Here is a 57,036-nt window from a genome sequence, read left to right as displayed (position 1 = left end):
AATCAACGCGGCCCGAGGCTGGGAGCTCCGCAAACCACAGCTCCATGATGTTGAAGCAGCAGGCCCAACATTCCAGAACTTCAAACAGCAATCCAGGTAAGGCATCGCCCGCTCGGCGATGAATCGAATGTGTATTTTAAAACCAACTGTTTAATTACAACATACAGTAGGATCTAAAAGTGTCACACTGTCACTGTCTGGTAGTCATTATCCTCTAGTCGTGGGGGTGGCGGATTGGGAGGAGGGGGGGGGGCACACAAGTGAAATAGCTTAGGGCCTCTCTTCATCTAAATCTGGCCCTGAATATGTGTCAGAGGGTCAATTGTCTCCTGAGATGTAGACGGAGAAATTCAGAAAAGGGAACAAGGTGTCAGAAATGGTCCAAGTAAGTATGAGAGTTGGGTAAATGTTAGTAGCCAAACTGATAAAATTGATACGTTCTGTTCAGATGCAGGAAGCAGTATCGATGCAGCTACTGATGTAACAGTGAAACAGTTGGGGAGGGGTACAAGGCAAAGTTTGGAAAAAGGACTGTTCCATGTAGTCAACAAAAAGAATGGCATAGCTGGGCCCATGTGTGCCCGTAGCTACACCTTTGATTTACAGGAAACAGAAAGTCAATAGGGAATTTGATCAGGGTAAGAACCGGTTCTGTCCGGCAGATGAAGTGTTGGTGAAGGGGAACATAATTTACATTTCTTGTGCAAAGAAGCAGAGGATTTTAAAATACATTTGGACAGCTTTGTAGAATGGAAAGGTTGTGAGGGACTTGGGCCAAACGTGGATAAAAGGAATTAGTTTAGATGGGCCGATTGGTCTGTATGGACGTTTGACTGAATATAGACACAAAAAGCTGGATTAACTCAGCGGGACAGGCAGCTTCTCTGGAAAGAAGAAATGAGTGATATTTTGGGTTAAGACCCTTCTTCATAACCTGTTTCCATGCTGAGTGATTCTATGACTCTCAGCTGGGTTTTAAGACTTTCCTAATGGGAGTGGAGTTGAAGTCTGGTTCCAGTCTCAGTTTAGCTCTACTTCCTGGACATTGAATCCCAACCATGCCTGTGATGCCCATATCTCTGGAACAAATGGGATAAAAATGCTTCAGTGGGCTGATGTGCAACATTGTGGCACAATGCTGTATGGAGTCCACGCCCTGTTTAATTTGCTGTCATGTTCTGATTATTCACTGTGACAGGAAGACCATGCTCACAAGCAGCTCTGAGCTTGCTCCTCATCTTTAGCTCCCAAGGTGTGGCTCAGCAGTCTTTGCAGGTTAATTACCAAATAAGGTAAAGTATCTGCAGCCTGCGAGCCAATGGAATGAACATAGTTTAACCCCTAGAGTGCTAGCGACTCCTGTTCAAGGTGTGCCCGCAGTGCCGACATCAGTCTAGAGAAAGGTCCTTAGGATTGCATTGATACCTGCTCACCTGAGGTAGAGTATAGATTGTGTTGGTCTTGATGAATTGCTGATCTAGTGTATTGGTTACTGTGTTCTTGTTTCAACAATAATGGATTTTTGTTCCGTTTCAGTCACTTCCCACTCGCTGTAAACCATGGCTGATGATGAGATTGCTGCGCTGGTAGTGGACAATGGCTCTGGGATGTGCAAGGCTGGCTTTGCAGGGGATGATGCCCCCAGGGCTGTGTTCCCCTCCATCGTGGGACGGCCTCGACACCAGGTGAGACATTTAATGTAAAGCCTTGACTCGTAGCATAAGATTAAATGTGGGAAATATCTGACATGGCATTGAGTCCTGGTGTGATTCCATGCTTTGCGTTATCTGTTTACTTGCTGTAGATGTGAATGGAATGTCCTATCTAAGGGTGTCTTGATATTTTCTGAACATATATTTTCGGGGCCAGGAGGAGCAGGAAATTGGTCTATGTAGTGATTCTAATTTTCCTTGGCCAGCTCAGGATATTCTATCTATGGTACTTCTGTCTTGAGTGCTTGAGTCCTTGGGTTGGTAGTTGTTGAATTTTGTAACTGTTGCCACTGTGGCAAACGATTTGTTAAAATATGACTCCAGTGATACCTGTTTCACCAGGTTGGCGGAACTGAAGAGCTTGTTTAAATGTTGCCGCTGTCTCTCTCAGCATGGTGACCACTGACTACAATCAAAAATGTCATCCTGTTTCTGCTGCATCTGTTCCCTTGATAGGGCTTTCCACTCTTGGACATCTGAGATGTGCTTCTGCTTCAGTAAATGTGGTTACACCTGCTCTTATGGATAATGCTCTTGCCTGTGTCTTTTTTTCCACATTTTTAGTTGCCCTCCTACTCCATCAATCTAAAGAAGGGTCACAACACAATATATTGTCTGCCTTGTAATATTTGCTCTCGGTTCCAATATTTGTAGTTTCTTGTGTCTCTGATCACTGGCAGTGTCCAGCTCTTTCCTTCAATTTGAACAATGGGACTGCAAGTCGTTTTGCCCGGAGGTTCAGCAGATAGTCGAGGAGCTAAGACTACAAAGCCCTTTTAAATATATGCTAGCCTTTTAAGATGGAAAATTTGAGGTTGGGTGTTAGTAACTCTTCCACAAAAGGTGGTGGCAGCAAAATGTTTAAATATTTAAATTAGTGGTTGGTTGGCATAGTGTGTAAAGATGCTGTGGGTAGTTGTGAATGCAGAGTTGATGTTAGTCATGGTCGTATTGCACAGTAACAGCCCTTTGGCTCAACTTGTCCATTCTGTCAGATGCCCCATCTAAGCTAGTTCCATTTGCCTGGGCCTGGCTTGTTTCCCTCTCAATCGTTCCTATCCACATACCTGTGCAAATATGTTATAAAGTCATATAGTACCTGCCCCCACTACTTTCTCTGGTGCCTCATTCCACATACCCACCAACCTGTAAGGGAGGGGGGGGGGGGGGGGGGGTGAGAAAGGTGGGAGTTGTTCCTATTAAATGATTTTCCTCTCTCAAACCTATGCCCTCTAGTTCTTGAATCCCCATAGTCTGGGTACAAGACTCTGTGCATTTTTCCTATCTGTCACCCTCATGATTTTATATATTTCTATAATATCCACCCCCACCCCTGGCCTCCTACACTCCATGAACTTCGAGCATGAGAAATAGCTGATACCTTGATATATATTTCACTCCCTGAACAACCGTCCTGAAAATGCATTTAAAGTTTTCCCACATTCAAAATTGAGTCTTACTATCATGCTTTCATAATTTCTGAGATTATTTTATCATCATGATTCCAAAACTGAGGTGGATAGCAGGAAGCATGTTTTGTCTAAATGGTTTCTATGTAGATTGTGTATTAGGAACTGTTGATACTTTGCTGTTGCTCAAAAGCTCCTGATTTAATATTGAATCATCCACTGTAATTTCTCCACTCCAGGGTGTGATGGTGGGAATGGGTCAGAAAGACAGCTACGTTGGGGATGAAGCCCAGAGCAAGAGGGGCATCCTGACCCTGAAATACCCAATTGAACACGGGATTGTGACCAACTGGGATGACATGGAGAAGATCTGGCATCACACCTTCTACAACGAGCTGCGAGTGGCCCCAGAGGAGCACCCTGTCCTCCTCACAGAGGCTCCACTCAATCCCAAAGCCAACCGGGAGAAGATGACCCAAATCATGTTTGAGACCTTCAACACCCCAGCCATGTACGTTGCCATTCAAGCTGTGCTGTCCTTGTATGCCTCTGGCCGCACCACTGGCATTGTGATGGACTCTGGGGATGGTGTGAGTCACACTGTGCCCATCTACGAAGGCTACGCCTTGCCACACGCCATCCTGCGTCTGGACCTGGCTGGCCGGGATCTCACTGACTACCTGATGAAGATCCTGACCGAGCGTGGGTACTCCTTCACAACCACGGCCGAGAGGGAGATTGTCCGTGACATCAAGGAGAAGCTCTCCTATGTGGCCCTAGATTTTGAATCTGAGATGCAGACAGCCAGCTCCTCCTCATCCTTGGAGAAAAGCTACGAGCTCCCTGATGGTCAAGTCATCACCATCGGCAATGAGCGTTTCAGGTGTCCAGAAACCCTCTTCCAACCCTCCTTCCTTGGGATGGAATCTTCTGGGATCCATGAGGCCTGTTACCACAGCATCATGAAGTGTGATGTGGACATCAGGAAGGATCTGTATGCCAACACTGTCCTGTCTGGTGGAACCACCATGTTCCCAGGGATCGCTGACCGGATGCAGAAGGAAATCACAGCCTTGGCACCGCCTACCATGAAGATTAAGATCATTGCTCCACCAGAGAGGAAGTATTCAGTGTGGATCGGAGGTTCCATCCTGGCTTCTCTCTCCACCTTCCAGCAAATGTGGATCAGTAAGCAGGAGTATGATGAGTCTGGTCCCTCCATTGTCCATCGCAAGTGCTTCTAATTCACTGGAGATTAGAACTGATATAATGTTGCCTACGTTTGTATTTGAAATATCACTTTTTTTATATTCTTCTCAATTTGTTTGCCCAACATTTGGGGGTTGGCATGCGTGGGGGGGCAGGGGTAGGGGTAGGGGTGATCATAGTTCATAAAGTCTCCTAGTGCAGATTCAGAACAATTTGGGATTCAATCACTCGCGTTGACCTTTACGTATTTTTGAGGTGCTGGAGACTCTGACCTGAACTCTGAGCCAGTGACATCTGCAGCCCACCCTTGCATGAGATTCTGCAGCTCCAGTATGAAGTTTTGAAACTGACAAAAGAGTGTTGATGGTCACCAACACAAATTGCACTGAAGCCAAATATAATTGATATGTCCATAAAATTCTACTGAGGATCTCATACAATGAAGCCAATCTCCCTGTGCCGGTTTACCATGTCTCAGTGGTTGAATTTTCTCCATTACTTAATTACTTGGTAATGGAATGCTGCTGCTCTGATAAGTAGACGAGCCAATGGGAAGATTGAACCACTTAACAAGTGGTGGTTCTAGGAAAAGTAACTTCTTGTGGAAGGTTGGAAAAGCATGTTAAACAATGAATTTGTATCTTTATCTGCCATTAACAAAGGTTTAATAAATGATGCATTTGAACAAAATCTCTTCTGTTTTGGAATTTGATCTTGCACTTCATAACGCTATGAAAAACACAAGTGGTGGAGTAAGTCAGTGGGTCGGAGTACATTGATTGGTGATATTTTGGGTTGGGGGCCCTTATTCCGTCTTTCTACGACTCTTGTATGTAAGGAGGAACCGCTGATGCTAGTTTAAAGCAAAGAGAGACACAAATAGCTGAAGTAACTCAGTGGCACAGGCAACATCTCTGGAGAGAAGGAATGGGTGACATTTTGGGTCGCAAAGTTTCTTCAGGCTGCTCCAACTCATTTAGTCTGCAGAAGGGTCTCGACCTGAAACGTCACCCATTCCATCCCTCCAGAGATGCGGCCTGTCCTGCTGAGTTATTCCAGCTTTTTGGGTCTATCTTGTTTCTCACCAGATGTCAAATTGACAAAAAGCAATGTAATTCATTCAACTTGCCGTGCTGCTTTTGCATATACATGCAGATTTGCAATTATACAGGAGTAATTAAGGGGCAGTCACCTGTCTCTGTCTGATACATGTTATCAGGTTTTGATGCAGGGAAGGAGGGGGAGGGGGTAAAATAAAGTGATTACTTCTCTACTTGTAGGGAGGAAATAATTGGTCAAAGAGAACACTGGAGGAGCAAAATAACATACTGTGGAACACAGCAAATCAGGTAGCATCTATGTAGGGAATGGACAGATGATATTTCTCGTCCTCTCCTGAAATATTGTCTGGCCATTCCCTCCATGGACACAAGATTCCAGCATCTGCAGTTCCTTGTCTGCAGAACACCAACACAAATGGGCTCATCAGGGGAGATATTTGGCAACTCTTCTCCAAGGGAAGTGAAGATGGAACCTAACTGAACATTTGGGATGTAAATGCGAGCTACAGAATTGGGGCAGTAGATGGAGTTGAAGGGCAGTCTAACCTGATCATATTGAGGATTTGGAGGTGATCAAATGGAAGATATCAAATGATTGATTTTTTTTTTTTAAAAGAGTGGTGGTTTAAGAGTGGAAGAGCTCATGAATTCTGGTGTGACATTAGAGCTCTCAAGCCAATGATGAGGATGGGAGGCAGAAGGGACAGAGTATGAAGTCAATGTTGAAGAGGAAACTATCCAAGCCTATCCATTTACGTTCAGCTAATACCCTCTAATCCAGGCATCAGTCTGTTAAACCTCCCCGGGGACCCTTTCCAAACCCTCCATATCCTTCCTGCCATGCAGCTACCAGTCTGCACACTATACTGCAAATGTGGCCTAAAAGGTGTCTTATAAAGCTGTATCATGTCTTCCTGACTCTTACACTTAATACCCCAACCTCTGAATGAAGTCACATGCCTTCTTTACCACACTATCTACTTGTGTTGCTACTTTCAGGGAGTTATATTCTTGAACACTAAGATCCCTCTATACATTAATGCTGTTGAGGGTCATGCCATTAGTTGTATGTTTTCCTCTTTCATTAGACCTCCCAAAGTGCAACACCTCACACTTGCTCGGATAAAACTCCATCTGCCATTTCTCTGTCTATTTTTGCAGCTGATCTAGATCCCACTGTACACATTGACAGCCTTCTTCTCAGTCCATGATCCTAGCAATCTTGGCGTAATTTGCAAATTTACGAACCAACCAGTCTACGTTTGAGTCCAAGTCATTTATATATATATATATATTACAAACAGCAGCGGTCCCAGCACAGATCCTGCACAAATCCTCTGGTCACAAACCTCCTGCAGAATATTATCCTTCCACCATAGCCCTCTGTCTTCTATCAGTAAGCCAATTCTGAACCATTACGAGCAAGTCACTGTTAGTCCCGTGCATCGTAATCTGGATCAGCCCACTATGGGGGACTTTATCAAATGCCTTGATAAAGTCCATGTGCACAACAACCTCAATGATCACATTCATAATTTCCTCAAAAAACCCAATCAAGTTAGTAAGACGTGACCTGCCATGTACAGAGCCAAGTTGACCATCCCTAATTAACCTAATCTCTTCCAAATAGGAGAAATCCTATCCTGAGGTATCCTCTCTAACATAGAAAATAGAAATATAGAAAATAGGTGCAGGAGGAGGCCATTCGGCCCTTCGAGCCAGCACCGCCAATCATTGTGATCATGGCTGATCGTCTCCAATCAAAAATCCGTGCCTGCCTTCTCCCATATCCCTTGATTCCACCAGCCCCTAGAGCTCTATCTAACTCTCTTAAATCCATCCAATGATTTGACCTCCACTGCTCTCTGTGGCAGGGAATTCCACAATTTCACAGCTCTTTGGGTGAGAATAAATGTTCTCACCTCAGTCCTAAATGGCCTCCCCTTAATTTGGAGACTGTCGCCCCTGGTTCTGGGCCTCGCCCAACATTGGGAACTGCGCTGGGTCCTGGTGCTAGGTCCCCCCAACCCTGGTAATCCCAGTGGCTGTTCCACTGGGTCCTCCCATTCCCCTCAAACCATGTGACCCCAGCACTTCCCCGCCCACACTACAGTCCTCATAGCCCCCCTACCCTGACCACCCACCACCCCTCCACCAGACATCGCCTTGGCCTCAGTCCACTCACCTGCCTTCCTCCGGCCCCAACCCCCATCCCTGCCATGTGTTCACCATCCCCACCCCCTGACCTCCCCCTCTCAGATACCGAATGGTCGGTCCTCAGCAGAGGCCTTTGTTCCCCTCCGTCCCCACCTCAATGAGTTCCGCGCCTGCGGCGATTTGGAGCTCTTCTTCCGTCGCCTCCGCCTCACACCGTTCTTCCATGGGAAGGAGTCCTCGCCCCCATTGATCTTCCTTTTTCCCATCTCCAACGGACCCCCTCCTCTTGGACCTCCCTCATGGCCATTGGTACAATGAAATTTGGGGGTCACTGTTCGACGTCGGAACGGGAGAACATTCTCAGCAGCTTGGACTTCCGAATCAGCCACTTCCTACCGGAGACCGTGGTTCCTGAAGTCCACAGGCTGAGCTGGGTTGAGATTCACGCTGGCGACCCTCGGCAAAGGGATCCCAGGGCTCCGCGATGTTGAAATCAACGCAGCCCGAGGCTGGGAGCTCCGCAAACCACAGCTCCATGATGTTGAAGCAGCAGGCCCAACATTCCAGAGCTTCAAACAGCAATCCAGGTAAGGCATCGCCCGCTCGGCGATGAATCCAATGTGTATTTTAAAACCAACTGTTTAATTACAACATACAGTAGGATCTAAAAGTGTCACACTGTCACTGTCTGGTAGTCATTGTCCTCTAGTCGTCGTGGGGTGGCGGATTGGGAGGAGGGGGGGGGCACACAAGTGAAATAGCTTAGGGCCTCTCTTCATCTAAATCTGGCCCTGAATATGTGTCAGAGGGTCAATTGTCTCCTGAGATGTAGACAGAGAAATTCAGAAAAGGGAACAAGGTGTCAGAAATGGTCCAAGTATGAGAGTTGGTTAAATGTTAGTAGCCAAACTGATAAAATTGATACGTTCTGTTCAGATGCAGGAAGCAGTATCGATGCAGCTACTGATGTAACAGTGAAACAGTTGGGGAGGGGTACAAGGCAAAGTTTGGAAAAAGGACTGTTCCATGTAGTCAACAAAAAGAATGGCATCGCTGGGCCCATGTGTGCCCATAGCTACACCTTTGATTTACAGCAAACAGAAAGTCAATAGGGAATTTGATCAGGGTAAGAACCGGTTCTGTCCGGCAGATGAAGTGTTGGTGAAGGGGAACATAATTTACATTTCTTGTGCAAAGAAGCAGAGGATTTTAAAATACATTTGGACAGCTTTGTAGAATGGAAAGGTTGAGAGGGACTTGGGCCAAACGTGGGTAAATGGAATTAGCTTAGATGGGCATATTGGTCTGTATGGACGTTTGGCTGAATATAGACACTAGAAGCTGGAATAACTCAGCGGGACAGGCAGCTTCTCTGGAAAGAAGAAATGAGTGATATTTTGGGTTAAGACCCTTCTTCATAACCTGTTTCCATGCTGAGTGATTCTATGACTCTCAGCTGGGTTTTAAGACTTTCCTAATGGGAGTGGAGTTGAAGTCTGGTTCCAGTCTCAGTTTAGCTCTACTTCCTGGACATTGAATCCCAACCATGCCTGTGATGCCCATATCTCTGGAACAAATGGGATAAAAATGCTTCAGTGGGCTGATGTGCAACCTTGTGGCACAATGCTGTATGGAGTCCACGCCCTGTTTAATTTGCTGTCATGTTCTGATGATTCACTGTGACAGGAAGACCATGCTCACAAGCAGCTCTGAGCTTGCTCCTCATCTTTAGCTCCCAAGGTGTGGCTCAGCAGTCTTTGCAGGTTAATTACCAAATAAGGTAAAGTATCTGCAGCCTGCGAGCCAATGGAATGAACATAGTTTAACCCCTAGAGTGCTAGCGACTCCTGTTCAAGGTGTGCCCGCAGTGCCGACATCAGTCTAGAGAAAGGTCCTTAGGATTGCATTGATACCTGTTCACCTGAGGTAGAGTATAGATTGTGTTGGTCTTGATGAATTGCTGATCTAGTGTATTGGTTACTGTGTTATTGTTTCAACAGTAATGGATTTTTGTTCCGTTTCAGTCACTTCCCACTCGCTGTAAACCATGGCTGATGATGAGATTGCTGCACTGGTAGTGGATAATGGCTCCGGGATGTGCAAGGCTGGCTTTGCAGGGGATGATGCCCCCAGGGCTGTGTTCCCCTCCATCGTGGGACGGCCTCGACACCAGGTGAGACATTTAATGTAAAGCCTTGACTCGTAGCATAAGATTAAATGTGGGAAATATCTGACATGGCATTGAGTCCTGGTGTGATTCCATGCTTTGCGTTATCTGTTTACTTGCTGTAGATGTGAATGGAATGTCCTATCTAAGGGTGTCTTGATATTTTCTGAACATATATTTTCGGGGCCAGGAGGAGCAGGAAATTGGTCTATGTAGTGATTCTAATTTTCCTTGGCCAGCTCAGGATATTCTATCTATGGTACTTCTGTCTTGAGTGCTTGAGTCCTTGGGTTGGTAGTTGTTGAATTTTGTAACTGTTGCCACTGTGGCAAACGATTTGTTAAAATATGACTCCAGTGATACCTGTTTCACCAGGTTGGCGGAACTGAAGAGCTTGTTTAAATGTTGCCGCTGTCTCTCTCAGCATGGTGACCACTGTCGAGTTGTGCTTGTAATAAGGCTCGTACGACGACGTAAACAGAGTATACCTTTAATCTGTACAATAACAATCAACCTCGTGTGTAAGCCCAGGCAACTCTCCAACTGCCCACACCCTGGGTTCCAGTCCCATCCGGTTACTGGAGCCTGGCATCTGGCGCACAGGGTCCTAGTGCCCCTCTGCTCAGCCTTACACTATTATTGCATAATACCACAACCACTGACTACAATCAAAAATGTCATCCTGTTTCTGCTGCATCTGTTCCCTTGATAGGGCTTTCCACTCTTGGACATCTGAGATGTGCTTCTGCTTCAGTAAATGTGGTTACACCTGCTCTTATGGATAATGCTCTTGCCTGTGTCTTTTTTTCCACATTTTTAGTTGCCCTCCTACTCCATCAATCTAAAGAAGGGTCACAACACAATATATTGTCTGCCTTGTAAATTTTGCTCTCGGTTCCAGTATTTGCAGTTTCTTGTGTCTCTGATCACTGGCAGTGTCCAGCTCTTTCCTTCAATTTGAACAATGGGACTGCAAGTCATTTTGCCCGGAGGTTCTGCACATAGTCGAGGAGTTAAGACTGCAAAGCCCTTTTAAATATATGCTAGCCTTTTAAGATGGAAAATTTGAGGTTGGGTATTAGTAACTCTTCCACAAAAGGTGGTGGCAGCAAAATGTTTAAATATTTAAATTAGTGGTTGGTTGGCATAGTGTGTAAAGATGCTGTGGGTAGTTGTGAATGCAGAGTTGATGTTGGTCAAGGTCGTATTGCACAGTAACAGCCCTTTGGCTCAACTTGTCCATTCTGTCAGATGCCCCATCTAAGCTAGTTCCATTTGCCTGGGCCTGGCTTGTTTCCCTCTCAATCTTTCCTATCCACATACCTGTGCAAATATGTTGTAAAGTCATATAGTACCTGCCCCCACTACTTTCTCTGGTGCCTCATTCCACATACCCACCAACCTGTAAGGGGGGGGGGGTGAGAAAGGTGGGAGTTGTTCCTATTAAATGATTTTCCTCTCTCAAACATATGCCCTCTAGTTCTTGAATCCCCTAGTCTGGGTACAAGACTCTGTGCATTCTTCCTGTCTGTCACCCTCATGATTTAATATATTTCTATAATATCCACCCCCAACCCTGGCCTCCTACACTCCAAAGAATAAAGTCCTAGCCTGCCCAATCTCTCCCCATAACTTGTCCTGGCCACAACATACATTTTCTGCCCTCTTTCCACCGTAATGGCATATTTCCTACAGGAGGGTGACCAAAGTTGCAATGGGATTGTCCATGAACTTCGAGCATGAGAAATAGCTGATACCTTGATATATATTTCACTCCCTGAACAACCGTCCTGAAAATGCATTTAAAGTTTTCCCACATTCCTAATTGACTCCTAATATCATTCTTTCATAATTTCTGAGATTATTGTATCATCATGATTCCAAAACTGAGGTGGATAGCAGAAAGCATTTTTTGTCTGAATGGTTTCTATGTAGATTGTGTGTTAGGAACTTTTGATACTTTGCTGTTGCTCAAAAGCTCCTGATTTAATATTGAATCATCCACTGTAATTTCTCCACTCCAGGGTGTGATGGTGGGAATGGGTCAGAAAGACAGCTACGTTGGGGATGAAGCCCAGAGCAAGAGGGGCATCCTGACCCTGAAATACCCAATTGAACACGGGATTGTGACCAACTGGGATGACATGGAGAAGATCTGGCATCACACCTTCTACAACGAGCTGCGAGTGGCCCCAGAGGAGCACCCTGTCCTCCTCACAGAGGCTCCACTCAATCCCAAAGCCAACCGGGAGAAGATGACCCAGATCATGTTTGAGACCTTCAACACCCCAGCCATGTACGTTGCCATTCAAGCTGTGCTGTCCTTGTATGCCTCTGGCCGCACCACTGGCATTGTGATGGACTCTGGGGATGGTGTGAGTCACACTGTACCCATCTACGAAGGCTACGCCTTGCCACACGCCATCCTGCGTCTGGACCTGGCTGGCCGGGATCTCACTGACTACCTGATGAAGATCCTGACCGAGCGTGGGTACTCCTTCACAACCACGGCCGAGAGGGAGATTGTCCGTGACATCAAGGAGAAGCTCTCCTATGTGGCCCTAGATTTTGAATCTGAGATGCAGACGGCCAGCTCCTCCTCATCCTTGGAGAAAAGCTACGAGCTCCCTGATGGTCAAGTCATCACCATTGGCAATGAGCGTTTCAGGTGTCCAGAAACCCTCTTCCAACCCTCCTTCCTTGGGATGGAATCTGCTGGGATCCATGAGACCTGTTACCACAGCATCATGAAGTGTGATGTGGACATCAGGAAGGATCTGTACGCCAACACTGTCCTGTCTGGTGGAACCACCATGTTCCCAGGGATCGCTGACCGGATGCAGAAGGAAATCACAGCCTTGGCACCGCCTACCATGAAGATTAAGGTCATTGCTCCACCAGAGAGGAAGTATTCAGTGTGGATTGGAGGTTCCATCCTGGCTTCTCTCTCCACCTTCCAGCAAATGTGGATCAGTAAGCAGGAGTATGATGAGTCTGGTCCCTCCATTGTCCATCGCAAGTGCTTCTAATTCACTGGAGATTGGAACTGATATAATGTTGCCTACGTTTGTATTTGAAATATCACTTTTTTATATTCTTCTCAATTTGTTTGCCCAACATTTTGGGGTTGGCATGCGGGGGGGGGGGGGGGGGGGGGGGTAGGGGGGATCATAGTTCATAAAGTCTCCTGGTGCAGATTCAGAACAATTTGGGATTCAATCACTCGCGTTGACCTTTACGTATTTTTGAGGTGTTGGAGACTCTGAATTGAACTCTGAGCCAGTGACGTCTGAGGCCCACCCTTGCATGAGATTCTGCTGTTCCAGTATGAAGTTTTGAAACTGACAAAAGAGTGTTGATGGTCACCAACACAAATTGCACTGAAGCCAAATATAATTGATATGTCCATAAAATTCTACTGAGGATCTCATACAATGAAGCCAATCTCCCTGTGCAGGTTTACCATGTCTCAGTGGTTGAATTTTCTCCATTACTTAATTACTTGGTAATGGAATGCTGCTGCGCTGATAAGTAGACGAGCCAATGGGAAGATTGAACCACTTAACAAGTGGTGGTTCTAGGAAAAGTAACTTCTTGTGGAAGGTTGGAAAAGCATGTTAAACAATGAATTTGTATCTTTATCTGCCATTAACAAAGGTTTAATAAATGATGCATTTGAACAAAATCTCTTCTGTTTTGGAATTTGATCTTGCACTTCATAACGCTATGAAAAACACAAGTGGTGGAGTAAGTCAGTGGGTCGGAGTACATTGATTGGTGATATTTTGGGTTGGGGGCCCTTATTCAGTCTTTCTACGACTCTTGTGTGTAAGGAGGAACCGCTGATGCTAGTTTAAAGCAAAGAGAGACACAAATAGCTGAAGTAACTCAGTGGCACAGGCAACATCTCTGGAGAGAAGGAATGGGTGACATTTTGGGTCGCAAAGTTTCTTCAGGCTGCTCTAACTCATTTAGTCTGCAGAAGGGTCTCGACCTGAAACGTCACCCATTCCATCCCTCCAGAGATGCGGCCTGTCCTGCTGAGTTATTCCAGCTTTTTGGGTCTATCTTGTTTCTCACCAGGTGTCAAATTGACAAAAAGCAATGTAATTCATTCAACTTGCCGTGCTGCTTTTGCATATACATGCAGATTTGCAATTATACAGGAGTAATTAAGGGGCAGTCACCTGTCTCTGTCTGATACAAGTTGTCAGGTTTTGATGCAGGGAAGGAGGGGGAGGGGGTAAAATAAAATGATTATTTCTCTACTTGTAGGGAGAAAATAATTGGTCAAAGAGATCACTGGAGGAGCAAAATAACATACTGTGGAACACAGCAAATCAGGTAGCATCTATGTAGGGAATGGACAGATGATATTTCTCGTCCTCTCCTGAAATATTGTCTGGCCATTCCCTCCATGGACACAAGATTCCAGCATCTGCAGTTACTAGTCTGCAGAACACCAACACAAATGGGCTCATCAGGGGAGATATTTGGCAACTCTTCTCCAAGGGAAGTGAAGATGGAACCTAACTGAACATTTGGAATGTAAATGCGAGTTACAGAATTGGGGCAGTAGATGGAGTTGAAGGGCAGTCTAACCTGATCATATTGAGGATTTGGAGGTGATCAAATGGAAGATATCAAATGATTTAATTTTTTTTTTAAAGAGTGGTTGTTTAAGAGTGGAAGAGCTCATGAATTCTGGTGTGACATTAGAGCTCTCAAGCCAATGATGACGATGGGAGGCAGAAGGGACAGAGTATGAAGTCAATGTTGAAGAGGAAACTATCCAAGTCTATCCATTTACGTTCAGCTAATACCCTCTAATCCAGGCATCAGTCTGTTAAACCTCCCCGGGACCCTTTCCAAACCCTCCATATCCTTCCTGCCATGCAGCTACCAGTCTGCACACTATACTCCAAATGTGGCCTAAAAGGAGTCCTATAAAGCTGCATCATGTCTTCCTGACTCTTACACTTAATACCCCAACCTCTGAATGAAGTCACATGCCTTCTTTACCACACTATCTACTTGTGTTGCTACTTTCAGGGAGTTATATTATTGAACACTAAGATCCCTCTATACATTAATGCTGTTGAGGGTCATGCCATTAGTTGTATGTTTTCCTCTTTCATTAGACCTCCCAAAGTGCAACACCTGGTTCTGGACTCGCCCAACATTGGGAACTGCACTGAGTCCTGGTGCTAGGTCCCCCCAACCCTGGTAATCTCAGTGGCTGTTCCACTGGATCTTCCCCATTCCCCTCAAACCATGTGACCCCAGCTCTTCCCCACCCACACTACAGTCCTCAGAGCCCCCCTACCCTGACCACCCACCACCCCTCCACCAGACATCGCCTTGGCCTCAGTCCACTGACCTGCCTTCCTCTGGCCCCAACCCCCATCCCTGCCATGTGTTCACCATCCCCCCCCCTGACATCCCCCTCTCAGTTACCGAATGGTCGGTCCTCAGCAGAGACCTTTGTTCCCCTCCGTCCCCACCTCAATGAGTTCCGCGCCCGCCGCAATTTGGAGCTCTTCTTCCGTCGCCTCCGCCTCACACCATTCTTCCATGGGAAGGAGTCCTCGCCCCCATTGATCTTCCTTTTTCCCATCTCCAACGGACCCCCTCCTCTTGGACCTCCCTCATGGCCATTGGTACAATGAAATTTGGGGGTCACTATCCGACGTCGGAACGGGAGAACATTCTCAGCAGCTTGGACTTCTGAATCAGCCACTTCCTACCGGAGACCGTGGTTCCCGAAGTCCACAGGCTGAGCTGGGTGGAGATTCACGCTGGCGACACTCGGCAAAGGGATCCCAGGGCTCCGCGATATTGAAATCAACGCGGCCCGAGGCTGGGAGCTCCGCAAACCACAGCTCCATGATGTTGAAGCAGCAGGCCCAACACTCCAGAGCTTCAAACAGCAATCCAGGTAAGGCATCGTCCGCTCGGCGATGAATCCAATGTGTATTTTAAAACCAACTGTTTAATTACAACATACAGTAGGATCTAAAAGTGTCACACTGTCACTGTCTGGTAGTCATTGTCCTCTAGTCGTGGGGGTGCGGATTGGGAGGAGGGGGGGGGGCACACAAGTGAAATAGCTTAGGGCCTCTCTTCATCTAAATCTGGCCCTGAATATGTGTCAGAGGGTCAATTGTCTCCTGAGATGTAGACAGAGAAATTCAGAAAAGGGAACAAGGTGTCAGAAATGGTCCAAGTATGAGAGTTGGTAAATGTTAGTAGCCAAACTGATAAAATTGATACGTTCTGTTCAGATGCAGGAAGCAGTATCGATGCAGCTACTGATGTAACAGTGAAACAGTTGGGGAGGGGTACAAGGCAAAGTTTGGAAAAAGGACTGTTCCATGTAGTCAACAAAAAGAACGGCATAGCTGGACCCATGTGTGCCCGTAGCTACGTAGTCAATAGGGAATTTGATCAGGGTAAGAACCGGTTCTGTCTGGCAGATGAAGTGTTGGTGAAAGGGAGTATCTATGTAATTTCTTGTGCAAAGAAGCAGAGGATTTTAAAATACATTTGGACAGCTTTGTAGAATGGAAAGGTTTGGAGTGATATGGGCCAGATGTGGGTAAAGGGAATTAGCTTAGATGGGTAGGAGGTAAACAAAATTGCTGGAGAAACTCAGCGGGTGCAGCAGCATCTATGGAGCGAAGGAAATGGAAAAAGGACTGTTTAGATGGGCATATTGCTAGATGGGCATATTGGTCTGTATGGACGTTTGGCTGAATATAGACACTAGAAGCTGGAATAACTCAGCGGGACAGGCAGCTTCTCTGGAAAGAAGAAATTAGTGTAATTTTGGGTTAAGACCCTTCTTCATAACCTGTTTCCATGCTGAGTGATTCTATGACTCTCAGCTGGGGCTTTAAGACTTTCCTAATGGGAGTGGCGTTGAAGTCTGGTTGCAGTCTCGGTTTAGCTCCACCTCCTGGACATTGAATCCCAACCATGCCTGTGATGCCCACATCCCGGAACAAATGGGATGAAAATGCTTCAGTGGGCTGATTTGCAAATTTGTGGCACAATGCTGTATGGTTTCATGCCCTGTTTGATTTGCTGTCATGTTCTGATGATTCACCGTGACAGGAAGACCTCGCTCACAGGCAGCTCTGAGCTTGCTCCCAGCATCTTTAGCTCCCAAGGTGTGGCTCAGCAATCTATGCAGGTTAATTACCAAATAAGGTAAAGTCTCTGCAGCCTGCGAGCCAATGGAATGAACATAGTTTAACCCCTGGAGTGCTGGCGACTCCTGCTCAAGGTGTGCCCGCAGTGCTGACACTACCTGCCCAATCCAGACCTCCCCCCAGCCCCCTGTCAACATTACCTGCTCAATCCAGACATCCCCCCCCCCCCCCCCCCTCCCCCCCCCATCCCCACCAAGGGCTGAGCTTTGCTGGACAAACGGACAACTCCAGCCCAACCTCAATATCAGCCAGGATCAAAACTTGGACACTGAATCAGGTAGTCCAGCTGGGGTCTGGATTCCTGTTTCAGGTCCAGTTCATCCTTTACCCTGAGCTCACTGAGGCTTTGTATTTAAGTTTGACCTGTGATCCCTCTCTTTATCACCCATCACACCACATCTTCTCCATTCTGCCATCTGGGAAGAGGTACAGGAGCATCAGTTGCAAAACCAGACGGATGCTCCACAGCTTCTTTCCACAGGCAATAAGACACATGCAATAATGGACTGTGTCCCTTCCCCATACATCATACACCAACACATCTAACCTTGCCCATACTTTGACAGCTAGGCACCTGTCAAAGCAAAGCCACTGTTCAGTCTGAATGTCAGTTTTTAGTTCAATTTTTAAGCCTATTTTAGATATATTCATTTTAAATTTAAAGCTATATGTAGCAATGTTACAACATTTTGAGATTTAAAAGATCAAGTCTTTAATTTATCCCATCAGATAAAGCATAAAAAGAAGTTTAGTTTGACACCTAATTCACTTTCATATCTTCAGTATTAAAAGAGTTATGGCCATTTTCATACTCGGAAATTGGCATCTTGTTCCTTATTGCTTTTTCATTGACTTAACACAAAAGCTGTGATCGAGAACATTTAAAAGCCGATAACTTTCTTAAAATTTAAAGGAACTGAAATAAATTTTCAATTATTGTAGATTGAAGCATTCTGAAACAAATATGAAACAATCTTACTTAGATGACTTGAAATTAAAACATATAATTAGTTAGTTACATAATTATAGCTAATTACAAAATTCAATTACTAGAGCTAAACATCTATCCATTTCTTAAGAATAGATTACCATTTTAAAATAGCCTAAGTGTCCAAATAACATTCACACAAGAATTCAGAATATAACATAATTTTTAAATCTCATTGCCATGGGTTTACAGGCCAAATGGAAGGAATTTAATGTTTAATACCTGTAATTAATGGCCATTTAAATCAGCTTGCGAGTGGGATTTTCTGGAACGGGACCATTTGGAACGTTGAGGATGCAATGTTTTTAGTCCCCATATCGGCAGCAAATACACTGCCGGTTCGTTCGGGGACTAAATCACCGTTTCGCAACTTAGAATGTGAATTAAATACATCTTAAGAAACACTTTTATACATAAAAATAAACTACTTTCTTTTACCTGGTCCTCCATAAAATCCGTCCCCGTTGTCGGCATTGGCGGCTTCAGAAGCTGATTTTAAAATCATTCCAGCGATTAACTTGTCGGGTGAATTTCTTTTTAAAAACACAAAGAACGGCCGTCGGAACGATTCTTTAGCAACATCTTGCACTCCAACAAATATAATTCAGGACCAGGTCGGGGAAAAAAAAAAACGTTTTAACCCCCCCCCCCCCCCCCCCCCCCCCCCCCCAAATGCGCCAGAGTCGCGCGCACGGCCAGTGGCAGAATTGCAGCGCCGCTGAAGGTAAGTTTTGTAACATACCTACTATATGTATTTATTCTGTTTTTATTAACTGCACTGACGGGAACTGATTGAGAAACAATTTTTCATTTCTTCTGTATATGTAAGTGCTCAGTTAAAATGACATTAAAGTAAATACTGAATACTGAATAAATGCTTCCATAGTCTCACCTGTCCCTATTTGTGTAACTCTCCCCCGTCCGTACAACTACCATTATTCCACCTACCCTGTCCGCCTAAATGCTGAGAGCTGTGCCTCCAGTTGTCCCTGCAATTCTCTCCCTCAGCCCCTCTCTCCGTCCCTGGAAATTTCTCCCTCAATTCCTCTTCCCCTCGTTGTTCCTAGAATTCTCTCCCTCAATCCCTCTGCTGCACTCTGTCCCTAGAATTCTTTGCCTCAAGTTCTCTGTTCCTCTCTCTCCCCGTGAAAATGAATTCTCTGCCACAGAGGGCTGTGGAGGCCAAATCACTGAATGGATTTAAGAGAGAGTTAGGTAGAGCTCTAGGGGCTAGTTGAATCAAGGGATATGGGGAGAAGGCAGGCATCGTTTCTTGATTGGGGACAATCAATCATGATCATCTCAATAAATAGCTGTTGGCTTGAAGGGCCGAATGGCCTCCTCCTGCACCTATTTTCTATGTTTCTAACTCTTTCTGTGGTCCAAAGTCAGATGGGGGAGTTATGGGGACTGAGATTTTGCCAGATGCTCCAGCTATTTTCCCCAGCTTAGTTGGTCACAACCCAAAACATCGTCAACCCATTTCACTCTACAGATACTGACTGACCCACTGTTACTCCAGCAGTTTAATTTTTGCTTAAGATTCCAGTATTTGCAGACTCTTGTGCCTGCAGGTAATGTCCGCCCAACAAGGATCAATTCATACTGAAAAAGGTACCAAAAAGGTTTAAGCCAGTAGGTTGGATATGTTACTGAATTACCAGCCAGAAGTCTGGACCACTTATTTGGAGGCCAGAGTTTGATTCCCACCATCGTACGTGTGAAAATTTAAATGTAAGTAATTTATTAACAACAAAATTAAAATTCTTGTATCAATGAAGATAAAGATTGTCGTAAACATCCCTCTGGTTTGTTCATATCCTTCAGGAATAGGAATACTGTAAATACGAACTAGCCGATAAGTGACAGTTCAGACCCACAAATATAATTCACTTTAATACCCTCCTCAATACAACTGGGGATGAAGAATAAATGTCAGCCTCATCAGTAATGTCCACATCCCGTGATCAAATTTATCCTAAAAAAATATTAGTTTTAAATGTGAATATTACCAAACCATTAAACCTGGATTAATTAGTAGATCAGTGATTGACTTTAGACTCCAGGTGCCGAGTGGCTGGTTTACACACCTCCCTTGGCTTCCATTGGTCACGCAATAGGAATGTGGGTGGAGCATCACTTCCATAAAGACAGTGGGCTGTGGTGGAGCCAAAGATCCTATAGCAAGCAAGATAGATCACTCGACGAAAAAGACATAATACGGTCATGGGCAGATTCATGGGTAATTTTTGGCCCCATTTCCGTAACTGGCTTCCGTCTCAACACCAAAGATCCCATAGCAGAGCAAAGGTACTAGTGCGGAGACGGAAGCCGGTTACGGAAACACCCTCATGAAAATAAAAGTTCTTTGGTAAATATCTTCTCATTTTCATAATTATAATTTATTAACACAAACTATTCCCCCGCAACGTTGATTACACTACGAGTCGAGTCGGGTTACTGAAATGGATGAATATAAGGCCACGTTCCACTCCGTTGCGTACTACACGACAGCCCATTACATTTAGAAGGAGTGGTCTATCTTGCTCTGCTATAGGACCTTTGGTGGAGGCAGGTTGTGCTGAAGCTCGTACTTTGGATTGCATTGATACCTGTCCACCTGATGTAGAGTATAGATTGGGTTGGTCTTGATGAATTACTGATCTAGTGTTTTGGTTACTGTGTTCTTGTCTCATCAATAATGGATTTTTGTTCCGTTTGATTCACTCCCCGCGCACTGTAAACCATGGCTGAAGAAAAGATTAACACACAGGTGGTGGACAATGGCTCCTGGTAGTGCAAGGCTCGCTTTGCTGGGGATATCGCCCCCAGAACTGCGTTCCCCTCCATCGTGGGGCGGCCTCAACACCAGACAAAACCTCTACCATGGAATCCGATCCCTTGCCTGGAATCGACGCTCCAACCGCAGCCTATACCACCGAGAACTCATGGCCTCAGGATGAGACAACGTCGGGACCTCCAAAAGCCGCACGACATCCAACTAGTCCCGACTCGGGAGAGCTGAGATTTTATTAGTATGACTGTATGGCAAATGAATTTCCTCGTATGTTGCAAAACACACTTGGCTAATAAAATATGATTATGATTAATGTAAAGCCTTGACTCCCAGTATAAGGTTTGATGTGGGAAATGTGTGACATGGCATTGTTTCCTGGTGTGATTCCATGCTTTGGGTTATTTGTTTACTTGCTGTAGATATGAATGGAATGTCCTATCTAATGGGTCTTGATATTCTGGGGAAAAAAAATTATTTGGGGGGGGAGGTGGGTGAAATCGACTCTGACCTCCCGACCATCGAGGGGATCTATTGCAGTCGCTGCCTCAAAAAGGCTACCAACATCATCAAGGACCCACACCATCCTGGCCACACACTCATCTCTCCGCTGCCATCTGGTAGAAGGTACAGGAGCCTGAAATCTGCAACATCCAGCTTCTTCCCCACAGCCATCAGACTATTAAACACAACTTCAAACAAACTCTGAACTATAACAGCCTGTTGCACCTTATCTGTTTATTTATGTGTGTGTATATATATTCTATGCGCTATGGACACACTGATCTGTTCTGTATTCATGCCTACAATATTCTGAGGTGCTGCTGCAGCAAGCAAGAATTTCATTGTTCTATCTGGGACACATGACAATAAACTCTCTTGACTTAACTTGGCATCCTTTTACACTATTTCTGTATCTGCTGCACCTGCTCCCAAGATCTGAGATGTGCTCCAGCTTCAGTAAATGTGATCTCCCCTGCTCTTTTGGATGATACTCTTGCCTGTGTCTTATCTTTTTCCAACTTTTGTTGCCCTCTTACTCCATCAATCTAAAGAAGGGCCACCTGAGTTTATGAGTAAAGAGGTCCTTTTGCAGTTGTAGTGGACCCTTGTGAGACCACATCTGGAGTGTTGTGTGCAGTTTTGGCCTCCTAATTTGAGGAAAGACATCCTTGCTATTGAAGCAGTGCAGCGTAGGTTCACGAGGTTAATCCCCAGGATGGCGGGACTGTCGTATGAGAAAGGATTGGAAAGGTCGGTCAGTGGGGGCGCTGCAAGCCGGCGCCCTGTCAGCAGCGTGTCCATTTTTTTCTATTTTTTTTGTTTTTTTAGTATGTTTTAACATATGTTTTTAATGTTCCTCTGTGTGTTTTGTGTGGGGGGGTGGTGTGGGGGGGTGAGGGGGAAACCGCTTCGGTCGCCTCCTCCATGGAGAGGTGACTTTTTCCAGGTCGCCTCCCCTGTGCTAACAACAAGGATCGGCACGGCCTTTCCCGGAGGCGCGCCCGGGGCTTCAGAGGCGGGCGCAGCGTGGACTCTCGGAGTGGAGCGGGCGAGCCCTCGCTGGGGCTCGCCGGAGGGTAGCGCTCCGTTTCACTGGCACGCGGCAGCCGGCAGCCTGAAGCAACGGTCTGCACAGCTCCAGCTGGTGCGGCGTCTACAGCCCGGGATCTAACGTTGGGGACCCGGGGAGTAGAAGAAGCTTCCACCACCGGCCCGCGGCCAACTTCTACCGCGGGCACGGTGGCGACTACCATCAGGAGCGGGGTCCCTCGCCGTGGATCCCTGGAGGGGAGCTTCGACCGCTGGCCCTGCGGTCTGCGGTGCTTCTGGCTGCGGCGCGAACTTTAAATCTTCGACCGCCGGCCTGCAGCCTACACCAGCCTGAAGCCACGGTCTCCGGTGGGGAAGAGCCAATCCTGGACTTACCTTGACTTTTACCTTGTCCTTTTACCATCTGGACGCCCGCAGCGATGGCTGCGGAGGGTTGAGGTCCCGACCACGGGGGGAAATGGAGGAGGACTGGCCAATATTTGTGCATTCCACCACAGTGATGAATGCTGGGGTGGATCTTTGTATTACATTTTTAATTGTGTTTGTGTGTTCTTTATCATTGTACCGCTGCTGGCAAATTAATCTCACTTGCACTTTATGTGCAATGTGACGAATAAAACTGATTGTATTGTATTGTATTGACTGGGCTTGTATCCACTGGGATTTAGAAGGGTGATGGGGATCTTTTTGAAACTTATAAAAGGACTGGGCAAGCTAGATGCAGGAAAAATGTTCCCAATGTTGGGGGAGTCCAGAACCAGGGGCCACAGTCTAAGAATAAAAGGGAGGCCATTTAAAACTGAGATAAGAAAAAACGTTTTCACCCAGAGAGTTGTGAATTTGTGGAATACTCTGTCACAGAGGTAGACAGAGCTCTAGGGGCTAGCGGAGTCAAGGGATATGGGGAAGGCAGACACGGGATCACAGTTTATAAAGTGTCCTGGTGCAGATTCAGAACAATTTAGGATTCAATTACTCGCATTGACCTTTACGTCTTTTAAAGTGCTGGAGACTCTGACTTGAACTATGGAGCCAGCGATAGAGGGTCAATAGTCTCCTTAGATGTAGACGGAGTATTTCAGAAAAGGGAACAAAGTGTCAGAGATGGTCCAAGTAAGAATGAGAGTTGGGTAAATGTTAGTAGCCAAACTGATAAAATTGATACGTTCTGTTCAGATGCAGGAAGCAGTATCGATGCAGCTACTGATGTAACAGTGAAACAGTTGGGGAGGGGTACAAGGCAAAGTTTGGAAAAAGGACTGTTCCATGTAGTCAACAAAAAGAATGACATCGCTGGGCCCATGTGTGCCCATAGCTACACCTTTGATTTACAGGAAACAGAAAGTCAATAGGGAATTTGATCAGGGTAAGAACCGGTTCTGTCCGGCAGGTGAAGTGTTGGTGAAAGGGGAACATAATTTACATTTCTTGTTCAAAGAAGCAGAGGATTTTAAAATACCTTTGGACAGCTTTGTAGAATGGAAAGGTTTAGAGGGACATGGGCCAAATGTGGGTAAATGGAATTACCTAGGATGGGCAGATTGGTCTGTATGGACATGTTTGGCTGAATATAGACACTAGAAGCTGGAATAACTCAGCGGGACAGGCAGCTTCTCTGAAGAGAAGAAATTAGTGATATTTTGGATCAAGACTGTTCTTCATAACCTGTTTCCATGCCGAGTGACACTGTGACTCTCAGCTGTGGGCTTTAAGACCTTCCTAATGGGAGTGGGACAAATTAACACCCTGTTTAATTTGCTGTTATGTTCTGATGATTGACTGACAGGAAGACTTCGCTCACAGGCAGCTCTGAGCTTGCTCCGCTCTTTAGCTCCAAGGTGTGGCTCAGCAGTCTATGCAGGTTAATTACCAAATAAGGTAAAGTCTTTGCAGCCTGGAATGAACATAGTTTAACCACCGAAGTGTTCAAGGTGTGCCAGGTATTGCCAGGTGCTACAGCTATTTCCCCAAGCTTAGTTGGAACAATCATCAGCAGGCATCAGTCTAGAGAAAGGTCACAACCCAAAACATCGTCAACCCATTTCACACGACAGATACTGACTGACCAACTGTTACTCCAGCAGTTTGATTTTTGCTTAAAATGCCAGCATTTGCAGACTCTTGTGCCTGCAGGTAATGTAAATCCAACAAGGATCAATTCACACTGAAAAAGGTACCGAAAAGGTTTAAGCCAGTAGGTTGGATATGTTACTGAATTACCAGCCAGAAGTCTGGACCACTCATTTGGAGGCCAGAGTTTGATTCCCACCATCGTACGTGTGAAAATTAAATTTAAGGAATTAATTAACTACAAAAATAAAATGATTGTATCAGTGAAGATGAAGATTGTTGTAAACATCCCTCTGGTTTGCTGATATCCTTCAGGAATAGGAATACTGTAAATCCGAACTGGCCGACATGTGACAGTTCAGACCCACCAATGTGATTAACTTTAATACCCTCCTCAATACAGAGGCAACTGGGGATGAAGAATAAATGTCAGCCTAGTCAGTGCTGGCTAGCCTAGCGATGCTGGCTCGAAGGGCCGAATGGCCTACTGCACCTATTGTCAAATGTCCACATCCCGTGACCAGATTTAACCTAAAAAAATATTTGTTTTAAATGTGAATATTACCAAACCATTAAGCCTGGATCAATGAGTAGATCAGTGATTGAGTTTAGATTCAAGGTGCCTAGCGGCTGGTTTACACACCTCCCTTGGCTTTCATTGTTTGGCTTAGTCACGCAATAGGAATGTGGGTGGAGCATCACTTCCATAAAAACAGCGCGCTGTGGTGGAGGCAGGTTGTGTTGAAGCTCGTCCTGAGGATTGCATTGATACCTGTCTACCTGAGGTAGAGTATAGATTGGGTTGGTCTTGATGAATTACTGATCTCGTGTATTGGTTACCATCAATAATGGATTTTTGTTCCGTTTCAGTCACTTCCCACTCGCTGTAAACCATGGCTGAAGATGATGTTGCTGCACTGGTGGTGGACAATGGCTCCGGGATGTGCAAGGCTGGCTTTGCAGGGGATGATGCCCCCAGAGCTGTGTTCCCCTCCATCGTGGGACGGCCTCGACACCAGGTGAGACCTTTAATGTAAAGCCTTGACTCCTAGCGTAGGGTTAACTGTGGGAGAAATCTGACATGGCAGTGAGTCCTGGTGTGATTCCATGCTTTGCGTTATCTGTTTACTTGCTGTAGATGTGAATGGAATGTCCTATCTAAGGGTGTCTTGATATTTTCTGAAAATATATATTTTTATGGGGAGGAGGTGCAGGAAATTGATCTATGAAGTGATTCTAATTTTCCTTGACCAGCTCAGGATATTCTATCTATGGTACTTCTGTCTTGAGTGCTTGAGTCCTTGGGTTGGTAGTTGGTGAATTTTGTAACTGTTGCCACTCTGACCCGTTAGTGTCTTTTGGCAAACAATTTGTTAAAATACGACTCCAGTGATACCTGTTTCAACAGGTTGGCTGACCTGTAGAGCTTGTTTAAATGTTGTCGCTGTCTCTCTCAGCATGGTGATCACTGACTACAATCAAGTGTTACACTTTTTCTGTTCCTGCTGCATCTGTTCCCTTGATAGGGCTTTCCACTCTTGGACATCTGAGATGTGCTCCTGCTTCAGTAAATGTGGTTACACCTGCTCTTTTGGATAATGCTCTTGCCTGTGTCTTCTCTTTTACCACTTTTCGTTGCCCTCCTACTCCATCAATCTAAAGAAGGGTCACAACACAATATATTGTCTGTCCAATTCCCTTCACAGATGCTGCCTGACCTGCTGAGATCCCCGCAAACGTTTGCTCTCGGTTCCAGTATTTGCAGTTTCTTGTGTCTCTGATCACTGGCAGTGTCCAGCTCTTTCCTTCAATTTGAACAATGAGACCGCAAGTCATTTTGCCCGGAGGTTCGGCAGATAATCGAGGAGTTAATGGCGGGGAAGTTGCTCCTTGGATTCCTATTAAACATTTTTCCTCTCTCAAACCTATGCCCTCTAGACACATAGAAACATAGAAAATAGGTGCAGGAGTAGGCCATTTGGCCCTTCGAGCCTGCACCGCCATTCAATATGATCATGGCTGATCATTCAACTCAGTATCTTGTACCTGCCTTCTCCCCATACCCCCTGATCCCTTTAGCCACAAGGGCCACATTTAACTCCCTCTTAAATATAGCCAATGAACTGGCCTCAACTACCTTCTGTGGCACAGAATTCCACAGATTCACCACTCTGCGTGAAAAATGTTTTTCTCATATCGGTCTTAAAAGATTTCCCCCTTATTCTTAAACTGTGACCCCTTGTTCTGGACTTCCCCAACATCGGGAACAATCTTCCTGCATTTAACCTGTCCAACCCCTTAAGAATTTTGTAAGTTTCTATAAGATCCCCCCTCAATCTTCTAAATTCTAGCGAGTACAAGCCGAGTCTATCCAGTCTTTCTTCATATGAGTCCTGACATCCCAGGAATCAGTCTGGTAAACCTTCTCTGTACTCCCTCTATGGCAAGAATATCTTTCCTCAGATTTGGAGACCAAAACTGTACGCAATACTCCAGGTGTGGTCTCACGAAGACTCTGTACAACTGCAGTAGAACCTCCCTGCTCTTATACTCAAATCCTTTTGCTATGAATGCTAACATACCATTCGCTTTCTTAACTGCCTGCTGCACCTGCATGCCTACTTTCAATGACTGGTGTACCATGACACCCAGGTATCGTTGCATCTCCCCTTTTCCTAATCGACCACCATTCAGATAATAGTCTACTTTCCTGTTTTTGCCATCAAAGTGGATAACCTCACATTTATCCACATTATACTGCATCTGCCATGCATTTGCCCACTCACCCAGCCTATCCAAGTCACCTTGCAGCCTCCTAGCATCCTCCTCACAGCTAACACTGCGCCCCAGCTTCGTGTCATCCGCAAACATGGAGATGTTCCATTCAATTCCCTCGTCCAAATCATTAATATATATTGTAAATAGCTGGGGTCCCAGCACTGAGCCTTGCAGTACCCCACTACTCACTGCCTTCCATTCTGAAAAGGACCCGTTTACTCCTACACTTTGCTTCCTGTCTGCCAGCCAGCTCTCTATCCCCAATACCGTGTGCTTTAAGTTTGTATAATAATCCCTTATGTGGGACCTTGCCGAAAGCCTTCTGAAAGTCCAGATATAACGCATCCACTAGTTCTCCCTTATCCACTCTACTAGTTACATCCTTGAAAAATTCTATAAGATTCGTCAGACATGATTTACCTTTCATAAATCCATGCTGACTTTGTCCAAAGATTTCACCACTTTCCAAATGTACTGCTATCCCATCTTTAATAAGTGACTCTAGCAGTTTCCCCACTACCGATGTTAGACTAACTGGTCTATAATTTCCAATTTTTCCTCTCCCTCCCTTTTTAAAACGTGGGGTTACATTAGCTACCCTCCAATCTTCAGGAACTACTCCAGAATCTAAAGAGTTTTGAAAAATTATCACTAATGCATCCACAATTTCTGGGGCTACTTACTTAAGTACTCTGGGATGCAGCCTATCTGGCACTGCGGATTTATCAGCCTTTAACCCATTCAATTTACCTAACTCCATTTCCCGGCTAACCTGGATTTCACTCAGTTCCTCCAACTCATTTGACCCCCGGTCCCCTGCTATTTCCGGCAGATTATTTATGTCTTCTTAGTGAAGACAGAACCAATGTAGTTATTCAATTGGTCTGCCATGTCCTTATTCCACATGATCAATTCACCAGTTTCTGACTTCAAGGGACTACATTTGTTTTTAACTAATTTTTTTCTCTTCACATATCTATAAAATCTTTTGCAGTCAGTTTTTATGTTCCCTGCCAGTTTTCTTTCATAATCTATTTTCCCTTTCCTAATTAAGACCTTTGTCCTCCTCTGCTGGAATTTCTCCCAGTCCTCTGGTAGGCTGCTTTTTCTGGCTAATTTATATGCTTCATCTTTTGTTTTGATACTATATCTGTTTTCCCTTGTTATCCATCATGCACTACCTTCCCTGATTTATTCTTTTGCCAAACTGGGATGAACAATTTTTGTAGTTCATCCATGCAGTCTTTAAATGCCTTCCATTGCCTATCCACCGTCAACCCTTTAAGAATGAATTGCCAGTCTATCTTGGCCAATTCGCATCTCATACCCTGAAAGTTACCTTTCTTTAAGTTCAGAACCCTTGTTTCTGAATTAATTATGTCACTCTCCATCCTAATGAAGAACTCAACCATATTATGGTCACTCTTGCCCAAGGGGCCACGCACAACAAGACTGCTAACTAACCCTTCCTCATTACTCAATACCCAGTCTAGAATAGCCTGCTCTCTCGTTGGTTCCTCTACATGTTGGTTTAGAAAACTATCCCGTATGCATTCCAAGAAATCCTCTTCCTCAGCACCCCTGCCAATTTGATTCACCCAATCTATATGTAGATTGAAGTCACCCATTATAACTGTTTTACCTTTGTTGCACGCATTTCTAATTTCCTGTTTGATGCCATTCCCAACTCCACTACTACTGTTAGGTGGCCTGTACACAACTCCCACTAGCGTTTTCTGCCCCTTAGTGTTTCGCTGCTCTACCCATATCGATTCCATATCCTCCAAGCTAATGACCTTCTTTCCAATTGCGTTAATCTCCTCTCTAACCAGCAACACTACTCCATCTCCTTTTCCTTTCTGTCTATCCCTCCTGAATATTGAATATCCCTGGATGTTCAGCTCCCAGCCTTGGTCACCCTGGAGCCATGTCTCCGTGATCCCAACTATATCATAGTCATTAATAGCTATCTGCACATTCAACTCATCCACCTTATTATGAATGCTCCTTGCATTGAGACACAAAGCCGTCAGGCTTGTTTTTACAACACTCGTACCCCTTATACAATTATGTTGAAAAGTGGCCCTTTTTGATTTTAGCCCTGGATTTGTCTGCCTGCCACTTTTACTTTTCACCTTGTTACCTATTGCTTCTACCCTCATTTTACACCCCTCTGTCTCTATGCTCACACATTTAAGAAACCCTTTCCCTTTAACTCCATCCTCGACTATCCCATTTGACACCCCACCCCCCTTATTCAGTTTAAAACCACTCGTGTAGCAGTGGCAAACCTGCATGCCAGAATGCTGGTCCCCCACCTTTTAAGATGCAATCCATCCCTTTTGTACAGTTCCCCCTTACTCCAAAACAGATTCCAGTGGTCTAAGAATCAAAATCCCTGCCCCGCGCACCAGTTCCTCAGCCACACATTCAGGTCCCGTTCCTGCTCTCGCCATCACGAGGAACTGGAAGCAAACTGGAGGTAACAACCATGGAGGTCCTGCTATTCAGCATATTTCTGAGCTCTCTAAAGTCACACTGCAGAATATTCATCCCCTTCTTCATCTAGTTCTTGAATCCCCTAGTCTGGGTACAAGACTCTGTGTATTCTTCCTATCTATCACCCTCATGATTTTATATATTTCTATAATATCCACCCCCACCCCTGGCCTCCTACACGCCAAAGAATAAAGTCCTAGCCTGCCCAATCTGTCCCCATAACTTGTCCTGGCCACAACATACATTTTCTGCACTCTTTCCACCGTAATGTCATATTTCCTACAGGAGGGTGACCAAACTTGCAATAGGATTGTCCATAAACTTCGAGCATGAGAAATGGCTGATACCTTGATATATATTTCACTCCCTCTGAAAAACACAGTCCTGAAAATGCATTTAAAGTTTTCCCACATTCCTAATTGACTCCTAATATCATTCTTTCATCATTTCTGAGATTATTTTATCATCATGATTCCAAAACTGAGGTGGATAGCAGGAAGCATTTTTTGTGGCTGAATGGTTTCTATGTAGATTGTGTGTGAGGAACTTTTGATACTTTGCTGTTGCTCAAAAGCTCCTGATTTAATATTGAATCATCCACTGCAATTTCTCCATTCTAGGGTGTGATGGTGGGAATGGGCCAGAAAGACAGCTACGTTGGGGATGAAGCCCAGAGCAAGAGGGGCATCCTGACCCTGAAATACCCAATTGAACACGGGATTGTGACCAACTGGGATGACATGGAGAAGATCTGGCATCACACCTTCTACAACGAGCTGCGAGTGGCCCCAGAGGAGCACCCTGTCCTCCTCACAGAGGCTCCACTCAATCCCAAAGCCAACCGGGAGAAGATGACCCAGATCATGTTTGAGACCTTCAACACCCCAGCCATGTACGTTGCCATTCAAGCTGTGCTGTCCTTGTATGCCTCTGGCCGCACCACTGGCATTGTGATGGACTCTGGGGATGGTGTGAGTCACACTGTACCCATCTACGAAGGCTACGCCTTGCCACACGCCATCCTGCGTCTGGACCTGGCTGGCCGGGATCTCACTGACTACTTGATGAAGATCCTGACCGAGCGTGGGTACTCCTTCACAACCACGGCCGAGAGGGAGATTGTCCGTGACATCAAGGAGAAGCTCTCCTATGTGGCCCTAGATTTTGAATCTGAGATGCAGACGGCCAGCTCCTCCTCATCCTTGGAGAAAAGCTACGAGCTCCCTGATGGTCAAGTCATCACCATCGGCAATGAGCGTTTCAGGTGTCCAGAAACCCTCTTCCAACCCTCCTTCCTTGGGATGGAATCTAATGGAATCCATGAGACCACTTATAACAGCATCATGAAGTGTGATGTGGACATCAGGAAGGATCTGTATGCCAACATAGTCCTGTCTGGTGGAACCACCATGTTCCCAGGGATCGCTGACCGGATGCAGAAGGAAATCACAGCCTTGGCTCCAAGCACCATGAAGATTAAGATCATTGCTCCACCAGAGAGGAAGTATTCAGTGTGGATCGGAGGTTCCATCCTGGCTTCTCTCTCCACCTTCCAGCAGATGTGGATCAGTAAGCAGGAGTATGATGAGTCTGGTCCCTCCATTGTCCATCGCAAGTGCTTCTAATTCACTGGAGATTAGAACTGATATAATGTTGCCTACGTTTGTATTTGAAAAATCACTTTTTTATATTCTTCTCAATTTGTTTGCCCAACATTTGGGGGTTGGCATGCGTGCGGGGGGGGGGGGGGGGGGGGGGGGGGGGGGGGGTGATCATAGTTCATAAAGTCTCCTGGTGCAGATTCAGAACAATTTTGGATTCAATTACTCGCATTGACCATTACGTATTTTTGAGATGCTGGAGACTCTGAATTGAACTCTGAGCCAGTGATGTCTGCAGCCCACCCTTGCATGAAATTCTGCACCTCTAGTATAAAGTTTTGAAACTGACAAAAGAGTGTTGATGGTCACCAACACAAATTGCACTGAAGCCAAATATAATTGATATGTCCATAAAATTCTACTGAGGATCTCATACAATGAAGCCAATCTCCCTGTGCAGGTTTACCATGTCTCAGTGGTTGAATTTTCTCCATTACCTAATTGCTATCCATGGAATGCTGCTGCTCTGATAAGTAGATGAGCCAATGGGGAGAATTAGCCACATACCAAGTGGTGGTTCTAGGAAAAGTGGAAGGTTGGAATAGACATGTTAAACAGGGAATTTGTATCTTTACCTGCTATTCACAAATGTTTAATAAAACATGCATTTGAACAAAATCTCTTCTGTTTTGAAATTTGATCTTGCACCTCATAACTCTAAGTAAAACACAAGTGGTGGAGTAAGTCAGTGGGTCGGGCAGAATCTCTCGAGCACATTCATTGGTGATATTTTGGGTTGGGGCCCTTATTCAGTCTTTCTACGACTCTTGTGTGTAAGGAGGAACTGCAGATGCTGTTTAAAGCGAAGATAGACACAAAAACTGGAGTAACAGTGGGACAGGCTGCATCTCTGGAGAGAAGAAATTAGTGATGTTTCAGGTTGAGACTCTTCTTCAGTCTGCTCTAACTTATCATAGTGCCTGAAGAAGGGTCTCGACCCGAAACATCACCCGTTTCTTCTCTCCAGACATACTGCCTGTCCTGCTGAGTTACTCCAGCTTTTTGTGTCTATCTTCTTTCTAAGGCTCTCACCGGGTGTCAATTTGTCAAAAAGCATTCAACTTGCCGTGCTGCTTCTCCATTACCATGCAGATTTGCAATTACAGGAGTAAAGAGCAGTCACCCGTCTCTGCCTGATACACATTATCAGGTTGTGATGCAGGGAAGGAGGATGGGGGGAATAAAGTGATTATTTCTCTACTTGTAAGGAGGAAATCATTGGTCAAAGAGAACACTGGAGGAGCAAAATTGTGGAACACAGCGAATCAGGCAGCATCTATGTAGGGAATGGACAGATGATATTTCTGGTCCGGTCCTGAAATATTGTCTGTCCATTCCCTCCATGGACACAAGATTCCAGCATCTGCAGTTGCTTGTCTGCAGAACACCAACACAAATGGGCACAACAGAGGAGATATTTGGCAGCTCTTCGCAACTCTTCTCAAAGGGAAGTGAAGATGGAGCTTAACAGAAAATTTGGGTTGTAAATGTGAGTTACAGAATTGGGGCAGTAGATGGACTTGAAATGCAGTCTAACCTAATCATATTGAGGATTTGGAGGTGATCAAATTGAAGATATCAAATGGCTACTTTTTAAAAAAAGAGTGATGGTTTAAGAGTGGTGTGACATTAGAGCTCTCAAGACAGTGATATGGACGGGAGGCAGAAGGGACAGAGTATGAAGTCAATGTTAAAGAGGAAACACTATAGCCAGTATTTATAGTGCCATAGCCCATATCTTAGTGCAAAACAAAATCATAATCATACTTTATTAGCCAAGTATGTTTTGCAACATAGGAGGAATTTGATTTGCCATACAGTCATACCAATAAAAAGCACCAAAACACACAATATACATTTGAACATAAATATCCACCACAGTGAATCCTCCACATTCCTCACTGTGATGGAAGGCGAAAAAAAAGTTCAATCTCTTCCCTTTTTTGTTCTCCCGTGGTCGGGGGCCTCGAGCCTTCCTTTGACGGGCAATCTTGGCTCCCGTAGCCAGTGGTCGGGCCCTCCACGTCGGGGCCATCAAGCTCCCGCATCATCAGGAGGATCTCAGCTCCCCCGCGCCAGGCGATCGGACCCCGGGTCGGAGCTGGTCGAACCTCCTGCGACTGTGGAGCTTCCCAATATCAGTCGCTACCCGGTTGGAATCCGCAGGGCACGATTGGAGCGTCGACCCCAGGCAAGGGATCGCAGGCTCCGATGGTAAGTCCATGGCCCCCACGGTGGGGCTCAACGTCAGGCGCAAGCAAGGCCGCCAGCTCCATGATGTTAGGCCGCAGAGAGACTGGAGATACGATGCGGAAAACAATCGCATCTCCGGCAAGGTAAGCGATTGAAAAATGTTTCTGCCGCCCCCCCCACCCACCACCACATAAAACAAACCAAAGAACATTAACACATACTTTTTAAAAAACACTAAAATAACAAAAAATATTAAAAGGCAGACAGCTAGCTGGTGGCGAGGCTGCCATCGCTGATGGCGCCACCTGTCATATTCTGGTTCAGGCTGCATCTGTGTTATGTGAACCATTTTCCCTTCAGTCAAATTCCTCTTAGATCAGGAACAATATCTGAGGACATTGTGGGAAACCAGAGAGGAAATTGCAGGGCCCTGGTTGACTATAGGCCGGTGAGCTTAACATTTGGAGTTGGAAAGGTACTGGAGAGTATGCTGAGGGATAGGTTATATAGGCATTTGTACGGGCAAAGGCTGATTAGAGATAGTCAGCATGCTTTTGTATGTGGGAGGTCCTGTCTCAAAATCTGATCGATTTTATTTGAAGACGTGAACAAAAAGGTTGATGAGGGCAAAGCTGTAAATGTTGTATACATGGATTTCAGTGAGGCATTTGACAAGGTTCCGCATGGTGGGCTGCTCAGGAAGGTTAGATTGCATGGGAACCACGGAGAGATGGCTGAATGGATAGCAAATTGGCTCCATGGAAGGAAGCAGAAGGTGATGATGGAAAAGTTCAAAGTTCAAATTTATTTGTAACATGCACCATAAGGCGCGGTGAAATGTAATTTACTATACAGAGTTACAATTAAAAAAGGACACAATACACAACATAATTCAACACAGACATCCACCACAGCATTCTTCACTGTGGTGGAAGGTAATACAGTTCAGACAGTCCTCCTACATAGAAACATAGAAAATAGGTGCAGGAGTAGGCCATTCGGCCCTTTGAGCCTGCACCGCCATTCAATATGATCATGGCTGATCATCCAACTCAGTATTCAGTACCTGCCTTCTCTCCATAACCCCCTGATCCCTTTAGCCACAAGGGCCACATCTAACCCCCTCTTAAATATAGCCAATGAACTGGTCTCAACTACCTTCTGTGGCAGAGAGGTCCAGAGATTCACCACTCTCTGTGTGAAAAATGTTTTTCTCATCTCGGTCTTAAAGGATTTCCCCTCTATCCTTAAGCTGTGACCCCTTGTCCTGGACTTCCCCAACATCGGGAACAATCTTCCTGCATCTAGCCTGTCCAACCCCTTATGAATTTTGTATGTTTCTATAAGATCCCCCCTCAATCTCCTAAATTCTAGTGAGTACCTTGTTCGCCCATGGTCGGGGGCCTGACCCTCCATAGTCGCTGCGAGGGATGGTTCGATGTTCAAGCCCTCTGGTCGAGATGGTCGAAACGCCAATGTCGGGACAGGTCAGGCACACCCCGCAGCCCAGAGCTCCCAAATCGGCCACCTCCTTACCGGAGACCATGGCTTCCAGATGTTGTAGGCTGCAGGCCGGTGGTCGGAGCTCTTCTCCGGCGACCCCCAGCGAGGGATCGCCCTGCTCCATGATGGTAAAGTAAAGTCCGCTCCACGCCTGCCGCCCGAAGCTCCACAGACCGCGGCTTCCAGATGTTGTAGGCCGCAGGCCAGGGGTCGGAGCGCTTCTCCATCGACCCCCGGCAAGGGGGCCCGCGATGTTACAGTCCCCACTGCGCCGCCCTGAAGCTCTGGGCCCGACTTCGGGAAAGGCCCCACCAAACCAGCTGTAAGGCCACGTGGAGTGGGGCGAAGAAGCGACAAGGAAGAAAGTCGCCTCTCCATCGAAGTAGGTGCCTGAAAACGGTTTCCCCATATTCCCCCCCATCACTTCCCACACAAAGCATACAGAGAAACACTAAAACATACTTGTGGACAAACTAAAAATAACAAAAAAAGTCAAAACAGCTGACTCGCAGCGCCACTGGAAGGTTGCTTCTCGGGCTGGAGGCCTGTGACTAGGAGTGCACATCAGGGTCGGTGCTGGGCCCATTACTGTTTGTCATCTACATCAATAATTTTGATGAGAACATACAGGGCAAGATTAGCAAGTTTGGTGGGCGGTTTAGCAGATAGTGCTTGTTTTGAAAGAGTGCAGCAGGATCTTGATCGATTGGCCAGGTGGACTGAGGAATGGTTTTAATACAGAGAAATGTGAGTTTTGCATTTAGGGACGTCTAACAAGGGCAGGATATACATGGTGAATGGTAGGGCCTCTGGGGAGTGTTGTAGAGCAGAGAGATCTAGGAGTGCAGGTGCATGGTTCCTTGAAGGTCGAGGTGCAGATAGATAAGGTGGTCAAAAATGCTTTTGGCACATTGGCCTTCATCTGTCAGAGTATTGAATATAGAAGTTGGGAGGTCATGTTGCAGTTGTATAAAATGTTGGTGAGACTGCATTTAATAATAATAATTATTATTATTATTAAATAAAATATATTTTATTGTCATTGCACATAAGTGCAACGAGATTTGGTATGCAGCTTCCATCCGACATCATAACTTAAGTAATTACTGAAATTTAGGTTTAGATAGCCCGAGAACATGGTTTGTACAAAGAACATTACAACAGTAAAATAGTCAAAACAGACTAAAGTGCAGATGTGTCGTGCGACGTGACCATCCGAGGGATGCAGTCCGTGAGGGCCAGTTCAGAGTAGCTATCACTCTGGGAAAGAAGCTGTTCCTAACAGAGATGCCATACGATAGTATGTTCTCTGTCGTGCAGCGGTAGAAGGTTGTCAGCAGCTGTTGGGGCAGATCAGTCTTTTTTAATGTCCTCAGAAAGAACAGTCGTTGCTGTGCCTTTTTGACCAGTGCAGCGGTGTTGGTGGACCATGTGAGGTCCTTTGATATGTGAGTGCCCAGAAACTTAAAGCTGGACACTCTCTCCACATTGTCCCCATAGATGGAGATAGGGGCATATTCCCCCTTCTGTGACCTCCTGAAGTCGATAATCACCTCCTTATATTGTGTTCAATATCTGGGCACCATGTTATGGGAAAGATATTATCACGCCTGAAAGGGTTCAGAGAAGATTTACGAGGATGTTGCCAAATCTAGAGGGTGTGAGCTACAAGGAGAGGTTGTGTAACATAGAAACATAGAAAATAGGTGCAGGATAGGTGCAGGAGTAGGCCACTCGGCCCTCGATCAGGTAAATGCACAGGCTCTTGCCCAATGTAGGGGAATCGAGGAACATAGGTTCAAGATGAAGGGGAAAAGATTTAATAGTATCTGAAAGGAAATTTTTTCACACAAAGGGTGGTGGGTGAGGTAGTTGAGGCTGGGACTCTCCCAATGTTTAAGAAACAGGTACATGGATAGGTCAGGTTTGGAGGGATATGGACCAATGCAGGTAGGTGGGACTAGAGTAGCTGGGACATGTTGGCCGGTGTGGGCAAATTGGGCCCACGGGCCTGTTTCCACACTGTATGTGATTCTATGCGAAGCTACTTCGCTTTGCCAATTTACAGCCCTGAAGTATGAACATTGATTTCTCTAATTTCAAGAAACCCTTGCATTACCAACTTCCCCCTTCCAAGGCATCCTACTAATTCCACTGTTCACATCCTTGTTTACCTTCATTATCACCTCTTCCCTGGCCATTATGGACTCCACCCTCCGTTGGGCATCTGTTGCCGGTCCTGCTTTGTTCTGGCCTTTTCTTATCTCCAATTCCCTCCCCTCTACTTTCAGTCTGAAGAAAGGTCCTACCTGAAATGTCACCCATCCTTTTTCTCCAGAGATATGCCTGACCGGCTGAGTGACTTCAGTACATTGTGTCTATCTGAGGTGAAAGAGATCCTGGTTGACCCCCCCCCCCCCTTTCAAGAAAGAAAATGCCCCCAAGATGGCAATGGAATTGTGGATCAATCACAAAGTGGTGGAATACCTCAATGGGTCAGGACATCAATAGGCGATTCAAATGTGGTTTAGGCTCATGGGGATAAATGGTTTAGAAAAGAACTGCAGATGCTGGTTTACACCAAAGATAGAAACAAAATGATGGAGTGACTCAGCAAGACAGGCAGCATCTCTGGAGAAAAGGAATGGGTGACATAATAATGACCTAACTAGTAACAATAATAACCTAAAACCTGAAGAAGGGTCTCGACCCAAAACGTCACCTATTTCCTTCTCTCCATAGATGCTGCCTCACCTGCTGAGTTTCTCTAGCATTTTTATCTACCTTCGAAATTTCCAGCATCTGCAGTTCCCTCTTAAACATAACCTAAAACCTAGCGATTTAAGTCGTGAATGAGAACAACCTCCGTCACTCGGCTACTGGTTGGGAGTGGAGCCAAACCATATAAGAGCTGACAAGAGATGACTCCAGGAGCAATCGTCATATAAAAATTATAGAAGGACTGGGCAAGCTAGATGCAGGAAAAATGTTCCCAATGTTGGGCGAGTCCAGAACCAGGGGCCGCATTCTTATAATAAAAGGGAAGCCATTTAAGACAGGTGAGAAAAAAAGTTAAATAGAGCACTAGGGGCTAGTGGAATCAAGGGATATGGGGAGATTGGGTTATTGATTAGGGACGATCAGCCATGATCACAATGAATGGCGGTGCTGGCTCGAAGGGCCAAATGGCCTCCTCCTGCACCTATTTTCTATGTTTCTATGTCCTCAGTGGATTTGCAGTGTTGACCCAAATCAACACACATTCCTTCTCTCCAGAGATATTGCCTGTCCCGCAAAGTTACTCCAGCATTTTGTGTCTATCTTTGGCATTAATGGTCTTCTGTTCTCATATGGGCTGGAAATTGCTTCCTCGCAGAGAATAAACCTCTCACCTGAGCATCCCCACCCTCCTCCAGCGATTGGCTGCCTGCTATTCCTGCACTTCTGAGATGAATATTTTTCCTTATAAGGGATGGAATGTGGAGAGAACTAATACCTGCCTGGGGCACAATCCGATTCAGATTCAGATTCAATTTTAATTGTCATTGTCAGTGTACAGTACAGAGACAACAAAATGCATTTAGCATCTCCCTTGAAGAGCGACATAGCAAACGATTTGAATAAATAATAATAGGTGTCCGGGGGGGGGGGGGGGGGGGGTGGTGATTGGCAGTCACCGAGGTACGTTGTTGAGTAGAGTGACAGCCGCCGGAAAGAAGCTGTTCCTCGACCTGCTGGTTCGGCAACGGAGAGACCTGTAGCGCCTCCCGGATGGTAGGAGGGTAAACAGTCCATGGTTGGGGTGAGAGCAGTCCTTGGCGATGCTGAGCGCCCTCCGCAGACAGCGCTTGCTTTGGACAGACTCAATGGAGGGGAGCGAGGAACCGGTGATGCGTTGGGCAATTTTCACCACCCTCTGCAATGCCTTCCGGTCGGAGACAGAGCAGTTGCCATACCATACTGTGATGCAGTTGGTAAGGATGCTCTCGATGGTGCAGCGGTAGAAGTTCACCAGGATCTGAGGAGACAGATGGACCTTCTTCAGTCTCCTCAGGAAGAAGAGACGCTGATGAGCCTTCTTGATCAGAGTAGAGGTATTGTGGGTCCAAGAGAGGTCATCGGAGATGTTGACTCCCAGGAACCTGAAGCTAGAAACACGTTCCACCTCCGTCCCGTTAATGTGGATGGGGGTGTGCGTGCCGCCTCTGGACTTCCTGAAGTCTACAATGTGCTCCTCGGTCTTCTTGGAGTTAAGGGCCAGGTTGTTGTCAGCGCACCATGCTGCTAAGTGCTGGACCTCCTCCCTGTAGGCCAGCTCATCGTTGTTGCTGATGAAGCCAATCACCGTTGTATCATCTGCATACTTGATGATGGTGTTAGTACCATGTACAGGTGTGCAGTCATAGGTGAAGAGGGAGTAGAGGAGGGGGCTCAGCACACAGCCCTGTGGAACGCCGGTGTTCAGGGTGAGGGTTGAAGAGGTGTGCTTGTCTAACCTCACAGACTGGGGTCTGTTGGTTAGAAAGTCCAATATCCAGTTGCAGAGGGAGGGGTCGATGCCCAGGTTACCGAGTTTGGTGATCAGTTTTGATGGTATAATGGTGTTGAATGCTGAGCTGTAATCGATGGAACAGCATTCTTACGTAAGTAAGCAATCCACACAGCAATGGCCTCCCCTCGATTGACCCAAGTTCAAACCTGTATTAGAGTTACAATGCTGATTTTCCTGGACTACATGGAAACGCAGGCAGTGTGTCGATAGGAAACTGCAGTGGAGAAAAGGTGAACGGGGTAGGAGTAGGAGAGGTGGGTTGGGCAGCTGCAAGAGTGAAGGGCTTGGGAGCTGTTGTGTGGGGAGGAGAGCAGAGGAGAGGGCAGTTGACCAGCATCTTTGGTTTACAAGAGACTACTGTTTCCTTTTCACTTCTATCCTTTGTCACTCCACCCATCTGTCACTCATACTCCCAAACACTGGTCGCCTGTGTCTGCCTGACACTTACCAGGCTTTGTCTAACGCCCACCTAACCTAAACCTAATCAATCAATCTGAAGAAGGGTCCTGACCAGTAACGCCGTTTGCCCATTCCCTCCAGAATGGATGGCTGACCTGCTGAGTTACTGCAGGACTTTATTTTTTTGCTCAAGTGACTTCAGTCCATGCCCATGTCTACATTCGGATTTAAACTGATGAACCGCACAACACAACGTGCTGGAGGAACGCAGCGGGTCAGGTGGCATCTGTGGAGGTAATGGACAGTTTCGGGTCGAGACCCATTCACCCCACAGATGCTGCGTGACCGGCTGAGTGCCTCAAGCACAGTGTTGTGCTCAACATTCCAGCAACTGCAGTCCCTTGTACATCCACTAACTGCTCCCTCCACGGTTCCACGAGGTGACTCCGTGATATTGTTTGACACCCGTATCCCAGGAGCAATACGTGACAAATGATTTGGTGGTTGATGTGCAAATTACACCGGGCCCACTCGCTGTTTCATTCGCTGTAACAGGTTGACCTGGCTCGCAGACGGCTCTGGACCTGTTCTGCCCCTTTAACGGTGAAGGTGTGGCTCTGCAGTCTCCGTAGGTTGAGTTACCAAATAAGGTAAAGTCTCTGCAGTCTGCGAGCCGGCAGAATGAACAGGGTTTAACCCTTGGAGTGCTGGCTCACGTTCAAGGTGTGTCCGCTGTGTCTGTGCTTCCTGCTCCCCCCATTCCCTCCATCCTTCCCAGGGCTGAGCCATGCTGGGCACACGGACATCAGCGGCGCAGACATTTCCCTCCCAGTGTGTCGGAAGGAACTGCAGATCCAAGATCTTATAGCGATAAGATCTTTGCTGCAGATGCTGGTCTCGACTCGAAACGTCACTCTTTCCTTCTATCCAGAGATGCTGCCTGTCCCGCTGAGTCCCTTCCAGTGTATCAGGCTCTCAGGCTTGGGCACCAAGAACTGCAGATGCTGGAATCTTCAGCACAACAAGGTGGTGGAGGAAAGTGGGTCAGACAGCATCTGTGGGGGGAATGGACAGGCGGTCTTTCGGGTCGAGACCCTGCTTCAGACTGCCTACCTTCCCTTTCCAGCTCTTTCTCACTCACCACCCCCTGAGCTCGCTGACGCTGTCCAATTTAAGCGACTTCCTCGGCCTGGCTCCACGCTGAAAGTGTCAACCTGTATTTTAATTCATTCCGCCGCACTGCCTGTCGTATCTCCTGCGATTTCCCACAACAATTGAAGGGTTTAATCCCCACATCTCCGCGCTCCTCCAACTTCTGACCGTGGATAGTGATTACTCCTTCTGTGGCCTCTAACCACCCTACCACTGTGCTCTGCAATTTCCTGTCTGAATAAGTTTCCAGATCCCAAACGTCGTCTGACCATTCCCTCCACAGATGCAGCCTATCCCGCTGAATTCCTCCAACACTTTTGTGTTTCGCTCAAGATTCCAGTAACTGCAGTTCCTTGTGTCTCCCTCCTTCAATCTCTCCACCTCCTTCCTCCTTTGGCGGTGGCTGAGATTTTGGTTACTGTTCTCTCTCTGTGGTTCAGTATGGACAGAGGGGATTGGTGAAGTCAGAATCATACAGCATGTAAACAGGCCATGCCAAACAGAATACTCTTTTCAAGCTAGTCCTATATCCCTGCAAGCCTTTCCTATCCATGTATCTATCCAAATGCCTTCTAAATGTTGTTGCAGAACCTGCCTCAACTACGTCCTCTGGCAGCTCGTTCCATATACCCACCACCTTGAATGAAAAAGTTCCCCCTCAGGTTCCTATTAAATCTTTCCCCTCTCTTCTTGAACCTAGTTCTGATTCCACTAGGCTGGGAAAAAGACTCAGCAATCACCATAAGCACCCCAAAGTTAACATTAAGTGGTTAATTCCAACAAGAAGTATCAATGCACATTGAGACAAGTACCACAAGTGAAATAACCATCTGCCAATATTAAAAATGAAAATTTATATTACAAATGAGTAGACACATCCACAATGCACTGCCCAGGAGTAATCATGGAGGCAGATATGATGGTGGTGTTTAAGATAGGTGCATGGATATGCAGAGAATGGAGGGGTATGGATCCTGTTAAGGGAGAGGAGATTAGTTTAAGAAAATAGAAAGTGCTGAAGTAATTTAGCAGGTCGGGCAGCAGCTCTGGAGAACACGGATAGGTGATGTTTCAGGTCAGTGGATGTCGCACTCAAGCTAGGCCTGCACTTCATCCTCCAGCACCTGGACCTCCAGGGGACCAATGCAAGGATTTTGTTTGTGGATTTTAGCTCTGCATTCAACACCATTGAGCTAGATCTACTACACTCCAAATTCTCCCTGTTGACTGTGCCTGAACCTCTCTGTCAGTGGATCACTAACTTCGTGACAGACAGGAAGCACCATGTGAGGCTGGGAAAGCACATCTAGGACCCGCTGACCCTCAGCATAGGAGCACCACAAGGATGCGTACTCTCTCCTCTCCTTTACTCTCTCTACCCCAACGACTGCACCTCCACAGAGTCCTCTGTCAAGCTTCTCAAGTTTGCGGATGACACAACCCTGATTGGACTGTTCCAGGATGGGGAGGAATCTGCCTAGACAGGAAGTGACACAGCTGGCATCCTGGTGCCATCGCAACAACCTGGAGCTCAATGCTCTTAGGACAGTAGAATTGATTGTAGACTTTAGTAGAGCTCCCGGTCGCCTCACCCCACTCACCATCAACAAGACCACAGTCACATCTGTGGAGTCTTTTAAGTTCCTGGGAACCATCATCTCTAAGGACCTTAAATGGGGGGCCATCATTGACTCCAGTCAAAAAGACACAACAGAGGCTGTACTTCCTGCGGCAGCTGAGGAAGCACAATCTGCCACAGGCAATGATGGTGCAATTTTATACGGCCATCGTAGAGTCTGTTCTCACCTTCTCCATCATGGTCTGGTTTGGCTCAGCCACCAAGCACGACATCCAGAGGCTGCAGCAAATCGTCTGATCAGCTGAGAAGGTTATTGGCTGCAACCTTCCCTCCATTGATGAACTGTACACTACAAGGGCCAGGAAGCGAGTGGATAAGTTCATCTTTATGGATATATTGACATTTGGTCTGTTCTATTAATTTAATCAAACTCTGTAAAGCACTTTGGTTCAAATACTGGTTTTGTTGAAAAGTGCTATATAAATAAAGATTATTATTATTATTATTATCTCTGACCCCTCTCACCCTGGCCACAAACTCTTTGAATCACTTCCCCCTGGAAGGCGACTCCGGACTGTCATAGCTGCCACAGCCAGACATAAAATCATATTTTTTCCACGTGTAGTAGCTCTACTGAATAACCAAAAATCTGTAGACTCTCTTTGCTCTGGTATTTTCTTTAATTCACATGTTTAATTGATAATGTTTTATTATTAATGTTTAATGTGTCGTTCCTAACTGTCACTATATGTCATGTTGTCACTTGTGGGCGGAGCACCAAGGTAAATTCCTTGTATGTGAATTCTTGGCCAATAAACGTATTCATTCATTCATTAAAGATAGCAGAGTCAATGGAGATGGGGGAGAAGGCAGGAACGGGGTACTGATTGTGGATGATCAGCCATGATCACATTGAATGGCGGTACTGGCTCGAAGGGCCAAATGGCCTACTCCTGCACCTATTGTCTATCTATGGATCATGAGGAAAGGCAATGCTTCGGCTCGGGGTTTAAAAAAGGGTCCCAACTCTAGACCTATGGCGTTGACAATGTTACAAAGCACGCCGGCTCCCCCTTTTGTCATGCCCCCCCCCCCCCCCCCCTCCCTCCCTCCTATCTATGTTCTCCAGAGATGCTGTCTGACCCGCTGAGTTACAACAGCACTTTGTGTTTTTTCTTCAAGATTCCAGCATCTTCAGTTCATTATGTCTTCTTAGGTTAAATTAGTATCGGCACAGACATTGTGGGCCTAAAGGGCTATTCCTGAGTGTTCTCCAATGATGAGGCAAAACCTCATGGAACCAAAGATCCTCTAGGATCTTTGCATGGAACCGAGTGGCGAGCTGTGCTCCGCCCCGGGATTTCATTCATTGGTGTTACCATATTGTGGGCGTGCCTTGGTACTCCATAAAGCCGGAGTGCGGCGTGGGATGGGGTGTGCTGTATCGCATTAGCTTTGTTCTTCTGTCTGGGTTGGTCCCGATGCATAAATTGCTGGTTTAGCCGTTCTGCGCATTGTTTGTCCCAGCCTCAGTATTAACGGGTTCTCTTTGTGTTTCAGCCACTCACCCCTTGCTATAACTAGCCATGGCTGATGATGAGATTGCCGCGTTGGTGGTGGACAATGGCTCCGGGATGTGCAAGGCTGGCTTTGCAGGGGATGATGCCCCCAGGGCTGTGTTCCCCTCTATCGTGGGACGGCCTCGACACCAGGTGAGCCATTCAATGAAAAACCTTTACTCCTGCCGTGTAGAGAGGATGGATGGGTGAATGAATGAATGAATGAATGAATGATGCTGATGGTGGAGAGGAAGTGATCTGGTTTGAGATTTTTTTTGAGTGGCTTTATGTAACGGTTTACTTGAAGTGGAGGAGATTGGCGTCTAAACCAAGGAATGTTCTGCACCTCATTTGGAAAAGGTGAGTCAGTGGGCGCTGGATGCGAGGACGTAATGCCGGTGGGCGAATGTTGCAAGCCAATGCCTCTGCTCCATTTGGGCGGCGACCCTGCCATGGATCATGAGTTCTGTATTTTTTGTTAGCTGGGTATTCAGAATGCTATTGTCTGGGTTTGATTATAACTGTGTGAGGATATTGCCGCTTTAATATAACGGGGCTAAGGAACTAACCTGTTGTATATTATTTATCTTTGCTGGCTCTTTTCGGGTCGAGACCCGAAACGTCACCCATTCCTTCTATCCAGAGATGCTGCCTGTCCCACTAAGTTACTCCAGCATTTTGTGTCTACGGTGTAAATCTGCAGTTCCTTCCTACACACTTTGGGTTAGGACCCTTCTTCAGATTATCCTTTGCTCAGTGATGGATTTGTAAGGAATAGGAGGGTTACAAGAGAGGCTGGTTGATTGCCCTAAATCAACATAAGGGCCCCACCCTACGCTGGTGCATACACATTTCTCAAACCACCTCAGTCCTCCTCCTTTGTCTGCTCATATCCCATACCTGTTCCTATTCTTTCCCCTCTCACATTCACATCCCTACCTCTGGCTTTCTATTTTTTACTCTTATCTCTCCTTGTGTGATGCCCTTTTGTCTCTTTCACCCTTCAGACCCCCCTCCCCCCCTGCCCCACCCCTCTTTTCCAGCATATCTCCCCTGGAATGGAAAGTCTATTGCTGGAATTTAGAGGACCATTTAAAACAAGGTCCTGATGCATGTTAGCAGAGCATATGCTGATGTTTCTTCTGGTACTATATAGTATTAGTGGGATGTAATTAATTTTGGGGTGCTGTCATTGGAACTCCGTCTTCTGAATGATGGAAGCAGGGACTCTGTTTCCAAGGCAGAGGTAGGTACTTGATACGCAAGGGGGGTATAGTCATAGAGTGATACATTATATACTACATTAGTCCTATATTAAATGTCTTCTCACCCACCACTCCACCTCCAGGTCCCTCAGATCGGCCGACTTGGGGCTGCTGAATATCCCGCGGTCTAGGCATAAGCTTAGGGGTGACCGCGCCTTTGCGGTTGCAGCTCCTAGACTGTGGAACAGCATCCCCCTTCCCATCAGAACTGCCCCCTCCATCGACTCCTTTAAGTCGAGACTAAAAACGTATCTATACTCCCAAGCCTTTCCTGATGTCCACTGAGCGAGGGCTATATGTATATATGTATGTAGTTTGTTTGTTTATACTATTCTTATAACAAATGTAAAGCACTTTGGCCAACGAGAGTTGTTTTTTAAATGTGCTAAATAAATAAATGTGACTTGACTTGACTGTGTGGATATAGGCCCTTCGGCCTAACTTGCCCACACTGGCCAACATGTCCCCGCTACGCTAGTCCCACCTGCCTGCATTTGATCCATATCTCTCCAAACCTGTTCTATCCATGTACCTTTCTGTTTCTTAAATGTTGGGCTGGTCTCTGCCTCCTTTGGCAGCTTGTTCCATCCACCACCCTTTGTGTGAAAAAGTTACCCCTCAGATTCCTAAACTCTTTTCCCCTTAATCTTAAACCTATGGCCTCTGGTCCTTGATTCACCCACTCTGGGCAAGAGACTCTGCATCTACCTAATTTATTCCTCTCATGATCTTATACACTTCTATAACATTGCCCCTCATCCTCCTGTGCTACAAGATATAGAGTCCCAGCCTACTCCACCTTTCCCTGTAGCTCAAACCCTTTAGTCCTGCTAACATTCCAGTAAATCTTCTTTATACCCTTTCCAGCTTGACAACATATTTCCTATAACATGGTGTCCAGAACTGAAAACAATACCCCAAATGCAATCTCACCAACATCTTGTACAACTGCAACATTATCTCCTAACTTCTATACTCGATACTCTAGCTGATTAAGGCCAATGTGCCAAAAGCTTTTTTAATCACCTGATCTACCTGTGACCCCATCTTCAAGGAACTATGCACATGCACTCCTAGGTCTCTCTGCTCCACAACACTACCCTGAGTCCTGCCAGTCACTGTGTAGGTCCTGCCCATGTTAGACTTTCCAAAATGCAACATCTCTCATTTCTCTGCATTAAATTCCAAGGGATGAAATGTTACTGGGCACATAATAGAGGACAGTTGAGCCACAATTGATCAGCTTTACCAGGCAACCAGCTGTTCTTGAGATAGTAATACATGTGGAAATGGGCTCTTTGGCTCAACTTGTCCATGCTGACCAATATGCCGCATCTACACTAGTCCCACCTGCCTGTGTCTGGTTCATATCCCTCAACACCTATCCTATCCATGTACCTGTCTAAATGTTTCTTAAACATTGTGATTGTACCTGCCTCAACTACCTCCTTCTGCTGTGTATTTCATATACCTACCACCCTTTTTTAAACATACCCCTCAGTTTCCTGTTCCCCCCCCCCCCCCCACCACCACCTACCTCACTGTCAACCTAGTTCCCCATTTCCTTACTTTGGATAAAATACTGCATTTATCCTATTCCCCCACATGATCTTATTCACCTCTATAGGGTCACCCCTCATCCTCCTGTGCTCCAGGGAATATAGTCCCAGCCTGCTCAACCCCTCCTTATAGCCCAGGCACTACAGTCCTAGTAATAGCCCTGTAAATGTTTTCTGAACCTGATCACAATCTAAATGTGGCCTCATAAATATCTTCTACTAAATTTTTTTTTCTGAATTGCTGTGCAAACTGGTAGCCTCCGCTATATCACCATGTAGGACAGAAATAAGCTTTTCGTCCATTTATACAAATCTTGATTCTCTCCAGATTTCCTTAAGCTTCCTCCTCCACCCACAATTCTTGACTCTAGCTGATTCATTCTATGTCATTTTGGGAACCCTTTTTCCCCTTCTGACCCAGTTCGGGTCAATGTGTCCTAAATCCTGCAATGGTGAAATTGAATCCTGCATGTTCTACACCTTGAATTAGAAAAAGCTGGACATTCTGTAACGAGCAGCAACTGAAGAGAAATGGTTAATGTTTTTGCTCCATTTGAGTTTTTGGCAGAACTGGGAATGGAAATTAGATTTTGGGATGCAAATTAAGGGAGGGGAGGAGAGAACAAAGGATGGTCTGTCCTTGGGAAAAGGCAGTGGTTTAAAAAAAAAAAGCAAGAGACAATGGATGCCTTTTGTGAGAACAGTGGATCTATCTAAAATTGAACTTGAGTCCAGAGTAACAAGGCCTTAAATGTGCCTGTGATAATAACATCCTGTGAATGTTGCCTTTTCAAAAAGCATTAGATTCTTTAGCTGTGCAGTGAATGACAATCAAATTGGCTGGTCGTGTGAACAATGCAACATCTGTGCTACACAGCAGTATCCAATGCTGGTTGGACTATTTTAATCTTTGAATTGCTCAAAGAATATACTGTTTGGCACTTCCTGTCAGGGATGAGTTGTCAATCCTTTGGGAATTGACATCCTGCTTAATATTTAATGGTACACTAGAGCAAGTGCAGACCCGTTGGGTTTGCTCCCCAACGCAAGATTCCACCACTCACCCGTTTTTTCTCCCCCCCTCTCCCCCCAACACAAGCTTTTTCCCCCAATGCAATATTGCACCACTCGCACATAGCCCTCAACTGCACAGGCACAGCTCATTTCTCCTCATCCCCCAGCACTCCCTCCTTCTTCTTCACCCTCCCTCTTCAATCCCAAGAGGGGGAGGTGGGTGGAGAGGGAGGGAGGGAGGGAGAGGGGTGGTGAGAGTAGAGAAGGGGGGGGAGGGAGGGGGTGAGAGGGAGTGTAGATGTGGCAAATACCCTCCCTACCCCCTCCTCTCCATCAATTTCACCCCCCCCACCACACACTCCTTCACCTCCCCAGGATCTTTCCCCACCCCTCTCCCTCCTCCTCATTTCCCTCATCCTCCTCCCTCACCCTCCTCCTTCATGCTAGGAGACTGCAGGGTGACTTGGATAGGCTGGGTGAGTGGGCAAATGTTTGGCAGATGCAGTATAATGTGGATAAATGTGAGGTTATCCATTTTGGTGGCAAAAACAGGAAAGCAGACTATTATCTAAATGGTGGCCGATTGGGAAAGGGGGAGATGCAGCGAGACCTGGGTGTCATGGTACACCAGTCATTGAAGGTAGGCATGCAGGTGCAGCAGGCAGTAAAGAAAGCGAATGGTATGTTAGCTTTCATTGCAAAAGGATTTGAGTATAGGAGCAGGGAGGTTCTACTGCAGTTGTACAGGGTCTTGGTGAGACCACACCTGGAGTATTGCGTACAGTTTTGGTCTCCAAATCTGAGGAAGGACATTATTGCCATAGAGGGAGTGCAGAGACGGTTCACCAGACTGATTCCTGGGATGTCAGTGTCTTATGAAGAAAGACTGGATAGACTTGGTTTATACTCTCTAGAATTTAGAAGATTGAGAGGGGATCTTATAGAAACTTACAAAATTCTTAAGGGGTTGGACAGGCTAGATGCAGGAAGATTGTTCCCGATGTTGGGGAAGTCCAGGACAAGGGGTCACAGCTTAAGGATAAAGGGGAAATCCTTTAAAACCGAGATGAGAAGAACTTTTTTCACGCAGAGAGTGGTAAATCTCTGGAACTCTCTGCCACAGGGGGTAGTTGAGGCCAGTTCATTGGCTATATTTAAGAGGGAGTTAGATGTGGCCCTTGTGGCTAAGGGGATCAGGGGGTATGGAGAGAAGGCAGGTACGGGATACTGAGTTGGATGATCAGCCATGATCATATTGAATGGCGGTGCAGGCTCGAAGGGCCGAATGGCCTACTCCTGCACCTAATTTCTATGTTTCTATGTTTCACTGCCCCAGGACCTACCCAGGTCGTAGAGCAGCACCAGGGCCTGGAAATCGGCCAGTTTCTCGTACTTGGCGCGGCCCTGGCTGTAGACTCCAGCCATCAGCTCACCCGATGCCTGAGCTATAGTGCAGACTACGACCACAGACCCAGGCTCGTCCAGTGGCGGCTTCTTTTTCGGCTCCGATCACGGCCCCATCCCGGGCTTGGCTCTCACTCCAGCTCGAGCACCAGGCTCGGCTCCAGCCCAGGCCCAGTCCCTGGGCTTGGCCCGCGGCACCACCCTCCCCACCAGGTGTTGGCCGCTGCCACTCTTTGTTCACCGCGAACGCTGGAGTGCCCCTCTCGTTCTCTCACAGTGTCCGTCCTGCCTTGCGAGTGCATTGTGACGTGACTTTGAATTTATTTTTTTCGGAAATGGGTGAGTTTTTGGGGCTGTTTTTAAAATTTCAAGGATTAATAACTTCAGAAATATAGGCGGGAATGCGACGGGAAGATGTTTATTGCCACAATGGGGAAAATGTGAGTAGGATGTGTGAAAATGGGAAGGCGGTGTGTGACCTAGTGTTTGGAAGAAGATAGGAAAACCAGATTGACACATCGTGGGCACAAACAAGACAAAGACTTTTAATTATATAGAGATGGAGAGGAAATTGTGTTGCAGTTCACCATGTTAGTGACTAAGGTTAAATATCTCAAGCCCTCATTTTGGTGCAAGTTGTTCAATGTGACCCTGACCAGGAGCAGAATCTTGTGGATGTGAAAGAGCACAAAGTGAAAAAGGGTTCCCTTGGAAATAACCATGCCAATTTGTGGAACTAGTTCCAATGCAACATTGGTAAATACAAATTTTCCTTAACTTGCCCTGTTAATATGAACATTGAGTATTTATCCAATCATGAAAACAACTTTAGGTAGCACATTGGTGTGGCAAATAGAACTGTTGCCTCATAATTCCGGTGACCCAGTCCTGGCCGCCATTGCCATCAGTGCAGAGTCTGCATGCTCTCCCTGTAACCACAGGGATTCTCTTATGTTTTTGAGTTTCCTCCCTCATCCTAAATATGCTGAGTTTGGTCAATTGACTAATGTAAATGTTCCTGGTATGTAGGCGAGCGGTAGAATCTGAGGGAGTAATTGAGAATGTGGGGAGAATATGATCTATACAAAGAATTAGAAGAGATAAGTTTAAGATGAGATTTTGTAGGAACCAGAGGGTCAACTTTTTAACATTTGTTGGATATATGGAATGAGCTGCCAGAGAAAGAAGATACAAGGAGCTGCAGATGCTGTTTTAAAAAATATATATGCAAGACTATGCTGAAGAAACTCATCGGGTCAGGCAGCATCTCTGGAGAACATGGATAAGTGCTGTTTTGGGTAAGGACTCCTCTCCAGACTTGGCTGGAAGAGGTGGGTGCAGGACAAAGCTGACTTGTCTTTTACTTGCTGGTTTTTGTCCAGTCATCTGCCGATCACCCTGCCCCAGCTGTATTCACCTATCACTTGCCAGGCTTTGTCCTGCCCCCACCTCTGCCAGCTCTCTCCCTATTCCAGTTAGTCTGAAGAAAGGACTTGACCCAAACTATCACCTGTGTTCTCCTGAGACACTGCCTGACCTTCTGAGTTACTCCAACACTTTCTTTGCAGAGGCAGGAACAATAACATTTAGAGGGATATGGGTTAATTGCAAGGAAATGGGATGAGCTTCGATGGGCATCTTGGTCAGAATGAACACGTTGAAGGGCTTGTACAGCGAAATCCTGGAGATACATAAATTATTTTTAGAAATTTAGCAGCTCTGTTACCGGCATCTTTCTTTACCATCAACTATCTAATAAATACAGGCTTTCGTGCATACATTCAGTTTCCAATGTATGTCAGCCAGCCCATTGTTTAACGGTCAAATTCCACTCATTACTGTTAATAACTGCAAATTGTCACCCAAATTTTTCTCCAACAACTCTCAACATTCTGAATGCCTGAGCAAGCCTTAATTGGTACATCCTACTTAACAAGAGGAGTCTTACTGACAGCACTTTGACCAGAACCTGTCTCATCACAACTCTGCTTTATGCCCTGTATTTGGTGGGTGAGCAGTGAATGTCTGGTGGTGTAAATACTCCAGAGAGTGCAGTCTAGACATGGAACAAGATTTGCCTTTCTATAGTACCACCTGCCATAGAGCTCTTTGCACCTATAAATGTGGTAATCAGTTGCACATAACATGATCCCACATGACTTGAAAAATTAGCATTGTGGCCTGATGAGTGCATGATGAGACTCCCCTCCCCTGCTTGCTGTAAATTAAAGGGGAGATTTTGTAAACACCTTGGTTCACGAACTCCTCAATGCATTAGTCATGATGCAGTACTCTCTTCTGGTGTAGCCCAAGCTCTTCAGAAAACAAATTGATCCATAACTTTCTCTGTTCAGTTATACAGGACAGAAATGGGCCCTTTGGCCTAACTCACCCATGTTGACCAATATGCCTCATCTAAGCTTGTTTCACTTCCTGCATTTGATGCATATCCCTCTGAACCTTTCCTATCCATCTACCTGTCTAAATGACTTTGAGATGTTGTTGTATCTAGAAACATCTACTTCAGTTACTTCCTCTAGCAGCTTGTCCATGTACCAATCACCTACTAAGTCCCTTAAAAACAAAGCACAAATGGATGTAAAGGCTTAGATTTGCATTGATTAGCGAAAAACTGGAGGTAAGATCCTAGAGAAGAAGAATGTATTTTTCTGATGGTTTGTAAGTAAAAGTTAAGGCGAGGGAGTATTCTGCTGTTCCAAAATTCAAGACTTAATATTGACTGATTTCTCAATTCCAGGGTGTGATGGTGGGAATGGGCCAGAAAGACAACTATGTTGGGGATGAAGCCCAGAGCAAGAGGGGCATCCTGACCCTGAAATACCCAATTGAACACGGGATTGTGACCAACTGGGATGATATGGAGAAGATCTGGCATCACACCTTCTACAACGAGCTGCGAGTGGCCCCAGAGGAGCACCCTGTCCTCCTCACAGAGGCTCCACTCAATCCCAAAGCCAACCGGGAGAAGATGACCCAGATCATGTTTGAGACCTTCAACACCCCAGCCATGTACGTTGCCATTCAAGCTGTGCTGTCCTTGTATGCCTCTGGCCGCACCACTGGCATTGTGATGGACTCTGGGGATGGTGTGAGTCACACTGTGCCCATCTACGAAGGCTACGCCTTGCCACACGCCATCCTGCGTCTGGACCTGGCTGGCCGGGATCTCACTGACTACTTGATGAAGATCCTGACCGAGCGTGGGTACTCCTTGACAACCACGGCCGAGAGGGAGATTGTCCCGTGACATCAAGGAAAAGCTTGGCTATGTGGCCCTAGATTTTGAATCTGAGATGCAGACGGCCAGCTCCTCCTCATCCTTGGAGAAAAGCTACGAGCTCCCTGACGGCCAAGTTATCACCATTGGCAATGAGCGTTTCAGGTGTCCAGAAACCCTCTTCCAACCCTCCTTCATTGGGATGGAATCTACTGGAATCCATGAGACCTGTTATAACAGCATCATGAAGTGTGATGTGGACATCAGGAAGGATCTGTATGCCAACACTGTCCTGTCTGGTGGAACCACCATGTTCCCAGGGATCGCTGACCGGATGCAGAAGGAAATCACAGCCTTGGCTCCAAGCACCATGAAGATTAAGATCATTGCTCCACCAGAGAGGAAGTATTCAGTGTGGATCGGAGGTTCCATCCTGGCTTCTCTCTCCACCTTCCAGCAAATGTGGATCAGTAAGCAGGAGTATGATGAGTCTGGTCCCTCCATTGTCCATCGCAAGTGCTTCTAATTCACTGGAGATTGGAACTGATTTGAACCTTGATTTAAATTAAGATTGAAATGCCTTTCATTGTCAGTTTTCCCAAATGTTGCCTGCTCTGTTAAGCTGAGTTTTGTTTTGGGCTTTTGTGGTTATGATGTAAGTTTTGTTGACTACTGTCTCCCGTTTAGGAATGGTTGAGAATCAAATTACACTCAATAATCCTGCAATATTTAATTGGGAAGCTTGGGAGAAACATTTAATTTGAGATTTCTGGCTACTAGATAGTGGCCATTACAGAGAACCAATGAGTGAATTTAAGGACAAATGTCCTCTAGTTTGTGCTCTCCTTCCTGGTGTCTAATTGTAGATTGCAAGTGACATTGTTTCATTCCCTAATTTATGATTGTGCTCCAGGCAACACATAATTGCCCATGGAGTTTTGGTTTTCTGAATGAGAATTCTACTGAAAGCGTTCATCTCTGGAAACATTTAACTGTTACAAGTTGTTATTGCAGAACGTTGAATAAATGCATTTGGACAACAACATGCCTAATTACTACTATATCTTGCCACTTTTCCATTAATGTAGTACAGAACGAGTCTTTATCCTGACTACTTTTACTTTCTTATTTCTAGTCCACCATAGGAATGAAGCTGTGAAGAAATATCTCGGACCAAGCTTCCCCTTTCAATTATAAAAATCACCTGCATAAGAATCAAAATAGGAGTTGCCCTTGTGCCTACTGCCAGCCAATAAGATTACAATTTTGAAGAAACTACCTTCTATGGAGTTCCTCTTAAGACCAAAGGGAAGTTAAAATGGATTCGTCAAATCTTTGTAAATGAGGACATTTGCCTGTAATGACTCGGGTTGTTCCACAAGGGTGGCACAGTTGGTAAAGCTGCACAGCTCCACAGACCCGGGCTTAAACCTGACCTTGGGTGCTGTCTGTGCGGAGTTTGCATGTTCTCCCTATGACTGCATGGGTTTCTTCTGGGTACTCTGTTTCGTCCTTCATCCCAAAGACGTATAGGCCTGTAGGTAATCGGCCTCTAAATTGACCCCAGTGTGTAGGGAGTGGGTGGGAAAGTGGGATAAATATAGAGCTAGTGTGAACAGTTGATTGGAGGTGTGGGCTGAAGAATATCTTTCCATGCTGCATCTTTTTTTAAACATCTTGTCCACCCTGTCTAGGTTACTCAGGATCCCGTATCAATCAAGTAGCACAACACTCGAGGCAAATCCTCCTATATGTGGACGACACTGCAAATCTGTCTGCAGATTAACATCTGTAACCTTCAATAAGATTAATATTCCACAATTCTGCATATCCCTTCATTCTTGAGGAATCTACAATACCATTGTTTGATAAATGGTTGGACCAATAATTTATTCTCTTAAACGTCAGGTCCAATTAACCCAAAAATGCTGGGAATATGGCGTCAATTTGGTAGTAAATGGTCAAGGTGAAATGAGCTCATATGGCTTTTCTGCTCTTGAAAAAAAGTCATTATGTACTCATGGTGTGGTAGACTCCACGTGTACTTCATGTACAGTCATCCAAACCATCTATTTCATTTAGAGACACAAAATGAATCATGTCCATAGATATATAATGTACAGCTCTCCAGAGAAAGGGAAGAAAATCACACCCAATATAGTCCACGTACTGATGGCTAACTTTGCAGTGACATCAAGCTGGTTAAAGAGTTTGTGTGAAACCATGTCACTACATGCTGAGGTTCATACCTATCTGCAGTGTTGTATAGGGTGGAGCTGGCCTTGTGACTACAGAATTGGCAAAGTGACCAGGGGGGTGCTGCAAAGCTTGGTGCTGGGACCCCAGTTATTTACAATATACATCTTAATGAGTTAGATGAGGGAATTAAATGTGACATCTCCAAGTTTGCAGATGACAAAGCTGGGTAAGAGTGTGAGCTGCAATGAGGATGCTATAAAGCTTCAGAGTGGCTTGGATAGTGGGCAGATGCATGGCAGATGCAGTATAATGTGGATAAATGTGAGGTTATCCACTTTGGTGGAAAGAACGGGAAGGCAGATTATTATCTGAATGGTGTCAGATTGGGGGAAAAAGGGAGGTGCAACATGACCTCGGTGTGCTTGTAAATCAGTCACTGAAAGTAAGCATGCAGATAAAGCAGGCAGCCAAGAAAGCTAATTGCATGTACTTTCTATTCTGTGCTGCCACCTTCAGGGATCCTTTGACTTGTACACCGAGATCCTGCATTTTCTCAATACTCCCTCTGGCCCCTCAATTTATTCAGTATAAGAAGCGGGCGGCTATGTTGCGGCTTTAAAACTTTGGTCATTGTGCATTTGGGGTATTGTGTGCAGTTCTGGTCGCCCCATTACTGGAAGTAAGTGGAGGCTTTGGAGACAGTGCAGGAGAAGCTAGCCTGGATCAGCTGAGGGTATCAGATATCAGGAGAGGTGGACAAAGTGGATTGTTTTCTCTCGTACATGACAGACTGAGGGGAGACTTAAGGAAAGTATTTAAAATTATGAGAGGCATAGATAGGATAGAAGTGAGAACCACTTTCACAGGAAATGTCGAAGACTGGAGGGGATAGCTTTAAGATCAGAGACGGAACTTTTTAAAGGAATCATACGGATCAAGTTTTTATTTATTTTATTTTTTTAAACGAGTAAAGTGTGCCAGGAACACTGTCGGAAATGGTAATGGAAGCAGATATGATAGTGCTATTTAAGAAACTTTTAGATAGGCATGTGGATATGCAGGGAATGGAGGGATATGGATGGCAAGTAGACCACATAGATTAAATTGGCATCATGTTCTACACAAACATTGTGGGCAGATGTTGGAATCTTGAGCAAAAAGAGAAAAGTGCTGGTCGTACTCAGCGTGACAGAAAGTGAACAGAAAATTTCCATTCCCTGCCCAAATGTTGCCCGACCTGCTGAGGTCTTCCAGTACTTTTCTGCTGTCATTCAATATGATCATACCTGATCTATCTTTCAAAAGAGGGTACGGAGCTGAACTGGTAGACATCAGCATGGGACTAGAGTCGCATGTTTTTCCTTTCCTGCACTTGGAAGTAACCCAGTGAGCTGCTTCTAATAACAGTTCCCATGAGGCGAGGGCCTTCTTCTGTGCTGTATCGTTTAACTAAATTAAATACAAAAATAAGTGCTGGAATAACTCTGGGTCAGGCAGGCAGCGGGGTCGGGAACAAGCACCGTTCACAAGGACTAGAGAGTGGATTTTAAAAATGATGCCAAAACATGGCGCCACTTGCATGCAGGCTCAGTCGACTATTTCTGTACACCTGAAAATCTGGGGTATGGCAATGACTGTCAGTCAGATAACGAATTTCACTGTGTTAGCACTTCGCACATGTGACAATACTTGATTAGTACAGGTATCAGGGATTTTGGGGAGAAGGCAGGAGAATGGGGTTGAGAGGGAAAGATAGATCAGCCACGATTGAATGGAGGAGTAGACTTGATGGGCCGAATGGCCTAATTCTGCTCGTATAATTTATGAAAAGCAATGTTGTACCCTGTAGTACATGAATAGATGAAGTTTCAGTTTGGGACCATTATTCAGCTCTTTCTTAAGGCTAAACCAGGATGGGCATGGAGTATTGACCCTGTTAGTGACACCCACACCCAGGAACAAGCTGCCACAAATGTTCGGTGGGATTGAGTGCAAACCAGTGGCACAATGCTTTGTGGAGACCACATCCGTTTTCTGTTTAAATTGCTGCATGTTCTGATGATTCACTGTGACAGGAAGACCACGCTGATTGAGCCTGTTCTGCCCCTTTAACGGTGAAGGTGTGGCTCTGGAGTCTTTGCAGGTTG

At 45.8% G+C, this 57,036-nt stretch overlaps 3 protein-coding genes and 1 pseudogene across 4 annotated transcripts; all 4 read left to right on the top strand.

Annotated features, from left to right (window-relative positions):
• The first annotated feature begins 1,353 nt into the window (after positions 1–1,353).
• On the top strand, positions 1,354–13,400 carry LOC129696390 (actin, non-muscle 6.2-like). Of its 2 annotated transcripts, XR_008723319.1 has the most exons (4): positions 1,354–1,438; positions 1,537–1,685; positions 3,361–4,473; positions 12,878–13,400. XR_008723319.1 is itself a non-coding variant. In XM_055634251.1 (3 exons), the coding sequence occupies exons 2-3, from the start codon at positions 1,560–1,562 to the stop codon at positions 4,363–4,365; spliced, it is 1,131 nt and encodes a 376-aa protein (XP_055490226.1). In that variant the 5' UTR covers positions 1,354–1,438; positions 1,537–1,559; the 3' UTR covers positions 4,366–5,020. The 2 variants fall into 2 exon arrangements, 1 of the variants encoding a protein (XP_055490226.1); XM_055634251.1 differs by lacking the exon at positions 12,878–13,400 and having other exon boundaries at positions 3,361–5,020.
• Positions 9,362–12,782, top strand: LOC129696392 (actin, non-muscle 6.2). Its single transcript, XM_055634252.1, has 3 exons — positions 9,362–9,474; positions 9,573–9,721; positions 11,740–12,782. The coding sequence occupies exons 2-3, from the start codon at positions 9,596–9,598 to the stop codon at positions 12,742–12,744; spliced, it is 1,131 nt and encodes a 376-aa protein (XP_055490227.1). The 5' UTR covers positions 9,362–9,474; positions 9,573–9,595; the 3' UTR covers positions 12,745–12,782.
• An 11,582-nt stretch (positions 13,401–24,982) lies between the features above and the next one.
• Positions 24,983–31,891, top strand: LOC129696389 (actin, non-muscle 6.2-like). The gene is made up of 3 exons (XM_055634250.1): positions 24,983–25,120; positions 25,206–25,354; positions 30,233–31,891. Exons 2-3 carry the CDS (start codon positions 25,229–25,231, stop codon positions 31,235–31,237), a joined length of 1,131 nt encoding a protein of 376 aa, XP_055490225.1. The 5' UTR covers positions 24,983–25,120; positions 25,206–25,228; the 3' UTR covers positions 31,238–31,891.
• A 12,084-nt stretch (positions 31,892–43,975) lies between these two features.
• On the top strand, positions 43,976–53,733 carry LOC129696388 (actin, non-muscle 6.2-like; annotated as a pseudogene).
• Positions 53,734–57,036: the final 3,303 nt, after the last annotated feature.

The sequence above is a fragment of the Leucoraja erinacea genome, chromosome 4 (genome assembly GCF_028641065.1).
Source record: "Leucoraja erinacea ecotype New England chromosome 4, Leri_hhj_1, whole genome shotgun sequence".
NCBI classification, from domain to species: Eukaryota; Metazoa; Chordata; class Chondrichthyes; order Rajiformes; family Rajidae; genus Leucoraja; species Leucoraja erinaceus.
The sequence above is the reverse complement of the archived record's forward strand: the minus strand, read 5'-3'. Positions and strand labels throughout refer to the sequence as shown.

Coding starts and splice junctions, on each gene's coding strand:
- LOC129696389 (XM_055634250.1), top strand. CDS start 25,229: ATGGCTGAAGATGATGTTGCTGCACTGGTGGTGGACAATGGCTCCGGG. Junction 25,355..30,232: donor TGGGACGGCCTCGACACCAG/GTGAGACCTTTA, acceptor TCTCCATTCTAG/GGTGTGATGGTGGGAATGGG.
- LOC129696390 (XM_055634251.1), top strand. CDS start 1,560: ATGGCTGATGATGAGATTGCTGCGCTGGTAGTGGACAATGGCTCTGGG. Junction 1,686..3,360: donor TGGGACGGCCTCGACACCAG/GTGAGACATTTA, acceptor TCTCCACTCCAG/GGTGTGATGGTGGGAATGGG.
- LOC129696392 (XM_055634252.1), top strand. CDS start 9,596: ATGGCTGATGATGAGATTGCTGCACTGGTAGTGGATAATGGCTCCGGG. Junction 9,722..11,739: donor TGGGACGGCCTCGACACCAG/GTGAGACATTTA, acceptor TCTCCACTCCAG/GGTGTGATGGTGGGAATGGG.